The sequence below is a fragment of the Dryobates pubescens genome, chromosome 24 (genome assembly GCF_014839835.1).
Source record: "Dryobates pubescens isolate bDryPub1 chromosome 24, bDryPub1.pri, whole genome shotgun sequence".
Taxonomy (NCBI): Eukaryota; Metazoa; Chordata; class Aves; order Piciformes; family Picidae; genus Dryobates; species Dryobates pubescens.
The window spans coordinates 16,907,553-16,972,586 of record NC_071635.1 but is presented as its reverse complement, the minus strand read 5'-3'; the positions used below and the strand labels follow the sequence as shown (position 1 = coordinate 16,972,586).

At 65.9% G+C, this 65,034-nt stretch overlaps 2 protein-coding genes across 2 annotated transcripts; both read left to right on the top strand.

The window, feature by feature from the left end:
* The first annotated feature begins 9,228 nt into the window (after window positions 1–9,228).
* On the top strand, window positions 9,229–37,310 carry HPSE (heparanase). Its single transcript, XM_054172526.1, has 13 exons — window positions 9,229–9,261; window positions 9,553–9,752; window positions 15,112–15,257; window positions 19,400–19,522; window positions 20,317–20,490; window positions 21,524–21,695; window positions 22,667–22,714; window positions 25,783–25,876; window positions 26,652–26,758; window positions 33,757–33,871; window positions 34,869–34,987; window positions 35,104–35,250; window positions 37,151–37,310. Exons 1-13 carry the CDS (start codon window positions 9,229–9,231, stop codon window positions 37,308–37,310), a joined length of 1,638 nt encoding a protein of 545 aa, XP_054028501.1.
* Window positions 37,311–45,585: 8,275 nt separating this feature from the next.
* On the top strand, window positions 45,586–62,775 carry COQ2 (coenzyme Q2, polyprenyltransferase). The gene is made up of 7 exons (XM_054172676.1): window positions 45,586–45,823; window positions 48,561–48,727; window positions 51,923–52,044; window positions 52,848–52,933; window positions 56,477–56,610; window positions 59,708–59,896; window positions 62,487–62,775. Exons 1-7 carry the CDS (start codon window positions 45,610–45,612, stop codon window positions 62,640–62,642), a joined length of 1,068 nt encoding a protein of 355 aa, XP_054028651.1. The 5' UTR covers window positions 45,586–45,609; the 3' UTR covers window positions 62,643–62,775.
* Window positions 62,776–65,034: the final 2,259 nt, after the last annotated feature.

The following is a 65,034-nucleotide window of genomic DNA, read 5'->3' as shown; positions in this document are numbered from 1 at the left end:
CTGTGCCATGCTGTGCCTCAGCCTCTCTTGGCTGCCAGAGTGCTGGCAGTGCTGGGAGCTGGCACTGCTGGGAGCTGGCACTGCTGGGAGCTGGCAGTGCTGGGGGCTGGCAGTGCTGGGGGCTGGCACTGCTGGGAGCTGGCAGTGCTGGCAGCTGGCAGTGCTGGCAGCTGGCAGTGCTGGGCTCAGGGCACTTTTGCATCCACCCTGTGCTTAGCTTGATGCAGACAGGGGCTGGGAGTGCCAGGCTGAGGAACAATGGCTTGGAGCTGGGAGAGGAGAGACTGAGAGTGGAGAGGAGGAAGAGATCCTTGAGAGTGAGGCTGGGGAGACTCTGGCACAGGCTGCCCAGGGAGGCTGTGGCTGCCTCCTGCCTGGAGGGGCTCAGGGCCAGGCTGGATGAGGCCCTGAGCAGGCTGGGGCTGGGGGGAGGGGTCCCTGCCCATGGCAGGGGGCTTGGAGCTGGCTGATCTTGAAGGTCACTTCCCACCCCAACCCCTCTGGGATCCCTTGAGCCCTTCCTCCCTGCAGCAACCTCTTCAGGTGCTTTGCACAGGAAGCTTTTTCCCTGGGTGGAGGTGGGAGAGAGGACAGGAAGGAAAGAGGCTGCAGGTGGTGCTGGGAGGGTGCTGCTGAGCTGCTTTGGTGCCAGGGGCAGCTCTGTGCTCCCAGGAGGAGGTGTGGGGCTCATGCCTGCTGTGGGCAAGTCTCTGCTGAGGCTGCAGTCAGCACCTGCTGCAGGGCAGAGAGCTCTGAGTGGCTGCAATGAGATCTTCCTCTCCTGCTCTGTGCCCTGTGGGCACCACCTGGAGCCCAGCAGCTCTCACTTCAGGAGGAGAAACTTCTTTGGGGTGAGGCTGCTGGAGCCTGGAGCAGGCTGCCAGAGGGGTTGGGGAGTCTCCTGCTCTGGGGAGCTTCCAACCCTGGCCCCTGGGCAAGCTGCTGTGGGTGCCCTGCTGTGACAGGGGGGTTGCAGTGGCTCCAGAGGGCCCTTCCAACCCTCAGCATGCTGGGGGGTGCTGTGCTAGCTGCAGACCCTTCTCCATGAGCCACAGAGACCTGGGGCAGAGCTGGGGGCTGAGAGGCACAGAGCTGCCAGGCCTGGAAGAGACCCCAAGGCTCAGCCAGCCCCAGCCCCCTGCCCTGGGCAGGGACACCTCACACCACAGCAGGTTGCCCACAGCCTGGGCAGCTCTGCCTGTGCCCTGCCTGGGCAGCTCTGCCTGTGCCCTGCCTTTGAAAGCTTCATTTCACCTCTCTCAGCAGGATGGTGCCAAGGGCCAGGGCTGGGCTGGGCACTAAAGGAGTGCCAGAGGCTCCCCAGGGAGCTCTCTGCTTCCCAGAGGGAAGGGAAAGGGAAGGAGGGAGAGAGGCTGCTGGGCTGGGGAAGAAACTAAAGCAGCTGGGATGGAAAGAGCAAAGCCCTGGGACAGAGGCAGAGACACAAAGCCAGGGGGGAGCCAGCCCCTGAGGGCAAGGAGTCAGCACTGGCACCACTGGTGCTGGGCACAAGTCCAGGCTGGGCTCAGCAGCAGCTGGGAACTGGGCCCAGGAGCTGCATTCTGGAGCTGGGCTCAGGAGCTGCTGGATGGAGATCAGAGGCAGAGGGGACAGAGAGCTCCTGCACAGCAGCCAGGGAGGAAGAGGCCTGGCCCTCAGCTGGCTCCTGAAGATCACAGGATCAGAGTCTCACAGTATTGCCAAGGTTGGAAGAGACCTCGAGGATCATGGAGTCCAACCTGGCACCACAGAGCTCATGGCTACACCATGGCTCCAAGGGCCACATCCAGTCCCCTCCTGAACACCTCCAGGCATGGGGACTCCACCACCTCCCTGGGCAGCACATTCCAATGGCTAACAACTCTCTCTGGGAAGAACTTTCTCCTCCCCTCCAGCCTCAACCTCCCCTGGCACAGCTGCAGACTGTGTCCTCTTGTTCTGGGGCTGAGGGCCTGGCCCAGCTGGCTCCAACCTCCCTGCAGGGAGCTGCAGAGAGCAAGAAGGTCTCCCCTGAGCCTCCTCTTCTGCAGGCTGAGCAACCCCAGCTCCCTCAGCCTCTCCTCACAGGGCTGTGCCCCAGACCCCTCCCCAGCCTTGTGCCCCAGACCCCTCCCCAGCTTTGTTGCCCTTCTCTGGACACCTTCCAGCAGCTCAACCTCTTTCCTACCCTCAGGAGCCCAGAGCTGGACACAGGACTCAAGCTGTGGCCTCAGCAGTGCTGAGCACAGGGCACAAGGACTTCCCTGCTGCTGCTGGCCACACTCTGCCTGACCCAGGCCAGGCTGCCCTTGGCCTTCTTGGCCCCCTGGGCACACTGCTGCCTCCTCTTCAGCTGCTCTCCCCCAGCACCCCCAGCTCCCTCTCTGCCTGCCTGCTCTCAGCCCCTCTGCCCCCAGCCTGTGGCACTGCCTGGGGTTGCTGTGGCCCAAGTGCAGCCCCTGGCACTTGGCTGTGTTCAATCTCCTGCCCTTGGCCTCTGCCCCTCTGCCCAGCCTGGCCAGGTCCCTCTGCAGAGCTCTGCTGCCCTCTCACAGCTCAGCTCCTGCCCCCAGCTTGCTGTCAGCTGCACATTCCCTGCTGATGGACTCCATCCCCTCCTCCAGATCATCAATGAAGATATTGATCAGGCTGGGGCCCAGCACTGCTCCCTGGGGCACACCACTGGTGCCTGGCTGCCAGCTGGCTGTGGCACCATTCACCACCACTCTCTGGGCTCAGCCTCCAGCCAGTTCCTCACCCAGCTCAGAGCTGCTGTCCCAGCCAGGGGCTGGCAGCTTGGCCAGGAGCTTGCTGGGGGGGATGGTGGCAAAGGCCTTGCTGCAGTCCAGGCAGACTCCATCCACAGCCTGCCCCACAGCTACCAGGCAGTCCCCTGGGCATGGAAGGATGCCATCCATGGGCTGCAAGCCCTTGTTTGAGGTCCCCTGAGCTGCCTGCTGCTCCCCACAGGTGCCCCAGGTGGCACCCAAGGTGCAGCAGTGCCCTTGGTCTGCAGCCCAGCCCTGGGCAGGAGCTGTGCCAGCAGGTTCTGAGTGCCAGCAGCAGCCCCTGGCTGTGCCACCCTGCCCTGAGCTGCAGGCAGTGCCCCAGTGAGCAGAGCCCGAGCTGGGCAGTGCCAGAACCAGCCCTGGGGCAGCTCAGGGCAGGACAGAGGGCCCAGCAGGAGCAGGGTGCTGAGGGCCAAGTGGTGGCAGTGCCAAGCTGGGCTCTGGGAGCAGGCAGCCTGGGGGCTCTGCAGGGCTCTGCCAAGCCTGGCTCTGGCAGCAGGCAGCCTGGGAGCTCTGCAGGGCTCTGCCAAGCCTGGCTCTGGCAGCAGGCAGCCTGAGGGCTCTGCCAAGCCTGGCTCTGGGAGCAGGCAGCCTGGGGGCTCTGCAGGGCTCTGCCAAGCCTGGCTCTGGCAGCAGGCAGCCTGGGGGCTCTGCAGGGCTCTGCCAAGCCTGGCTCTGGCAGCAGGCAGCCTGGGGGCTCTGCAGGGCTCTGCCAAGCCTGGCTCTGGCAGCAGGCAGCCTGAGGGCTCTGCCAAGCCTGGCTCTGGCAGCAGGCAGCCTGGGGGCTCTGCAGGGCTCTGCCAAGCCTGGCTCTGGCAGCAGGCAGCCTGGGAGCTCTGCAGGGCTCTGCCAAGCCTGGCTCTGGCAGCAGGCAGCCTGAGGGCTCTGCCAAGCTTGGCTCTGGCAGCAGGCAGCCTGGGAGCTCTGCAGGGCTCTGCCAAGCCTGGCTCTGGGTACAGGCAGCCTGAGGGCTCTGCCAAGCCTGGCTCTGGCAGCAGGCAGCCTGGGGGCTCTGCAGGGCTCTGCCAAGCCTGGCTCTGGCAGCAGGCAGCCTGAGGGCTCTGCCAAGCCTGGCTCTGGCAGCAGGCAGCCTGAGGGTTCTGCCAAGCTTGGCTCTGGCAGCAGGCAGCCTGAGGGCTCTGCCAAGCCTGGCTCTGGCAGCAGGCAGCCTGAGGGCTCTGCCAAGCCTGGCTCTGGCAGCAGGCAGCCTGGGGGCTCTGCAGGGCTCTGCCAAGCCTGGCTCTGGCAGCAGGCAGCCTGAGGGCTCTGCCAAGCCTGGCTCTGGCAGCAGGCAGCCTGAGGGTTCTGCCAAGCTTGGCTCTGGGAGCAGGCAGCCTGAGGGCTCTGCCAAGCTTGGCTCTGGCAGCAGGCAGCCTGAGGTCTCTGTAGGGCTCTGCCAAGCCTGGCTCTGGCAGCAGGCAGCCTGAGGGCTCTGCCAAGCCTGGCTCTGGCAGCAGGCAGCCTGGGGGCTCTGCAGGGCTCTGCCAAGCCTGGCTCTGGCAGCAGGCAGCCTGAGGGCTCTGCAGGGCTCTGCCAAGCCTGGCTCTGGCAGCAGGCAGCCTGGGGGCTCTGCAGGGCTCTGCCAAGCCTGGCTCTGGGAGCAGGCAGCCTGGGGGCTCTGCCAAGCCTGGCTCTGGCAGCAGGCAGCCTGGGGGCTCTGCAGGGCTCTGCTGGGCTCAGCACCTCCTGCAGCACTGCAGTTTGCCAGCTGCAGGCTCAGTGCAAAGGCTTCCAGCAGCAGCTCTGAAGCTGGGGGGCAGCTGAGGGAGGGCTGCTGAAAGCCTGGCCCCAAGGTGTCCTTCCCCAGCAGCTGCTGGGGGAAGCTAAGGCAGAAGCAGTGAGTTCCAGCTGAGGAAGCTGTGTGCAGGCTGCTCCCCCCCAGCAGCTCTGCCTGCAGGAATGGCCTCCAGGGGCTGTGCCAAGCACTGGGCAGCAGCTCAGCTGCCTTCTGAAGGCCTTGGCTCAGCCCTGGGGCTTGTGTGCTGCTCCTGAGAGAGGAATCCTTCCTGCAGCAGTCATCCCACAGCTTCCTCTGGCTGTGGGCACAGACTGGGTTGGGCTGGAAGGGAGCTCAAAGCCAAGGGCAGGGACACCTCCCACCACAGCAGGTTGCTCAGGGCCTTGCCCTGAGTCCCTCCCCAGCCCTCCTGGAGCCCTTCAGGGACTGGGAGGCTGCTCTGAGGTCTGCCTGCAGCCTTCTCCTCTCCAGGCTGAGCAGCCCCAGCTCTCCCAGCCTGGCCCCAGCCCTGTGAGCATCTCTGTGGCCTCCTCTGGAGCCTCCCCAGCAGCTCCAGGTCCTTGTGCTGGGGGCTCCAGAGCTGGAGGCAGTGCTGCAGGTGGGGGCTGAGCAGGGCAGAGGGGCAGGATCTGAACCCAGCACTCAGGGGAGGTTCTGCAGCCTCTGAGCATCTCTGTGGCCTCCTCAGGACCCTCTCCAGCAGCTGTCCCTTCCCACCCAACCCATCCTGTGCCTGTGTCCTAAAGACACAGCAGGGCTTGGGCTGGAAGGGAGCTCAGAGCTCAGCCAGCTCCAAGCCCCTGAGCCCAGCACTGCCAGCTCCCAGCAGTGCCAGCCCCCAGCAGTGCCAGCCCCCAGCACTGCCAGCCCCCAGCACTGCCAGCTCCCAGCAGTGCCAGCCCCCAGCAGTGCCAGCTCCCAGCAGTGCCAGCCCCCAGCAGTGCCAGCCCCCAGCACTGCCAGCCCCCAGCACTGCCAGCTCCCAGCAGTGCCAGCCCCCAGCAGTGCCAGCTCCCAGCACTGCCAGCTCCCAGCACTGCCAGCCCCCAGCACTGCCAGCTCCCAGCAGTGCCAGCCCCCAGCACTGCCAGCTCCCAGCAGTGCCAGCCCCCAGCAGTGCCAGCCCCCAGCACTGCCAGCCCCCAGCACTGCCAGCTCCCAGCAGTGCCAGCCCCCAGCAGTGCCAGCTCCCAGCACTGCCAGCTCCCAGCACTGCCAGCCCCCAGCACTGCCAGCTCCCAGCAGTGCCAGCTCCCAGCACTGCCAGCTCCCAGCACTGCCAGCTCCCAGCAGTGCCAGCTCCCAGCACTGCCAGCCCCCAGCACTGCCAGCTCCCAGCAGTGCCAGCCCCCAGCACTGCCAGCCCCCAGCAGTGCCAGCCCCCAGCAGTGCCAGCTCCCAGCAGTGCCAGCTCCCAGCAGTGCCAGCCCCCAGCACTGCCAGCCCCCAGCAGTGCCAGCTCCCAGCAGTGCCAGCCCCCAGCAGTGCCAGCTCCCAGCAGTGCCAGCCCCCAGCAGTGCCAGCCCCCAGCACTGCCAGCACCCAGCAGTGCCAGCTCCCAGCAGTGCCAGCTCCCAGCAGTGCCAGCCCCCAGCAGTGCCAGCTCCCAGCAGTGCCAGCCCCCAGCAGTGCCAGCCCCCAGCACTGCCAGCTCCCAGCACTGCCAGCTGCCAGCACTGCCAGCCCCCAGCACTGCCAGCTGCCAGCACTGCCAGCTCCCAGCAGTGCCAGCCCCCAGCACTGCCAGCCCCCAGCACTGCCAGCTCCCAGCAGTGCCAGCTCCCAGCAGTGCCAGCCCCCAGCACTGCCAGCTCCCAGCACTGCCAGCCCCCAGCACTGCCAGCTCCCAGCAGTGCCAGCCCCCAGCACTGCCAGCCCCCAGCACTGCCAGCTCCCAGCAGTGCCAGCTCCCAGCACTGCCAGCTCCCAGCACTGCCAGCTCCCAGCAGTGCCAGCCCCCAGCACTGCCAGCTCCCAGCACTGCCAGCTCCCAGCAGTGCCAGCCCCCAGCACTGCCAGCTCCCAGCACTGCCAGCTCCCAGCAGTGCCAGCCCCCAGCACTGCCAGCTCCCAGCACTGCCAGCTCCCAGCACTGCCAGCCCCCAGCACTGCCAGCTCCCAGCACTGCCAGCCCCCAGCAGTGCCAGCTCCCAGCACTGCCAGCCCCCAGCACTGCCAGCCCCCAGCACTGCCAGCTCCCAGCACTGCCAGCCCCCAGCACTGCCAGCTCCCAGCACTGCCAGCTCCCAGCAGTGCCAGCTCCCAGCAGTGCCAGCTGCCAGCACTGCCAGCTCCCAGCACTGCCAGCTCCCAGCACTGCCAGCTCCCAGCAGTGCCAGCCCCCAGCACTGCCAGCTCCCAGCAGTGCCAGCTCCCAGCACTGCCAGCCCCCAGCACTGCCAGCCCCCAGCACTGCCAGCTGCCAGCAGTGCCAGCCCCCAGCACTGCCAGCTCCCAGCAGTGCCAGCTCCCAGCACTGCCAGCCCCCAGCAGTGCCAGCCCCCAGCACTGCCAGCTCCCAGCAGTGCCAGCCCCCAGCACTGCCAGCCCCCAGCAGTGCCAGCCCCCAGCACTGCCAGCCCCCAGCACTGCCAGCCCCCAGCACTGCCAGCCAGAGCCAGCAGTGCCAGCTGCCAGCACTGCCAGCTCCCAGCACTGCCAGCTCCCAGCACTGCCAGCTCCCAGCACTGCCAGCCAGAGCCAGCACTCTGGCAGCCAAGAGAGGCTGAGGCACAGCATGGCACAGACCCCAGCCTCAGCCAAGCAGCTTGGGAGGGGGACAGAAGCTCTGCCTCTGGGGCTTGCAATCCCAGAAGGGGTTGGGTGGGAAGGGAGCTCAGAGCTCAGCCAGCTCCAAGCCCCTGCCATGGGCAGGGACAGCTGCCCCCAGCCCCAGCTTGCTCAGGGCCTCATCCAGCCTGGCCCTGAACACCTCCAGGCAGGAGGCAGCCACAGCCTCCCTGGGCAGCCTGTGCCAGAGTCTCCCCAGCCTCACTCTCAAGGATCTCTTCCTCCTCTCCACTCTCAGTCTCTCCTCTCCCAGCTCCAAGCCATTGTTCCTCAGCCTGGCACTGCCAGCCCTTGCCCAGAGTCCCTCCCCAGCTCTCCTGGAGCCCTTCAGGCACTGGGAGGCTGCTCTGAGGTCTCCCTGCAGCCTTCTCCTCCCCAGGCTGCACAGCCCCAGCTCTCCCAGCCTGGCCCCACAGGTTCTGCAGCCTCTGCTCACCTCTGTGGCCTCCTCTGGAGCCTCTGCAGCAGCTCCAGGCCCTGCTGGCTGCTGTCCCCCCCCCCAACAGGAAGCCTTCCCCTGCCTGAGCTACTGAGCAGTGTTTGTGGTGTTTCCTGTCTGGCAGAGCCCTGGATGTGTTTATCAACAGCAGAGGCATCTGCTCCAGTTCTTCTGGTTCTGGAGGGAGGGGGAATTGCTTCACAGAGCAGAAATGAAGAGCAAGCAGGAAGAGGAAGGGCAGGGGAGGGCTTGAGCCAGGCTGATTCATGCCCCAGCCCTGGCAAGCCTGGGAAGGGCTGCAGCCTCCTGCAGCGAGAGATAAGGGCTGGGCAGCCTGCCCTGGGTCCCAGCTGGCAGCTGCTGGCACAGCAAACTCCCTGCAGGCTGCAGGAGGCTGCAGCAGACAGCAGGAAGCAATTCTCCCCCAGCAGGCTGCTGAGCCACTGCCACAGGTTGCCCCAGAGCAGCAGGGGGGCTCCAGGCCTGGGATCCTTGAAAGCCAACTTGGATGGCTCCAGGCAGGGCTCACAGCAGCCTTCCACATTCTGCCCCTCTGCCCTGCTCTGCTCAGCCCCCACCTGCAGCCCTGCCTCCAGCTCTGGGCCCCCAGCACCAGCAGGAGCTCCTCTGCAGGCTGGGCACCCCCAGGGCTCTCAGCCTCTCTCCACAGAGATGCTCAGGTCCCCAGATCCTCCTCCTGGCTCTGCCTTGGGCTCTCCCCAGCAGGTCTCTGTCTCTCTGCACCTGGGGAGCCCAGAGCTGGGCACAGGCTTGCAGAACCCTTGCAGCCAAGAAGTTTCTTCTCCTCTCCAACCTGAGCCTCCCCTGGGGCAGCCTGAGGCCATTGCCTCTCCTCCTGGCCCTTGTTCCTGGGGAGCAGAGCCCAACCCCCCCTGGCTGCAGCCTCCTCTCAGGGAGCTGCAGAGAGCAAGGAGGTCTCCCTCAGCCTCCTCTGCTCCACACTCCCCACCCCCAGCTCCCTCAGCTGCTCCTCCCCAGCCCTCTTCCCCAGACCCTTCCCCACCTTTCCTGCCCTTCCCTGGCCCTGCTCCAGCTCCTCAAGCTCCTTCTGGCAGCCAGGAGCCCAAAGCTGAGCCCAGCCCTCAAGCTGTGGCCTCCCCAGTGCTGAGCCCAGGGGCACAATCCCTGCCCTGCTCCTGCTGCCCACACCACTGCTGCTCCAGCCCAGGCTGCTGCTGCCCTCCTTGCCCCCCTGCCCACCCCCTGCCTCCTCTCCAGCTGCTGCCACCCAGCACCCCCAGGGCTTGCTCTGCTGCCCACTTTCCAGCCCCTCTGCCCCCAGCCTGCAGCCTTCCTGGGGTGGCTGTGCCCCAGGCTCAGGCCCCAGCCCTTGGCCTTCTTGAGCCTCCTGCAGCTGAGCTCAGCCCTGGCTGCAGCCTGCCCTGGGGCCTCTGCAGAGCCTTCCTGCCCTCCAGCAGCACACAGCCTCCCAGCTTGCTGCCCCCTTCCCCAGGCTGCCTGGCTCCCCCCGCATGGAGACACTGACCAGAGCTGCCCCCAGCCCTGTGCCCTGCTGCCCTCCGTTGCCCTCCACACTGCCACAGAGCTGCCAGGGCCGGAAGGGACCTCAGGGATGCTGCAGTTCCAAGCTGCCCAAGGCAGCTCCCTGCTCAGCCTCCTCCTCTCCCGGGCCGGGTCCCTCCCCGCGGGGGAGGCAGAGGCTGCCCCGGGGCCGCCCTGGGCTGGGAGGTGCCGGCGGCGGCGCCGGGCGCGGAGCGGAGCGCAGGATGCCGCTGAGGCTGCTGCCGCTGCTGCCGCTGCTGCTGCTGCCCCTGCTGCTGCTGCCGGTGCCGCAGGTGCCGGTGGAGCCGGTGGAGCCGGTGGTGCCGGTGGAGCCGGTGGTACCGGAGGCGCCGGAGGTGCCGGGCGGGCAGCGGGCGGCGGAGCTGCGGCTGGGGCTGGGGGGCAGCCCGCTGAGGGAGGTCAGCCCCGCGTTCCTCTCCCTCACCCTGGACGCCAGCCTGGCCAGAGACCCTCGATATGTGGCACTGCTCAGGTGAGCTGCCCCCCGCCGCCCCCCGCCGCCCCCCGCCGCGGCCAACCGCGCCCGGGGAGGGAGGAGACACCGGAGGGGTCCGCACGGAGCAGGGGAGGGGGAGCGGAGGGACCCGGAGGGGGTGGGCAGGGGAAGGGGCTGGGGAGACCCAGGAGACCCCAGCCCTGGAGCAGAGGGGACCCAGGAGACCCCAGCCCTGGAGCAGAGGGGACCCAGGAGACCCCAGCCCTGGAGCAGAGTTACCCAGGAGACCCCAGCCCTGGAGCAGAGGGATCCAGGAGACCCCAGCCCTGGAGCAGAGTTACCCAGGAGACCCCAGCCCTGGAGCAGACTGACCCAGGAGACCCCAGCCCTGGAGCAGAGGGACCCAGGAGACCCCAGCCCTGGAGCAGAGGGGACCCAGGAGACCCCAGCCCTGGAGCAGAGGGACCCAGGAGACCCCAGCCCTGGAGCAGAGGGGACCCAGGAGACCCCAGCCCTGGAGCAGAGTTACCCAGGAGACCCCAGCCCTGGAGCAGAGGGATCCAGGAGACCCCAGCCCTGGAGCAGAGTTACCCAGGAGACCCCAGCCCTGGAGCAGACTGACCCAGGAGACCCCAGCCCTGGAGGAGAGGGGACCCAGGAGACCCCAGCCCTGGAGCAGACTGACCCAGGAGACCCCAGCCCTGGAGGAGAGGGGATCCAGGAGACCCCAGCCCTAGAGCAGAGGGGATCCAGGAGACCCCAGCCCTGGAGGAGAGGGACCCAGGAGACCCCAGCCCTGGAGGAGAGGGGATCCAGGAGACCCCAGCCCTAGAGCAGAGGGGATCCAGGAGACCCCAGCCCTGGAGGAGAGGGACCCAGGAGACCCCAGCCCTGGAGCAGAGGGGACCCAGGAGACCCCAGCCCTGGAGCAGACTGACCCAGGAGACCCCAGCCCTGGAGCAGAGAGGACCCAGGAGACCCCAGCCCTGGAGGAGAGGGACCCAGGAGACCCCAGCCCTGGAGCAGAGGGGACCCAGGAGACCCCAGCCCTGGAGCAGAGGGACCCAGGAGACCCCAGCCCTGGAGCAGAGGGGATCCAGGAGACCCCAGCCCTGGAGCAGAGGGACCCAGGAGACCCCAGCCCTGGAGCAGAGGGGACCCAGGAGACCCCAGCCCTGGAGGAGAGGGGATCCAGGAGACCCCAGCCCTGGAGCAGAGGGACCCAGGAGACCCCAGCCCTGGAGGAGAGGGGATCCAGGAGACCCCAGCCCTGGAGGAGAGGGACCCAGGAGACCCCAGCCCTGGAGCAGAGGGGACCCAGGAGACCCCAGCCCTGGAGCAGAGGGGACCCAGGAGACCCCAGCCCTGGAGGAGAGGGATCCAGGAGACCCCAGCCCTGGAGGATGTGGAACCCAGGGCTGGAGGAGGAAGAGGCCAGGGCTGGAGGAGAGGGATCCCAGGGCTGGAGGAGAGGGATCCCAGGGCTGGAGGAGAGGGAGCCCAGGGCTGGAGGAGAGGGATCCCAGGGCTGGAGGAGAGGGAGCCCAGGGCTGGAGGAGAGGGATCCCAGGGCTGGAGGAGAGGGAGCCCAGGGCTGGAGGAGAGGGATCCCAGGGCTGGAGGAGAGGGAGCCCAGGGCTGGAGGAGAGGGAAGCCAGGGCTGGAGGAGAGGGAAGCCAGGGCTGGAGGAGAGGGAAGCCAGGGCTGGAGGAGAGGGAAGCCAGGGCTGGAGGAGAGGGATCCCAGGGCTGGAGGAGAGGGAGCCCAGGGCTGGAGGAGAGGGAGCCCAGGGCTGGAGGAGAGGGAGCCCAGGGCTGGAGCAGAGGGATCCCAGGGCTGGAGGAGAGGGAAGCCAGGGCTGGAGGAGAGGGAGCCCAGGGCTGGAGGAGAGGGAGCCCAGGGCTGGAGGAGAGGGAGCCCAGGGCTGGAGCAGAGGGATCCCAGGGCTGGAGGAGAGGGAAGCCAGGGCTGGAGGAGAGGGAGCCCAGGGCTGGAGGAGAGGGAGCCCAGGGCTGGAGGAGAGGGATCCCCACCCTGCTGAGGAGGTAACTGAAAGCAGCCCTGGGAGAAGCCTCTCAGTGAGCAGAGCAAGGAAGGGAAGGGCTGGGGGTTGGGGGGCTGGGGGCTGGCAGTGAGGTGACCACCAGAGGGGTGCCCTCAGGGAGCTCTCTCTAATTCTCCCCTCCCCACCTGTCTGAGCCCTGGGTGCAGCCCCGAGGGGCTCCTCCTGCCCTGCCTTCCCCTCCTGCCACCACTTGCAGCTGTTCCTCGCAGCCAGGGTGGGAGGAGAGGCTCAGGAGCTGACCTCAGCAGCTGGGGGTCAGGCTGGGGGCAGCCCCCTCCCCCCTGAGCAGGGGGCAGTGCTTGGTGGCCTCTAACCTGCTGTCTGTGCTCCCCAGCAGGCAGAGCTGGCACACAGCCTGAGTCCTCCCCTGCCTGGGGCAGCCAGGGACACCCTGCACAGGCACTGCAGCACTGCAGCCAGCTCTGGGGTCCCAGCACAGGGACCTGGAGAGGCCACAGAGCAGGCCACAGAGATGCTCAGAGGCTGCAGAGCCTCCCTGTGGGGCCAGGCTGGGAGAGCTGGGGCTGATGGAGACAGAAGAGAAGGCTCCAGGCAGACCTCAGAGCAGCTTCCAGTCCCTGCAGGGCTCCAGGAGGGCTGGGGAGGGACTCTGGCCAAGGCCCTGAGCAGCCTGGGGCTGGGGGGAGCTGTCCCTGCCCCTGGCAGGGGCTTGGAGCTGGCTGAGCTCTGAGCTCCCTTCCCACCCAACCCCTTCTGGGATTGCAAGCCCCAGAGGCAGAGCTTCTGTCCCCCTCCCAAGCTGCTTGGCTGAGGCTGGGGTCTGTGCCATGCTGTGCCTCAGCCTCTCTTGGCTGCCAGAGTGCTGGCACTGCTGGGAGCTGGCAGTGCTGGCAGCTGGCAGTGCTGGCAGCTGGAAGTGCTGGGAGCTGGCAGTGCTGGGAGCTGGCAGTGCTGGCAGCTGGCAGTGCTGGCAGCTGGCACTGCTGGGAGCTGGCACTGCTGGGAGCTGGCAGTGCTGGGAGCTGGCAGTGCTGGGAGCTGGCACTGCTGGGAGCTGGCACTGCTGGGAGCTGGCAGTGCTGGCAGCTGGCAGTGCTGGCAGCTGGCACTGCTGGCAGCTGGCAGTGCTGGCAGCTGGCACTGCTGGGAGCTGGCACTGCTGGGAGCTGGCAGTGCTGGCAGCTGGCAGTGCTGGCAGCTGGCAGTGCTGGGAGCTGGCAGTGCTGGGAGCTGGCAGTGCTGGCAGCTGGCAGTGCTGGGAGCTGGCAGTGCTGGCAGCTGGCAGTGCTGGGAGCTGGCAGTGCTGGGAGCTGGCAGTGCTGGCAGCTGGCACTGCTGGCAGCTGGCACTGCTGGGAGCTGGCAGTGCTGGCAGCTGGCAGTGCTGGCAGCTGGCAGTGCTGGCAGCTGGCACTGCTGGCAGCTGGCAGTGCTGGGAGCTGGCAGTGCTGGGAGCTGGCAGTGCTGGCAGCTGGCACTGCTGGCAGCTGGCAGTGCTGGGAGCTGGCAGTGCTGGCAGCTGGCAGTGCTGGGAGCTGGCAGTGCTGGCAGCTGGCAGTGCTGGCAGCTGGCACTGCTGGCAGCTGGCAGTGCTGGGAGCTGGCAGTGCTGGGAGCTGGCAGTGCTGGGAGCTGGCAGTGCTGGCAGCTGGCAGTGCTGGGAGCTGGCAGTGCTGGGAGCTGGCAGTGCTGGCAGCTGGCACTGCTGGCAGCTGGCAGTGCTGGGAGCTGGCAGTGCTGGGAGCTGGCAGTGCTGGGGGCTGGCACTGCTGGCAGCTGGCAGTGCTGGGAGCTGGCAGTGCTGGGAGCTGGCAGTGCTGGCAGCTGGCAGTGCTGGGAGCTGGCACTGCTGGGAGCTGGCAGTGCTGGGAGCTGGCACTGCTGGGAGCTGGCAGTGCTGGGAGCTGGCACTGCTGGGAGCTGGCACTGCTGGCAGCTGGCACTGCTGGCACCTGGCAGTGCTGGGAGCTGGCACTGCTGGCAGCTGGCAGTGCTGGGCTCAGGGCACTTTTGCATCCACTCTGTGCTTAGCTTGATGCAGGGTAGGGGACAGCACAAAAGGTCCCTGTGTGGGAGCCTTGCCTTGCTTTGTGCCCAGGATGGGACCCCCTGAGCAGGAGCAGCCTCAGAGCCTTGGGCAGGCTGAGAGCTGGGCAGGGAGGAAGCTGCTGAGGCTCAGGCAGCAGCAGAGCAGAGTCCTGCAGCTGCAGCAGCACAGCTTGGGAGGGGATCTGCTGCAGAGCAGCCCCAGGGAGGAGCAGCTGGCAGTGCTGCTGGGCAGCAAGCTCTGCATGGGGCAGCAAGGTGCCCTGGGGGCCAAGGAGGCCAAGGGGGTCCTGGGGGGCATCCAGCAGGGCCAGGGAGGTTCTGCTCCCCCTCTGCTCTGCCCTGCTGAGACCTCCCCTGCAAGATTGCCTCCAGCCCTGGGCTGCCCAGCTCAGGAGGGACAGGGAGCTGCTGCAGAGAGGCCAAGGCAGGCTGCAAGGCTGCTGAAGGGACTGCAGCACTGCCTGGGGAGGAGAGGCTGAGAGCCCTGGGGGTGCTGAGTGTGGAGAGCAGAAGGCTGAGAGGGAGCTGAGCAATGGCTCTCAGGAGCTGAGGGCTGGGGGGCAGGAAGGGAGGCACAGGGACAGCCTCTGCTCACTGTGCCCTGGCACAGGCCAAGGGGCAAGGGATGGAAAGTGCAGCCCAGGAGCTTCCAGCTCAGCATCAGGAGCAACTTCTTGGCTGGGAGGCTGCCAGAGGCCTGGAGCAGGCTGCCCAGAGAGGTTGTGGAGTCTCCTTCTGTGGAGCCTCTGCAGCCCTGGCTGGCTGTGTTCTGTGTGCCCTGGGCTGGATCCTCTGCTCCTGCTCTGCCAGGGGCTGCCACTGGAAGCTCTCCAGGGGTCCCTCCCAGCCCCCAGCACCCTGGGATGAGCTCCTGGGGTTTCCAGCTGCAGTTCAGTGTCTGCAGGGCAGCTGCAGGCAGGCTGGGCAGGGGCTGCTCAGAAGGGGCTGTGGGGACAGGAGGAGCAGCAAGGGGCTGGAGCTGGAGCAGGGCAGAGGTAGGTTGGAGCTGAGGAGGAAGTTCTGCACAGGGAGGCTGGAGAGACTCTGGCACAGGCTGCCCAGGGAGGTGCTGCAGGCTCCAGAGCTCCCTTCCAGCCCCTGGCATCCTGGCAGCTGTGCTCCCTGGGGCACCACCACTCTCACCAAGGCTCTCCTGGCTCCTTCAGCTGGCACAGGCCAGGGGCACAGGGGGGGTCAGGAGTGCCCTGAGCTTAGGGACTGCCCTCAGGTGCCCTGCCCCAGCTCTCCCCCTGCCAGCAGGGGCTGTGGTTTGCCTCTCCTGCAGCCACAGCCCTGCAGGGTCTCTTCTCTGCCTCCCTCAGCTCCCCCAGGCTGCGTGCCCTGGCCAGGGCCCTGGCCCCAGGCTTCCTGAGGTTTGGTGGCACCCAGACAGATTTCCTCATCTTTGACCCCCACAAGGATTCAACTCTGGAAGAAAAAACCCTCTGGGAGCTGCAGGCCCAGCAAGGTAAGGCTGAGCAGCAGCTTGTGGGGCAGCCTGGGGGCAGGGGGTGGCCTGGGTGCCAGCTGTGGGGCCCCAGGAGCAGCTCAGCCCTGCTGGCCTCCATGCAGAGGACATGCAGGCAGCTGCAGCCAGCTCCTGGGGAGGCCTTGGCCAGCTGGGGGGAGGTCAGGAGGGGACAGGGAGCTCCTGGTCAGCCCAGAGGTGGTGGCACTGCCCCCTTTGCCACCCTGTGCCCCCTGCTGCAGCCTGGCAGCTTCCCCTGCTGCCCCCTTGAGAGCTTCTGCTGCCCCCTTGGCAGCTTCCCCTGCTGCCCCCTTGGGAGCTTCCCCTGCTGCCCCCTTGGGAGCTTCTGCTGCCCCCTTGGCAGCTTCCCCTGCTGCCCCCTTGGCAGCTTCTGCTGCCCCTTTGGCAGCTTCCCCTGCTGCCCCCTTGGGAGCTTCCCCTGCTGCCCCCTTGGCAGCTTCCCCTGCTGCCCCCTTGGGAGCTTCTGCTGCCCCCTTGGGAGCTTCTGCTGCCTCCTTGGCAGCTTCCCCTGCTGCCCCCTTGGGAGCTTCTGCTGCCCCCTTGGGAGCTTCTGCTGCCCCCTTGGCAGCTTCCCCTGCTGCCCCCTTGGCAGCTTCCCCTGCTGCCCCCATGGGAGCTTCTGCTGCCCCCTTGGCAGCTTCCCCTGCTGCCCCCTTGAGAGCTTCTGCTGCCCCCTTGAGAGCTTCCCCTGCTGCCCCCTTGGCAGCTTCCCCTGCTGCCTCCTTGGGAGCTTCCCCTGCTGCCCCCTTGGCAGCTTCCCCTGCTGCCTCCTTGGGAGCTTCCCCTGCTGCCTCCTTGGCAGCTTCCCCTGCTGCCCCCTTGGGAGCTTCTGCTGCCCCCTTGGCAGCTTCCCCTTCTGCCCCTTCCCCTGCTGCCCCCTTGGGAGCTTCTGCTGCCCCCTTGGCAGCTTCCCCTGCTGCCCCCTTGGCAGCTTCTGCTGCCCCCTTGGGAGCTTCTCCTGCTGCCCCCTTGGCAGCTTCCCCTGCTGCCCCCTTGGGAGCTTCTGCTGCCCCCTTGGCAGCTTCCCCTGCTGCCCCCTTGGGAGCTTCTGCTGCCCCCATGGGAGCTTCTGCTGCCCCCTTGGGAGCTTCCCCTGCTGCCCCCTTGGCAGCTTCCCCTGCTGCCCCCTTGAAAGCTTCTGCTGCCCCCTTGGCAGCTTCCCCTGCTGCCCCTTCCCCTGCTGCCCCCTTGGCAGCTTCCCCTGCTGCCCCTTCCCCTGCTGCCCCCTTGGGAGCTTCCCCTGCTGCCCCTTCCCCTGCTGCCTGGCACAGCCAAGGACAGCTCCAGGGCTGTGGTTTCTCTGTGCCAGTGCAGTCAGAGGTGGAAGGCAGGAGCTGGGGAGGGCAGAGCCTTAGGGGCCCGTCCTGGGAGGGGGTTGAGCTGGGGAGGTGCCCTCTGCCCTCCCCTCCCTGCACTGCCAGTGGCACTGGGGTGGAAGGCAGGTGGTGCTTTAACCCCTGCACTGCTGTGCTCCTCTCTGGGTGGCTCCAGCTCCTGGCCTCCTCTCCTGCTGGGGCTTGCTCCTGGTTTGCATGCCAAGGAGACACAGCCTTGCATCAGGGTGCCCTGACTCCTGCCAGCCTGGCTGCTGCAGCACTGGCACCATGCCCTGCCCCAGGCAGGGGGGCACAGGAAGGGCTGCTCCCTGGGGTGCTTATCTGCTCCTCAGGCAGCCAGGCCCTGGCAGCTGGCTGGCAGCAGCCTTCCTGCCTGGGGCTGCAGCTGGGAGAGCTCTCTGGGCTGTGTCTGCCCTGCTGGCAGCCTGCAGGAGCTGAGCTCAGCCTGCCCAGCACCTCACACTGCAGCAGCAATGCTGTGGGCAGCAGGAGCAGGGCAGGGGCTGGGCTCAGGGAGCTGCAGCCAGTGGAGAGGAGGAGGCTGAGCAGGGAGCTGCCTTGGGCAGCTTGGAACTGGAGCATCCCTGAGGTCCCTTCCAGCCCTGGCAGCTCTGTGGCAGTGTGGAGGGCAATGGAGGGCAGCAGGGCACAGGGCTGGGGGCAGCTCTGGTCAGTGTCTCCATGCGGGGGGAGCCAGGCAGCCTGGGGAAGGGGGCAGCAAGCTGGGAGGCTGTGTGCTGCTGGAGGGCAGGAAGGCTCTGCAGAGGCCCCAGGGCAGGCTGCAGCCAGGGCTGAGCTCAGCTGCAGGAGGCTCAACAAGGCCAAGGGCTGGGGCCTGAGCCTGGGGCACAGCCACCCCAGGAAGGCTGCAGGCTGGGGGCAGAGGGGCTGGAAAGTGGGCAGCAGAGCAAGCCCTGGGGGTGCTGGGTGGCAGCAGCTGGAGAGGAGGCAGGGGGTGGGCAGGGGGGCAAGGAGGGCAGCAGCAGCCTGGGCTGGAGCAGCAGTGGTGTGGGCAGCAGCAGCAGGGCAGGGATTGTGCCCCTGGGCTCAGCACTGGGGAGGCCACAGCTTGAGGGCTGGGCTCAGCTTTGGGCTCCTGGCTGCAAGGAGGAGGAAAAGCAGCTCCAGCTCACCCAGCAACAGCTGTGGCCAGTATGTGATCCTCTTCATCAGAGGGTAGGTGACCACCAGGCACAAGGAGGCTGCTCCCAGAAGGATGCTGCAGAAAGCACCAAGAGCTTTATTCTCTGCCCCCCTGCAGATCTCAAGAGACAGAGAAGCAGCAGGGAGGTGATGAACAACTCCCCAGGAGCCAGCACTGGGCCCTGGCAGCCCAGAGCCAGCCCTGTGCTGAGCTGCAGCCAGAGCAGGGAGAGAGCAGCACAGGGAGGGGATTCTGCCCCTCTGCTCTGCTCTGCTCAGCCCCCACCTGCAGCACTGCCTCCAGCTCTGGGGCCCCCAGCACAAGGACCTGGAGCTGCTGGAGAGGCTCCAGAGGAGGCCACAGAGATGCTCAGAGGCTGCAGAGCCTCTGCTGTGGGGCCAGGCTGGGAGAGCTGGGGCTGTGCAGCCTGGGGAGGAGAAGCTTTGCAGATGACCTCCAGCCTGAAGGGGGCTTCTCAGGGGGCACAGAGTTATTTCCTCTCTCCCTTTCCAGCCTCCCTTCACTCTGGCACAGGCAGCAACCAATTCTGAGCCCCAGGGTGGGGGGAAAGAAAAGCAAAGCAAACTCCAACAGACAACTCCCAGCTGCTGCAGGAAGCTCCTGCTCCAGCTCACAGCTCCTGCCCCAGCCCACAGCTCCTGCCCCAGCTCAGACCTTCTGTCCCAGCCCAGAGCTCCTGTCCCAGCTCACAGCTCCTGCCCCAGCCCAGAGCTCCTGCCCCAGCTCAGAGCTCCTGCCCCAGCCCAGAGCTCCTGCCCCAGCTCAGAGCTCCTGCCCCAGCCCACAGCTTCTGTCCCAGCCCAGAGCTTCTGTCCCAGCCCAGAGCTCCTGCCCCAGCTCAGAGCTCCTGCCCCAGCCCAGAGCTCCTGCCCCAGCCCAGAGCTTCTGTCCCAGCCCAGAGCTCCTGCCCCAGCCCACAGCTCCTGCCCCAGCTCACAGCTCCTGCCCCAGCTCAGAGCTCCTGCCCCAGCCCAAAGCTCCTGCCCCAGCCCAGAGCTTCTGCCCCAGCCCAGAGCTCCTGCCCCAGCCCAGAGCTCCTGCCCCAGCCCAGAGCTCCTGCCCCAGCTCACAGCTCCTGCCCCAGCCCAGAGCTCCTGTCCCAGCCCAGAGCTCCTGCCCCAGCTCACAGCTTCTGCCCCAGCTCACAGCTTCTGCCCCAGCCCAGAGCTCCTGCCCCAGCCCAGAGCTCCTGCCCCAGCTCACAGCTCCTGCCCCAGCTCAGAGCTCCTGCCCCAGCTCACAGCTTCCCTGTCCCAGCTCACAGCTTCCCTGCCCCAGCTCTGCAGCTCCTGCCCCAGCTCACAGCTTCCCTGTCCCAGCTCACAGCTTCCCTGCCCCAGCTCACAGCTTCCCTGTCCCAGCTCTGCAGCTTCCCTGCCCCAGCTCACAGCTCCTGCCCCAGCTCACAGCTCCTGCCCCAGCTCACAGCTTCTGCCCCAGCTCAGAGCTCCCTCTGCTCCCCCAGCTCAGAGCTCCCTCTGCTGCCCCAGCTCAGAGCTTCTGTCCCTCAGGTGCTGCTGTCCAAGGGTCACAGAAGCAGCTCTGAAGCCATCAGGTGGCAATGCTGGACCAGGAGGACAAAGTCTTCACCCTCTCTCCCTTCTTCTGCCCTGCAGGAGCTTGTGGCCCCAGGCCTGCATTTGCTGCCCTGCAGAGGCTGCTGCTGGCCCAGTGGCCCAGCCAGGAGCAGCTGCTGCTGGCAGAGCACAAGTGGAGGCAGCACAAGAACACCACCATCACAGGTGAGGCTCTGCTGGGGCTGAGAGCCAGGGGGCTGCAGGGAAATCAGCCTGGGGAAGAGGAGGCTGAGGGAGACCTCCTTGCTCTCTGCAGCTCCCTGAGAGGAGGCTGCAGCCAGGGGGGGTTGGGCTCTGCTCCCCAGGAACAAGGGCCAGGAGGAGAGGCAATGGCCTCAGGCTGCCCCAGGGGAGGCTCAGGTTGGAGAGGAGAAGAAACTTTTTCCCTGCAAGGGTTCTGCAAGCCTGGCCCAGGCTGCCCAGGGAGGGGGTTGGATGCTCATCCCTGGAGGGGTTGCAGAGCTGTGGTGCTGAGGCCATGGCTCAGCCCCAGCCTGGGCAGGGGCAGAGGATGGTTGGGGCTGGGTGAGCTCCAAGGGCTTCAGCATCCAAACCCCTTCCATGGTTGCAGATGTGTTGGCAGTCATGCAGTGCCTGCAGCTCTGCTGGGGGTGGGGAGTGTGGAGCAGAGGAGGCTGAGGGAGACCTCCTTGCTCTCTGCAGCTCCCTGAGAGGAGGCTGCAGCCAGGGGGGGTTGGGCTCTGCTCCCTCTGCTCAGGGGCTGGAAGGAGAGGCAGTGGCCTGCAGTGGTGCCAGGGCTGGGATGTTCCTGCCCCCTCAGCCACAGCAGTGCTGTGCTGCAGCAGGCTCCCCACCCCCTGCAGCCTGCTCCAGGCTCAGCTCTGACCTCCTGCTTGCAGCCCCAGGAGGGCTCAGCACAGGCAGCAGAGGCTGTGGCTCGGCCAGGGCTGGAGCAGCAGCAGGCAGGCTCCAGCTCCCCTCTCCCCCCCTGCCTGCAGGGCACACTCTGGACATCCTGCAGGGCTTTGCCAGCTGCTCAGGGCTGCAGCTCATCTTCGGGCTCAACGCTCTGCTGCGCAGGGAGGGCCTGCAGTGGGACAGCTCCAACGCCCAGGCCCTGCTGGGCTACTGCTGCTCCAGGGGCTACAACATCTCCTGGGAGCTGGGCAACGGTAAGTGGGCAGCCTGCTGGGCTAGGGGGTGTGGGGCAGGCTGGGGATGGAGTCTGCCTGGGCTCCAGCAAGGCCTTTGCCACCATCCCCCCCAGCAAGCTCCTGGCCAAGCTGTCAGCCCCTGGCTGGGACAGCAGCTCTGAGCTGGGTGAGGAACTGGCTGGAGGCTGAGCCCAGAGAGTGGTGGTGAATGGTGCCACAGCCAGCTGGCAGCCAGGCACCAGTGCTGTGCCCCAGGGAGCAGGGCTGGGCCCCAGCCTGATCAATATCTTCATTGATGATCTGGAGGAGGGGATGGAGTCCATCAGCAGGGAATGTGCAGCTGGCAGCAAGCTGGGGGCAGGAGCTGAGCTGTGAGAGGGCAGCAGAGCTCTGCAGAGGGACCTGGCCAGGCTGGGCAGAGGGGCAGAGGCCAAGGGCAGGAGATTGAACACAGCCAAGTGCCAGGGGCTGCACTTTGGCCACAGCAACCCCAGGCAGTGCCACAGGCTGGGGGCAGAGGGGCTGAGAGCAGCCAGGCAGAGAGGGACCTGGGGGTGCTGGGGGAGAGCAGCTGAAGAGGAGCCAGCAGTGTGCCCAGGGGGCCAAGAAGGCCAAGGGCAGCCTGGCCTGGGTCAGGCAGAGTGTGGCCAGCAGCAGCAGGGAAGTCCTTGTGCCCTGTGCTCAGCACTGCTGAGGCCACAGCTTGAGTCCTGTGTCCAGCTCTGGGCTCCTGAGGGTAGGAAAGAGGTTGAGCTGCTGGAAGGTGTCCAGAGAAGGGCAACAAAGCTGGGGAGGGGTCTGGGGCACAGGGCTGGGGAGGGGTCTGGGGCACAGCCCTGTGAGGAGAGGCTGAGGGAGCTGGGGTTGCTCAGCCTGCAGAAGAGGAGGCTCAGGGGAGACCTTCTTGCTCTCTGCAGCTCCCTGCAGGGAGGTAGGAGCCAGGGGGGTTGGGCTCTGCTCCCCGGCCCCCAGCCCCAGCACTCTGCAGCCCCCTTGCAGGAGGGGTGCACAGCCCTGCCCCAGGGGTGCTGAGCCCCGGTGTCTCCTGCAGAGCCCAACAGCTTCAGGAAGAAGTCTGGCACCGCCATCGATGGGCAGCAGCTGGGGAAGGACTTCCTGCACCTCCGGCGGCTGCTGGACAGCTCCGGCCGCTACCGGCAGGCAAAGCTCTACGGCCCCGACGTGGGGCAGCCCCACAAGCGCTCCCGGAGCCTGCTGAGGAGGTGAGAGCAGCTCCAGCGCCCCATGGGGCAGCCCCAAAGCGCTCCCGGAGCCTGCTGAGGAGCTGAGAGCAGCTCCAGCGCCCCATGGGGCAGCCCCAAAGCGCTCCCGGAGCCTGCTGAGGAGCTGAGAGCAGCTCCAGGTCCCCCTGGGGCAGCTCCAGGGCCCAATCAAGCAGCTGCAGGTCCCCAATGAGGCAGCTCCAGGCCCCAATGAGGCAGCTCCAGGCCCCAATGAGGCAGCTCCAGGTCCCAATGAGGCAGCTCCAGGTCCCAATGGAGCAGCTCCAGGGCCCAATGAGGCAGCTCCAGGGCCCAATCAAGCAGCTCCAGGTCCCCCTGGGGCAGCTCCAGGTCCCCATGGAGCAGCTCCAGGTCCCAATGGAGCAGCTCCAGGTCCCAATGAGGCAGCTCCAGGTCCCCATGGGGCAGCTCCAAGCCCCAGTTAGGAAGCTTCAGGCCCTAATTAGTTAGCTCCAGGTCCTTATTAAGGAGCTCCAAGCTCCAATTGGGCAGCTCCAGGTCCCAATGAGGCAGCTCCAGGTCCCCATGAGCAAGGTCCCGGTCCCCCTGGGGCAGCTCCAGGTCCCAATGAGGCAGCTCCAGGTCCCAATGGGGCAGCTCCAGGTCCCCCTGAGGCAGCTCCAGGTCCCCCTGGGGCAGCTCCAGGTCCCCCTGGGGCAGCTGCCTGGGGGAGAGGGGCAGGGGGCAGGGCAGCCAGGTGCCTCTGCAGCCAGGGGGAAGGGCTGCAGGAGTGGGGGGGATGCAATGCACTTCCCAGGCCACCCCCTGGGCCCTCTCTGCACCCCCTGGGGGTCTGCAGCTGCTGGCTCTGACAGGCTGCAGAGCAGCCCAGCCTGGGGGGAGAGGGGAGGGCTGTGGGAGGCAGCCTGGGGGGGTGTGGGAGGCTGCAGCTCCCCCCTGGAGCCTGCCCAGCCCCTGCCCTGCCCTGCATCCTCTCTGCTTGCTTGCAGCTTCCTGAAGTCCGGGGGCAAGGCCATCGATGCTGTCACCTGGCACCAGTAAGTGCCACTGGGGGCCCAGCAGCCCCCTGCCCCCTGCCTGCCCCCTGCCTGCTCCCCAGAGAGCCCAGCAGGGAGGAGGGGCTGCAAGAAGCCTTTCAGCCTTGCCTGGGGTGGCTCTGCTCAGAGGAAGAGAGGAGCTCAGCACAGCCTCAGAGGATGCCAGGGGCTGGAAGGGAGCTCTGGAGCCTGCAGCACCTCCCTGGGCAGCCTGTGCCAGAGTCTCTCCAGCCTCCCTGTGCAGAACTTCCTCCTCAGCTCCAACCTACTTCTGCCCTGCTCCAGCTCCAGCCCCTTGCTGCTCCTCCTGTCCCCACAGCCCCTTCTGAGCAGCCCCTGCCCAGCCTGCCTGCAGCTGCCCTGCAGACACTGAACTGCAGCTGGAAGGTCCCAGGAGCTCATCCCAGGGTGCTGGGAGCTGGAAGGGAGCCCTGGAGAGCTTCCAGTGGCAGCCCCTGGCAGAGCAGGAGCAGAGGATCCAGCCCAGGGCACACAGAACACAGCCAGCCAGGGCTGCAGAGGCTCCACAGAAGGAGACTCCACAACCTCTCTGGGCAGCCTGCTCCAGGCCTCTGGCAGCCTCCCAGCCAAGAAGTTGCTCCTGATGCTGAGCTGGAAGCTCCTGGGCTGCACTTTCCATCCCTTGCCCCTTGGCCTGTGCCAGGGCACAGTGAGCAGAGGCTGTCCCTGTGCCTCCCTTCCTGCCCCCCAGCCCTCAGCTCCTGAGAGCCATTGCTCAGCTCCCTCTCAGCCTTCTGCTCTCCACACTCAGCACCCCCAGGGCTCTCAGCCTCTCCTCCCCAGGCAGTGCTGCAGTCCCTTCAGCAGCCTTGCAGCCTGCCTTGGCCTCTCTGCAGCAGCTCCCTGTCCCTCCTGAGCTGGGCAGCCCAGGGCTGGAGGCAATCTTGCAGGGGAGGTCTCAGCAGGGCAGAGCAGAGGGGAGGCTCAGGTTGGAGAGGAGAAGAAACTTCTTCCCTGCAAGGGTTCTGCCAGCCTGGCCCAGGCTGCCCAGGGAGGTGGTGGAGTCTCCATCCCTGGAGGTGCTAGAACCAGAGGCAATGTCCTGAACTTGTGCCAGGGGAGGGTCAGGTTGGAGAGGAGGAAGAATCTCTCTGCTGCCAGAGTGGTCAGGGCCTGGCAGAGGCTGCCCAGGGGGTGGTGGAGTCCTCATGCCTGGAGGGGCTGCAGCAAGCTGTGGCCATGGCACCCGGGGCCAGGGTGGGGGCTGGGCTGGGGGTTGGACTGGGTGAGCTCAGAGAGCTTTGCCACCCCAAGCAAGTGCCTGACTCTCTGCTCCCCCTTGGAGGTGCCAGGGCTGTGGGCACTGGGGGTGCTGTGTGCCGGCCCTGGGGGTGCTGTGTGCCTGCCCTGGGGCTGCTGTGTGCCTGCCCTGGGGCTGCTGCTGTGTGCCTGCCCTGGGGCTGCTGCTGTGTGCCTGCCCTGGGGGTGCTGTGTGCCTGCCCTGGGGGTGCTGTGTGCCTGCCCTGGGGCTGCTGTGTGCCTGCCCTGGGGCTGGTGCTGTGTGCCTGCCCTGGGGGTGCTGCTGTGTGCCGGCCCTGGGGGTGCTGTGTGCCTGCCCTGGGGGTGCTGTGTGCCTGCCCTGGGGGTGCTGTGTGCCTGCCCTGGGGCTGCTGTGTGCCTGCCCTGGGGGTGCTGTGTGCCTGCCCTGGGGCTGCTGTGTGCCTGCCCTGGGGCTGCTGTGTGCCTGCCCTGGGGGTGCTGTGTGCCGGCCCTGGGGGTGCTGCTGTGTGCCTGCCCTGGGGCTGCTGTGTGCCTGCCCTGGGGGTGCTGTGTGCCAGCCCTGGGGGTGCTGTGTGCCGGCCCTGGGGGTGCTGCTGTGTGCCTGCCCTGGGGCTGCTGTGTGCCTGCCCTGGGGGTGCTGTGTGCCTGCCCTGGGGGTGCTGTGTGCCTGCCCTGGGGGTGCTGCTGTGTGCCTGCCCTGGGGCTGCTGTGTGCCTGCCCTGGGGGTGCTGTGTGCCTGCCCTGGGGCTGCTGTGTGCCTGCCCTGGGGGTGCTGTGTGCCGGCCCTGGGGGTGCTGCTGTGTGCCTGCCCTGGGGGTGCTGTGTGCCTGCCCTGGGGGTGCTGCTGTGTGCCTGCCCTGGGGGTGCTGTGTGCCTGCCCTGGGGCTGCTGTGTGCCTGCCCTGGGGGTGCTGTGTGCCGGCCCTGGGGGTGCTGCTGTGTGCCTGCCCTGGGGGTGCTGTGTGCCTGCCCTGGGGGGTGCTGCTGTGTGCCTGCCCTGGGGGTGCTGTGTGCCTGCCCTGGGGCTGCTGTGTGCCTGCCCTGGGGCTGCTGTGTGCCTGCCCTGGGGGTGCTGTGTGCCTGCCCTGGGGGTGCTGTGTGCCTGCCCTGGGGCTGCTGCTGTGTGCCTGCCCTGGGGGTGCTGTGTGCCTGCCCTGGGGGTGCTGTGTGCCTGCCCTGGGGCTGCTGCTGTGTGCCTGCCCTGGGGCTGCTGCTGTGTGCCGGCCCTGGGGGTGCTGTGTGCCGGCCCTGGGGGTGCTGTGTGCCTGCCCTGGGGCTGCTGTGTGCCTGCCCTGGGGGTGCTGTGTGCCTGCCCTGGGGGTGCTGTGTGCCTGCCCTGGGGCTGCTGCTGTGTGCCTGCCCTGGGGGTGCTGTGTGCCTGCCCTGGGGGTGCTGTGTGCCTGCCCTGGGGCTGCTGTGTGCCTGCCCTGGGGCTGCTGTGTGCCGGCCCTGGGGGTGCTGCTGTGTGCCTGCCCTGGGGGTGCTGTGTGCCTGCCCTGGGGGTGCTGTGTGCCTGCCCTGGGGGTGCTGTGTGCCTGCCCTGGGGGTGCTGTGTGCCTGCCCTGGGGCTGCTGCTGTGTGCCTGCCCTGGGGGTGCTGCTGTGTGCCTGCCCTGGGGGTGCTGCTGTGTGCCTGCCCTGGGGGTGCTGTGTGCCTGCCCTGGGGGTGCTGTGTGCCTGCCCTGGGGCTGCTGTGTGCCTGCCCTGGGGCTGCTGCTGTGTGCCGGCCCTGGGGGTGCTGTGTGCCTGCCCTGGGGGTGCTGTGTGCCTGCCCTGGGGGTGCTGTGTGCCTGCCCTGGGGCTGCTGCTGTGCTTTCCCCCCCTGCAGTTACTACGTGGACGGACGAAGCGCCACCAGGGAGGACTTCCTCAGCCCCAGGGTGCTGGACACCTTTGCCACAGCTCTGCAACAAGTCCTGGAGGTGACATCTGCCCTCCCCTCCTCCCCCCCTGCAGGCCCCCAGGGGCTCAGCAGGGAATCCAGACTGAGCAATGAGCAGGGACCCTCCAGGCTGGGCTGCTGCTCTCCCCCTGAGTTAAACCCAGCCCTGCCAGCAGGGAAGGAGCTCCACAGGCTGCCCCCACAGCCAGCATGGTGCCACACAGAGCTGTGCCCAGCTGGGCAAGGAGGGCAGCAGCAGCCTGGGCTGGAGCAGCAGTGGTGTGGGCAGCAGGAGCAGGGCAGGGATTGTGCCCCTGGGCTCAGCACTGGGGAGGCCACAGCTTGAGGGCTGGGCTCAGCTTTGGGCTCCTGGCTGCCAGAAGGAGCTTGAGGAGCTGGAGCAGGGCCAGGGAAGGGCAGGAAAGGTGGGGAAGGGTCTGGGGAAGAGGGCTGGGGAGGAGCAGCTGAGGGAGCTGGGGGTGGGGAGTGTGGAGCAGAGGAGGCTGAGGGAGACCTCCTTGCTCTCTGCAGCTCCCTGAGAGGAGGCTGCAGCCAGGAGGAGAGGCAATGGCCTCAGGCTGCCCCAGGGGAGGCTCAGGTTGGAGAGGAGAAGAAACTTCTTCCCTGCAAGGGTTCTGCAAGCCTGGCCCAGGCTGCCCAGGGAGGGGGTTGGATGCTCATCCCTGGAGGGGTTGCAGAGCTGTGGTGCTGAGGCCATGGCTCAGCCCCAGCCTGGGCAGGGGCAGAGGATGGTTGGGGCTGGGGGAGCTTAGAGACCTTGCCCAACTCTTGCCTCTTCTTCCCTGCCTGTGCAGATCGTTGCTGGGACTGTGCCTGGCAAGAAGGTGTGGCTGGGAGAGACGAGCTCTGCCTACGGGGGGGGAGCCCCCAGCCTGTCCAACGCTTACATTGCAGGCTTCATGTGAGTGCCACGGCCCTGCCCTGGCTTCTGCCACCCCCTGGAGGCATGGTGGCCGTGCCCAGGGGGAGCAATGTCTCCCTGCAGGCTGCCTGAGCAGTGCCAGCAGCAGGGGAGGGGGGGGGGTGAGTGTCACAGCCCTGCCACCCCTTCAGGTGTGCTTCCCCCTGCCTGAGCTTTGGGGTGAGCCCCAGGGGAGAGCAGATTGTGGGGGAGAAAAACATTCACAGAATGGTTTGGCTTGGAAGGGACCTTAAAAGTCATCATAGCAGAGCCAGCAGGGCCAGGGAGGGGATTCTGCCCCTCTGCTCCACTCTGCTGAGCCCACAGCTGCAGCTCTGGGGCCAGCTCTGCAGCCTCTGTGCCAGGAAGGCTCTGGAGGGGCTGGAAGGTGTCCAGAGCAGGGCCAGGAGGGGGAGCAGAGGGCTGGAGCTGCTCTGAGCACAGCCTGAGAGAGTTGGGGTTGTGCAGGCTGCAGAGGAGAAGGCTCCCAGGAGACCTTCTGGTGGCCTCCCAGGAGCTGCAGGGGGCTGCAAGAGAGCTGGGGAGGGACTTTGGAGGGGGTGAGGGAGGGCTAGGAGTGGGGGGGCTGGAGCAGAAGTAGAAGTGGGGAGCTGGAGATTGGCTGTGAGGAAGAAGTTGTTGGCCAGGAGGGTGGTGAGACCCTGGCACAGGCTGCCCAGGGAGGTGGTGCAGTCCTCATGCCTGGGGGTGTTGCAGCAAGCTGTAGCCATGGCACCTGGGGCCATGGTGGGGTTGGGTTGAGGGTTGGGCTGGATGCTCTCAGAGAGCTTCTCCAGCCTGAATCATGCTGTGATTCCTCTCAGCCTGCAGCCCTTGGCCAGCCCAGGGGCATCCAATGCTACTCCTGATTCCCAGCCCCTGCAATGAGGGCAGGGCAGCAACTGCTCCCAGCTCAGCCCTGCAGAGGTGGCCTGAAGGCCCTGGAACAGACTCACAGCATGCTGGGCTTGGGTGGCTGCTCTGGAGAGCCTTTCCTCCAACCTCCCTGCTCCAGCAGGTTCCCTGAGATCAGCTTCCCAGGCCCTCAGTGCCCAGGGGGGTTGGAAGCTCCCCAGAGCAGGAGACTCCACAACCTCTCTGGCAGCCTGCTCCTGGGCTTCCCTTTTGGTTTCTAGGTAATCACCACAAGAGTTCAAGTGCAAAGTGGCTCTGCCTGAGCTGGCTGCAGGCAGCAGGGCAGCAAAGCTTCTGCTCCTTGTGTGCTGCTGTCCCCCAGCTGGCTGCAGGCAGCAGGGCAGCAAAGCTTCTGCTCCTTGTGTGCTGCTGTCCCTCAGCTGGCTGCAGGCAGCAGGGCAGCAAAACTTCTGCTCCTTGTGTGCTGCTGTCCCTCAGCTGGCTGCAGGCAGCAGGGCAGCAAAGCTTCTGCTCCTTGTGTGCTGCTGTCCCTCAGCTGGCTGCAGGCAGCAGGGCAGCAAAGCTTCTGCTCCTTGTGTGCTGCTCTGCCTGAGCTGGCTGCAGGCAGCAGGGCAGCAAAGCTTCTGCTCCTTGTGTGCTGCTGTCCCTCAGCTGGCTGCAGGCAGCAGGGCAGCAAAGCTTCTGCTCCTTGTGTGCTGCTGTCCCTCAGCTGGCTGCAGGCAGCAGGGCAGCAAAGCTTCTGCTCCTTGTGTGCTGCTGTGCCTCAGCTGGCTGCAGGCAGCAGGGCAGCAAAGCTTCTGCTCCTTGTGTGCTGCTGTCCCTCAGCTGGCTGCAGGCAGCAGGGCAGCAAAGCTTCTGCTCCTTGTGTGCTGCTGCCCTCAGCTGGCTGCAGGCAGCAGGGCAGCAAAGCTTCTGCTCCTTGTGTGCTGCTGTCCCTCAGCTGGCTGCAGGCAGCAGGGCAGCAAAGCTTCTGCTCCTTGTGTGCTGCTGTCCCTCAGCTGGCTGCAGGCAGCAGGGCAGCAAAGCTTCTGCTCCTTGTGTGCTGCTGTCCCTCAGCTGGCTGCAGGCAGCAGGGCAGCAAAGCTTCTGCTCCTTGTGTGCTGCTCTGCCTCAGCTGGCTGCAGGCAGCAGGGCAGCAAAGCTTTCTGCTCCTTGTGTGCTGCTCTGCCTCAGCTGGCTGCAGGCAGCAGGGCAGCAAAGCTTCTGCTCCTTGTGTGCTGCTGTCCCTCAGCTGGCTGCAGGCAGCAGGGCAGCAAAGCTTCTGCTCCTTGTGTGCTGCTGTCCCTCAGCTTGGCTGCAGGCAGCAGGGCAGCAAAGCTTCTTGCTCCTTGTGTGCTGCTGTGCCTCAGCTGGCTGCAGGCAGCAGGGCAGCAAAGCTTCTGCTCCTTGTGTGCTGCTCTGCCTGAGCTGGCTGCAGGCAGCAGGGCAGCAAAGCTTCTGCTCCTTGTGTGCTGCTTGTCCCCTCAGCTGGCTGCAGGGCAGCAGGGCAGCAAAGCTTCCTGCTCCTTGTGTGCTGCTGTCCCTCAGCTGCTGCAGGCAGCAGGGCAGCAAAGCTTCTGCTCCTTGTGTGCTGCTGTCCCTCAGCTGCTGCAGGCAGCATGGGCAGCAAAGCTTCTGCTCCTTGTGTGCTGCTGTCCCTCAGCTGCTGCAGGCAGCAGGGCAGCAAAGCTTCTGCTCCTTGTGTGCTGCTGTCCTCAGCTGGCTGCAGGCAGCAAGGGCAGCAAAGCTTCTGCTCCTTGTGTGCTGCTCTGCCCTCAGCTGGCTGCAGGCAGCAGGGCAGCAAAGCTTCTGCTCCTTGTGTGCTGCTGTCCCTCAGCTGGCTGCAGGCAGCAGGGCAGCAAAGCTTCTGCTCCTTGTGTGCTGCTGTCCCTCAGCTTGGCTGCAGGCAGCAGGGCAGCAAAGCTTCTGCTCCTTGTGTGCTGCTGTCCCTCTAGCTGGCTGCAGGCAGCAGGGCAGCAAAGCTTCTGCTCCTGTGTGTGCTGCTCTGCCTCAGCTGGCTGCAGGCAGCAGGGCAGCAAAGCTTCTGCTCATTGTGTGCTGCTTGCCTGAGCTGGCTGCGGCAGCAGGGCAGCAAAGCTTCTGCTCCTTGTGTGCTGCTGTCCATCAGCTGGCTGCAGGCAGCAGGGCAGCAAAGCTTCTGCTCCTTGTGTGCTGCTGTCCCTCAGCTGGCTGCAGGCAGCAGGGCAGCAAAGCTTCTGCTCCTTGTGTGCTGGCTCTGCCTGAGCTGGCTGCAGGCAGCAGGGCAGCAAAGCTTCTGCTCCTTGTGTGCTGCTGTCCCTCAGCTGGCTGCAGGCAGCAGGGCAGCAAAGCTTCTGCTCCTTGTGTGCTGCTGTCCCTCAGCTGGCTGCAGGCAGCTGGGCAGCAAAGCTTCTGCTCCTTGTGTGCTGCTGTCCCTCAGCTGGCTGCAGGCAGCAGGGCAGCAAAGCTTCTGCTCCTTGTGTGCTGCTCTGCCTGAGCTGGCTGCAGGCAGCAGGGCAGCAAAGCTTCTGCTCCTTGTGTGCTGCTTGTCCCTCAGCTGCTGCAGGCAGCTGGGCAGCAAAGCTTCTGCTCCTTGTGTGCTGCTGTCCCTCAGCTGGCTGCAGGCAGCAGGGCAGCAAAGCTTCTGCTCCTTGTGTGCTGCTCTGCCTGAGCTGGCTGCAGGCAGCAGGGCAGCAAAGCTTCTGCTCCTTGTGTGCTGCTGTCCCTCAGCTGGCTGCAGGCAGCAGGGCAGCAAAGCTTCTGCTCCTTGTGTGCTGCTGTCCCTCAGCTGGCTGCAGGCAGCAGGGCAGCAAAGCTTCTGCTCCTTGTGTGCTGCTGTCCCTCAGCTGGCTGCAGGCAGCTGGGCAGCAAAGCTTCTGCTCCTTGTGTGCTGCTCTGCCTGAGCTGGCTGCAGGCAGCAGGGCAGCAAAGCTTCTGCTCCTTGTGTGCTGCTGTCCCCCAGCTGGCTGCAGGCAGCAGGGCAGCAAAGCTTCTGCTCCTTGTGTGCTGCTCTGCCTGAGCTGGCTGCAGGCAGCAGGGCAGCAAAGCTTCTGCTCCTTGTGTGCTGCTCTGCTGAGCTGGCTGCAGGCAGCTGGGCAGCAAAGCTTCTGCTCCTTGTGTGCTGCTCTGCTGAGCTGGCTGCAGGCAGCAGGGCAGCAAAGCTTCTGCTCCTTGTGTGCTGCTCTGCCTCAGCTGGCTGCAGGCAGCAGGGCAGCAAAGCTTCTGCTCCTTGTGTGCTGCTGTGCCTCAGCTGGCTGCAGGCAGCTGGGCAGCAAAGCTTCTGCTCCTTGTGTGCTGCTGTCCCCCAGCTGGCTGCAGGCAGCAGGGCAGCAAAGGTTCTGCTCCTTGTGTGCTGCTGTCCCCCAGCTGGCTGCAGGCAGCAGGGCAGCAAAGCTTCTGCTCCTTGTGTGCTGCTGTCCCCCAGCTGGCTGCAGGCAGCAGGGCAGCAAAGCTTCTGCTCCTTGTGTGCTGCTGTCCCTCAGCTGGCTGCAGGCAGCAGGGCAGCAAAGCTTCTGCTCCTTGTGTGCTGCTCTGCCTGAGCTGGCTGCAGGCAGCAGGGCAGCAAAGCTTCTGCTCCTTGTGTGCTGCTGTCCCTCAGCTGGCTGCAGGCAGCAGGGCAGCAAAGCTTCTGCTCCTTGTGTGCTGCTGTCCCTCAGCTGGGCTGCAGGCAGCTGGGCAGCAAAGCTTCTGCTCCTTGTGTGCTGCTGTCCCCTCAGCTGGCTGCAGGCAGCAGGGCAGCAAAGCTTCTGCTCCTTGTGTGCTGCTCTGCCTGAGCTGGCTGCAGGCAGCAGGGCAGCAAAGCTTCTGCTCCTTGTGTGCTGCTCTGCCTCAGCTGGCTGCAGGCAGCAGGGCAGCAAAGCTTCTGCTCCTTGTGTGCTGCTGTCCCTCAGCTGGCTGCAGGCAGCAGGGCAGCAAAGCTTCTGCTCCTTGTGTGCTGCTGTCCCTCAGCTGGCTGCAGGCAGCAGGGCAGCAAAGCTTCTGCTCCTTGTGTGCTGCTGTCCCTCAGCTGGCTGGCAGGCAGCTGGGCAGCAAAGCTTCTGCTCCTTGTGTGCTGCTGTCCCTCAGCTGGCTGCAGGCAGCAGGGCAGCAAAGCTTCTGCTCCTTGTGTGCTGCTGTCCCTCAGCTGGCTGCAGGCAGCAGGGCAGCAAAGCTTTCTGCTCCTTGTGTGCTGCTCTGCCTGAGCTGGCTGCAGGCAGCAGGGCAGCAAAGCTTCTGCTCCTTGTGTGCTGCTGTCCCTCAGCTGGCTGCAAGGCAGCAGGGCAGCAAAGCTTCTGCTCCTTATGTGCTGCTGTCCCTCAGCTGGCTGCAGGCAGCAGGGCAGCAAAAGCTTCTGCTCCTTGTGTGCTGCTCTGCCTGAGCTGGCTGCAGGCAGCAGGGCAGCAAAGCTTCTGCTCCTTGTTGCTGCTGTCCCTCAGCTGGCTGCAGGCAGCTGGGCAGCAAAGCTTCTGCTCCTTGTGTGCTGCTCTGCCTGAGCTGGCTGCAGGCAGCAGGGCAGCAAAGCTTCTGCTCCTTGTGTGCTGCTGTCCCTCAGCTGGCTGCAGGCAGCTGGGCAGCAAAGCTTCTGCTCCTTGTGTGCTGCTCTCCCCTCAGCTTGGCTGCAGGCAGCAGGGCAGCAAAGCTTCTGCTCCTGTGTGCTGCTGTCCCTCAGCTGGCTGCAGGCAGCAGGGCAGCAAAGCTTCCTGCTCCTTGTGTGCTGCTCTGCCTGAGCTGGCTGCAGGCAGCAGGGCAGCAAAGCTTCTGCTCCTTGTGTGCTGCTGTCCCCCAGCTGGCTGCAGGCAGCAGGGCAGCAAAGCTTCTGCTCCTTGTGTGCTGCGGTCCCTCAGCTGGCTGCAGGCAGCAGGGCAGCAAAGCTTCTGCTCCTTGTGTGCTGCTGTCCCTCAGCTGGCTGCAGGCAGCAGGGCAGCAAAGCTTCTGCTCCTTGTGTGCTGCTGTCCCTCAGCTGGCTGCAGGCAGCTGGGCAGCAAAGCTTCTGCTCCTTGTGTGCTGCTGTCCCTCAGCTGGCTGCAGGCAGCAGGGCAGCAAAGCTTCTGCTCCTTGTGTGCTGCTCTGCCTGAGCTGGCTGCAGGCAGCAGGGCAGCAAAGCTTCTGCTCCTTGTGTGCTGCTGTCCCTCAGCTGGGTGCAGGCAGCAGGGCAGCAAAGCTTCTGCTCCTTGTGTGCTGCTCTGCCTCAGCTGGCTGCAGTCAGCAGGGCAGCAAAGCTTCTGCTCCTTGTGTGCTGCTGTCCCTCAGCTGGCTGCAGGCAGCAGGGCAGCAAAGCTTCTGCTCCTTGTGTGCTGCTGTCCCCCAGCTGGCTGCAGGCAGCAGGGCAGCAAGCTTCTGCTCCTTTGTGTGCTGCTCTGCCGGAGCTGGCTGCAGGCAGCAGGGCAGCAAAGCTTCTGCCTCCTTGTGTGCTGCTGTCCCCCAGCTGGCTGCAGGCAGCAGGGCAGCAAAGCTTCTGCTCCTTGTGTGCTGCTCTGCCTGAGCTGGCTGCAGGCAGCAGGGCAGCAAAGCTTCTGCTCCTTGTGTGCTGCTGTCCCTCAGCTGGCTGCAGGTAGCAGGGCAGCAAAGCTTCTGCTCCTTGTGTGCTGCTGTCCCCCAGCTGGCTGCAGGCAGCAGGGCAGCAAAGCTTCTGCTCCTTGTGTGCTGCTCTGCCTGAGCTGGCTGCAGGCAGCAGGGCAGCAAAGCTTCTGCTCCTTGTGTGCTGCTGTCCCTCAGCTGGCTGCAGGCAGCTGGGCAGCAAAGCTTCTGCTCCTTGTGTGCTGCTGTCCCTCAGCTGGCTGCAGGCAGCAGGGCAGCAAAGCTTCTGCTCCTTGTGTGCTGCTGTCCCTCAGCTGGCTGCAGGTAGCAGGGCAGCAAAGCTTCTGCTCCTTGTGTGCTGCTGTCCCTCAGCTGGCTGCAGGCAGCAGGGCAGCAAAGGTTCTGCTCCTTGTGTGCTGCTGTCCCCCAGCTGGCTGCAGGCAGCTGGGCAGCAAAGCTTCTGCTCCTTGTGTGCTGCTGTCCCTCAGCTGGCTGCAGGCAGCAGGGCAGCAAAGCTTCTGCTCCTTGTGTGCTGCTCTGCCTCAGCTGGCTGCAGGCAGCAGGGCAGCAAAGCTTCTGCTCCTTGTGTGCTGCTCTGCCTCAGCTGGCTGCAGAGGGCCAGTGAGGTGCAGCTGAGCTCAGCCTCATCCCCTCCTTTGCTCTGGCAGGTGGCTGGACAAGCTGGGGCTGGCAGCCAGGCAGGGCATCGACGTGGTGCTCAGGCAGGTGTTCTTCGGAGCAGGCTCCTACCACCTGGTGGATGCCAACCTCCAGCCCCTGCCGGTAGGTATCAGATCCCCTGAGGCAGCTCTGGGCAGGGGGCAGGGGCAGGGGAGGGAGAGACTGCAGGGAGAGGGCCCAAGCCTGCAGGAAACTCTCAGCTGTCCTGGCAGCCACAGCTGGGAGAGGGGAGATTGGGACTGGAGGGGAGGGAGGAATTGATGAGGGTGAGGCTGGGGAGCCGCTGGCACAGGCTGCCCAGGGAGGCTGTGGCTGCCTCCTGCCTGGAGGGGTTCCCCAGGTGCAGAGAGACAGAGACCTGCTGGGGAGAGCCCAAGGGAGAGCCAGGAGGAGGAGTCGGGGACCTGAGCATCTCCCCTGTGCAGAGAGGCTGAGAGCCCTGGGGGTGCCCAGCCTGAGAGGGATCTGATCAATGCCTCTCAAGAGCTGAGGGCTGGGGGGCAAGGGGAGGAGGCCAAGCTCTGTTGGGTGGTGCTCAGGAGTCACCCAAGGAGCAATGGACACAGAGTGGAGCAGAGAAGGTTTCAGCTGAGCAGGAGGAGAAACTTCTTTGCTGTGAGGCTGCTGGAGCCTGGAGCAGGCTGCCCAGAGAGGGCTGCTCCTGCTCTGGAGCCTTTCCAGCCCCACCTGGATGGATTTTCCCACCCCCAGGACCTAAAGGGCTCCAGGAGAGCTGGGGAGGAGCTTTGCACAAGGGCTGGGAGTGCCAGGATCAGGCTCTCTGCTCTGCCCTGCTCAGCCCCCACCTGCAGCATTGCCTCCAGCTCTGGGGCCCCCAGCACAGGAAGGACCTGGAGCTGCTGGAGAGGCTCCAGAGGAGGCCACAGAGGGCTGCAGAACCTCCCCTGTGGGGCCAGGCTCTCCAGAGAGACCTTAGAGCAGCCTTGTGGAGTCTCCTGCTCTGGAGAGCTTCCAATCCCCCCTGGATGTGTTCTGGGTGCCCTGCCCTGGCAGGGGGCTTGGGCTGGAGGATCTCCAGGGGTCCCTTCCAGCCTCTGCTGCTCTGTGATGCTGTGAGCTGTGCTCTTGTGCCCCCCAGGACTATTGGCTCTCCCTGCTCTACAAGAAGCTGGTGGGCACCAAGGTGCTGAAGGTCAGCCTGGCAGGAGCTGATGAGAGGAAGCTTCGAGTCTACCTCCACTGCACCAACAGCCTGCAGTAAGCCTCCAGCCAGGAACTGAGCCCCTTGGCCACCCCCAGGCCAAGCAAAGCAGAGGGAGGACTCTGCAAGCACTCTCTGTGCACCCCCAGCAGCACCTTCCCTTGCCTTGCAGCCCCAGGTACAGAGAGGGGGATGTGACCCTGTTTGCCTTGAACCTCTACAACACCACCCAGCAGCTGCAGCTGCCACAGCACCTCCTGAGCAAGCAGCTGGACCAGTACCTCCTGCTGCCCCATGGCAGAGAGAACCTCCTGTCCAGGTGAGCAGCAGCTCCTCCTGGCCCCTTAGGGAGGACATGGAGGTGGCCTCTAAACCCTCCCCTTGGTCAGTGTTAAAAGCCAGGGGGGAAAGAGGTCTTCAGGCTTCTGGAGGCTTCTAAGTCTAAGACCTGTTCAGTCAGGGTCCTGAGGAGGCCCCAGGGATGAGCAGAGGATGGAGAACCTCCCCTGTGGGGCCAGGCTGAGGGAGCTGGGGCTGTGCAGCCTGGAGAGGAGAAGGCTGCAGGGAGAGCTCAGAGCAGCTCCCAGGCCCTGCAGGGGCTGCAAGCAGGCTGCAGAGGATGTCACTGCCTGCAGGCACTGCTCTTAGTTGCTGTGCTTTGGTCCTGATCAGTTTACCTCTGGAGGTCATCCTCTGCCTTGGTGGCCTGCAGCTGCTGCTGGATCCTTCATGGGCAGCTGGGCAGCAGCCAGCACTGGGCACTGGCAGCACAGGAGGCCAAGGGCAGCCTGGGCTGCACCCAAAGCAGGGTGGCCAGAGCTGGAGAGAGGGATCCTGCCCCTCTGCTCTGCCCTGGGGAGACCTCACCTGCAGGGCTGGGGCCAGAGCTGGAGAGAGGGATCCTGCCCCTCTGCTCTGCCCTGGGGAGACCTCACCTGCAGGGCTGGGGCCAGCTCTGGAGCCTTCAGCACAGGAGGGAGCTGGAGCTGAGGGAGAGGCTCCAGAGGAGGCCAGCAAGATGCTGAGGGGCTTGGAGCAGCTCTGCCCTGGGGCCAGGCTGAGGGAGCTGGGGGTGTTGAGCCTGCAGAAGAGAAGGCTGCAGGCAGAGCCCAGAGCAGCTGCCAGTCCCTGCAGGGGCTGCAAGCAGGCTGCAGAGGGACTGCTGCCAAAGGGCTGCAGGGACAGCCCCAGGGGCAATGGGTTGAGATGAGAGCAGAGCAGCTGGAGCTTGGATGTGAGGAACAAGTTGTGCCCCAGGAGGCTGCTGGAAGCCTGCAAGAGGTTGCCCAGGGAGGTGGTTGTGGCCCCATGGCTGGAGAGCTTGCAGGGGAGGCTGGAGAGGGCTCTGGGCAAGCTGCTGCAGGGGAGGATGTCCCTGCTGAGGGCAGGGGCTTGGCCTGCAGGGGCTCTGCAGCTCCCTTCCAGCACAGAGCTCTCTGTGGCTCTGTGATGCTATGAAGGTTGGAGATCACCCAGCCCAGCCCCCTGCCAGAGCAGGGCACCCAGGGCAGGGCACCCAGGGCAGGGCACCCAGAGCACACCCAGGGGGGTTGGAAGCTCTCCAGAGCAGGAGGCTCCACAGCCTCTCTGGCAGCCTGCTCCAGGCTCCAGCAGCCTCACCCCAAAGCAGTTTCTCCTCCTGCTGAGGTGGAACCTCCTGGCTCCCAGTCTGTGCCCACTGCCCCTTGGCCTGTCCCAGGGCACCACTGAGCAGAGCCTGGCCCCTGCTGCTTGCCCCCCAGCCCTCAGCTCTTGAGAGGCATTGCTCAGCTCCCTCTCAGCCTTCTCCTCTCCAGGCTAACCACCCCCAGGGCTCTCAGCCCTTCCTCTCCAGACATCTTCCAGGCCCTTCAGCATCCTCACAGCCTCCCTCCAGCAGCTCCCTGTCCCTCCTGGAGTGGGGAGCCTGGCGCTGGCCCCAGTGCTGGAGCTGTGGTCTCAGCAGGGCAGGGCAGAGGGCCCTGGCTACATCCAGTCCCTCTGAGGGCTGTTTTCCTGCCTCTCCCCTCCCAGGCTTGGATGTGCCTTGCCCTGGGGGTGGCTGATCTCTCCCCTGCCTTCCAGCTGCTCTTTGCTGCCCCTCGGCTCTGTCCCAGGGCAATGAGCCTGGCCCCTTCTTCTTGCCCCCCCTCAGCCTTAAGCCCTGAGCAGATGCCCTGAGGGGGCTGCAAGCAGGAGCCCAGCTGCCTGCCTCAGCTCCCCCCTGTCCCCCTGCCCAGGTCCGTGGAGCTGAACGGCCGCCTGCTGCGGATGCCGGAGGAGCAAACCCTGCCCGAGCTGCCCGGCCGCCCCCTGGGGGCTGGCAGCCTGCTGCCCCTCCCTGCCTTCTCCTATGGCTTCTATGTCATCAGGAATGCCAAGGCCCTGGCCTGCATCTGAGCTGCTCCTGCCCGGGGGGAGGCTCTGCCCCCTGGGGGCTTCCCGCGCGGTGCCAGCAGGCTGCAGCCTGGCCAGGGAGGGCAGAGGGGCAGCAGAGGGGGGAGCTGGGGGCTGGGGGGGCTGCAGCAGCACAGAGCCAGGACCTGAATGGGGCTTGGAAGGGACCTTGAGCAACAGGCAGTGCCCAACCCCCCTTGGGCTTTACCTGCAGCAAAGTGCTTACCCTGCCCCCCACCCCAGGCAGGATCCCCTCAGCCCCCCCAGGCGGGGCTCCCCTCAGCCCCCCCTGGAAGGGTTCCCCTCAGCCCCCCCAGGGGGGATCTCCTCAGCCCCCCCAGGCAGGGTCTCCTCAGCCCCCCCCGGAAGGGTTCCCCTCAGCCCCCCCAGGCAGGATCTCCTCAGCCCCCCAGGAGGGGCTCCCCTCAGCCCCCCAGGCAGGATCCCCTCAGCCTCCCCAGGAGGTTATCCCCTCAGCCCCCCCAGGCAGGATCCCCTCAGCCCCCCCTGGAAGGGTTCCCCTCAGCCCCCCAGGAGGGGCTCCCCTCAGCCCCCCAGGCAGGATCTCCTCAGCCCCCCAGGAGGGGCTCCCCTCAGCCCCCCAGGCAGGATCCCCTCAGCCTCCCCAGGAGGTTATCCCCTCAGCCCCCCCAGGCAGGATCCCTTCAGCCCCCCCAGGCAGGATCCCCTCAGCCCCCCCTGGAAGGGTTCCCCTCAGCCCCCCCAGGCAGGATCCCCTCTGCCCCCCGGGAAGGCCTCCCCTCAGCCCCCCAGGAGGGTCTCCCCTCTGCAGCCCCCACTCCACTGCGCTCCCTGCAGCCCCCAGCTGCTGTGTGAGCTCCCCTGGCTCGCTGCACTCCAGCACAGAGCCCTTGAGCCACAGCACACAGAGAGCTGCAGCAGCTTCCCAGCCTGTGCCAGGGGCTGTGCCAGCAGCGAGGCCCTGGGGCTCTGCGGGCACGGCCCTGCCCGCAGCGCCCCCTGCAGCCGGCCGGCAGCGCCCCCTGCAGCCGGCCGGCAGCGCCCCCTGCAGCCGGCCGGCAGCGCCCCCTGCAGCCGGTCCGCAGCGCCCCCTGCAGCCGGCCCGCAGCGCCCCCTGCAGCCGGCCCGCAGGAGCATGAGCGGCAGGGATGGGATAGATGAGCAGCTGGCCTGGGGGTGCTGAGCAGCAGGGATGGGGGTGCTGAGCAGCAGGGATGGGGGTGCTGAGCAGCAGGGATGGGATGCTGAGCAGCAGGGGTGGGGTGCTGAGCAGCAGGGATGGGGTGCTGAGCAGCAGGGGTGGGGGTGCTGAGCAGCAGGGATGGGATAGATGAGCAGCAGGGATGGGGTGCTGAGCAGCAGGGGTGGGGGTGCTGAGCAGCAGGGGTGGGGGTGCTGAGCAGCAGGGGTGGGGGTGCTGAGCAGCAGGGATGGGATAGATGAGCAGCAGGGGTGGGGTGCTGAGCAGCAGGGATGGGGGTGCTGAGCAGCAGGGATGGGGTGCTGAGCAGCAGGGATGGGGGTGCTGAGCAGCAGGGGTGGGATAGATGAGCAGCAGGGGTGGGGGTGCTGAGCAGCAGGGGTGGGGTGCTGAGCAGCAGGGGTGGGGGTGCTGAGCAGCAGGGATGGGGTGCTGAGCAGCAGGGATGGGGGTGCTGAGCAGCAGGGATGGGGGTGCTGAGCAGCAGGGATGGGATAGATGAGCAGCAGGGGTGGGGGTGCTGAGCAGCAGGGGTGGGGGTGCTGAGCAGCAGGGGTGGGGTGCTGAGCAGCAGGGATGAGGGTGCTGAGCAGCAGGGGTGGGGTGCTGAGCAGCAGGGGTGGGGGTGCTGAGCAGCAGGGGTGGGGTGCTGAGCAGCAGGGGGGGGGTGCTGAGCGGCAGGGGTGGGGGTGCTGAGCGGCAGGGATGGGGGTGCTGAGCAGCAGGGATGAGGGTGCTGAGCAGCAGGGGTGGGGTGCTGAGCAGCAGGGGTGGGGGTGCTGAGCAGCAGGGGTGGGGGTGCTGAGCAGCAGGGGTGGGGTGCTGAGCAGCAGGGATGAGGGTGCTGAGCAGCAGGGGTGGGGTGCTGAGCAGCAGGGGTGGGGTGCTGAGCAGCAGGGGTGGGGGTGCTGAGCGGCAGGGATGGGGGTGCTGAGCAGCAGGGATGGGGGTACTGAGCAGCAGGGATGGGGTGCTGAGCAGCAGGGATGAGGGTGCTGAGCAGCAGGGATGGGGGTGCTGAGCAGCAGGGATGGGGTGCTGAGCAGCAGGGATGAGGGTGCTGAGCAGCAGGGATGGGGTGCTGAGCAGCAGGGGTGGGGGTGCTGAGCAGCAGGGATGAGGGTGCTGAGCAGCAGGGATGGGGTGCTGAGCAGCAGGGGTGGGGGTGCTGAGCAGCAGGGATGGGGGTGCTGAGCAGCAGGGGTGGGGTGCTGAGCCGCTGCCATGCCCAGCCTGCGCCTCTGCCATGCCCAGCCTGCGCCCCTGCCGTGCCCAGCCTGCGCCGCTGCCGTGCCCAGCCTGAGCCTCTGCCGTGCCCAGCCTGAGCCTCTGCCGTGCCCAGCCTGCGCCCCTGCCGTGCCCAGCCTGCGCCCCTGCCGTGCCCAGCCTGCGCCGCTGCCCTGCCCAGCCTGAGTCTCTGCCGTGCCCAGCCTGAGCCCCTGCCGTGCCCAGCCTGAGTCTCTGCCGTGCCCAGCCTGCGCCTCTGCCGTGCCCAGCCTGCGCCCCTGCCGTGCCCAGCCTGCGCCGCTGCCGTGCCCAGCCTGAGCCTCTGCCGTGCCCAGCCTGAGCCTCTGCCGTGCCCAGCCTGCGCCCCTGCCGTGCCCAGCCTGCGCCCCTGCCGTGCCCAGCCTGCGCCGCTGCCCTGCCCAGCCTGAGTCTCTGCCGTGCCCAGCCTGAGCCCCTGCCGTGCCCAGCCTGAGACTCTGCCGTGCCCAGCCTGCGCCTCTGCCGTGCCCAGCCTGCGCCCCTGCCGTGCCCAGCCTGCGCCGCTGCCGTGCCCAGCCTGAGCCGCTGCCGTGCCCAGCCTGCGCCGCTGCCGTGCCCAGCCTGAGCCGCTGCCGTGCCCAGCCTGAGCCCCTGCCGTGCCCAGCCTGAGCCGCTGCCGTGCCCAGCCTGCGCCTCTGCCGTGCCCAGCCTGAGCCGCTGCCGTGCCCAGCCTGCGCCGCTGCCGTGCCCAGCCTGAGCCGCTGCCGTGCCCAGCCTGAGCCCCTGCCGTGCCCAGCCTGCGCCGCTGCCGTGCCCAGCCTGCGCCCCTGCCGTGCCCAGCCTGAGCCCCTGCCGTGCCCAGCCTGCGCCCCTGCCGTGCCCAGCCTGCGCCGCTGCCGTGCCCAGCCTGCGCCCCTGCCGTGCCCAGCCTGCGCCGCTGCCGTGCCCAGCCTGAGCCTCTGCCGTGCCCAGCCTGAGGCTCTGCCGTGCCCAGCCTGCGCCGCTGCCGTGCCCAGCCTGAGCCGCTGCCGTGCCCAGCCTGCGCCTCTGCCGTGCCCAGTCTGAGCCTCTGCCGTGCCCAGCCTGCGCCTCTGCCGTGCCCAGCCTGAGCCGCTGCCGTGCCCAGCCTGCGCCGCTGCCGTGCCCAGCCTGAGCCGCTGCCGTGCCCAGCCTGCGCCCCTGCCGTGCCCAGCCTGCGCCGCTGCCGTGCCCAGCCTGAGTCGCTGCCGTGCCCAGCCTGCGCCCCTGCCGTGCCCAGCCTGCGCCGCTGCCGTGCCCAGCCTGCACCCCTGCCGTGCCCAGCCTGCGCCGCTGCCGTGCCCAGCCTGAGCCTCTGCCGTGCCCAGCCTGAGCCTCTGCCGTGCCCAGCCTGCGCCGCTGCCGTGCCCAGCCTGAGCCTCTGCCGTGCCCAGCCTGCGCCTCTGCCGTGCCCAGCCTGCGCCGCTGCCGTGCCCAGCCTGAGCCGCTGCCGTGCCCAGCCTGCGCCGCTGCCGTGCCCAGCCTGAGCCGCTGCCGGGCCCCGCCTGCGCCGCTGCCGTGCCCAGCCTGAGCCGCTGCCGTGCCCAGCCTGAGCCCCTGCCGTGCCCAGCCTGAGCCGCTGCCGTGCCCAGCCTGCGCCTCTGCCGTGCCCAGCCTGCGCCTCTGCCGTGCCCAGCCTGAGCCGCTGCCGTGCCCAGCCTGAGCCTCTGCCGTGCCCAGCCTGCGCCCCTGCCGTGCCCAGCCTGCGCCCCTGCCGTGCCCAGCCTGCGCCCCTGCCGTGCCCAGCCTGAGTCGCTGCCGTGCCCAGCCTGCGCCGCTGCCGTGCCCAGCCTGAGCCTCTGCCGTGCCCAGCCTGCGCCCCTGCCGTGCCCAGCCTGCGCCGCTGCCGTGCCCAGCCTGCGCCCCTGCCGTGCCCAGCCTGCGCCCCTGCCGTGCCCAGCCTGAGCCGCTGCCGTGCCCAGCCTGAGCCGCTGCCGTGCCCAGCCTGCGCCCCTGCCGTGCCCAGCCTGCGCCCCTGCCGTGCCCAGCCTGAGCCGCTGCCGTGCCCAGCCTGAGCCGCTGCCAGGGCGAGAACACCTCAGAGAGCCTCTGGGGGCTGCTGCAGCCCTTTCTTTGCAACCCTTTTCCCCCCAGGCCTCCCTCCCCTCTCCCCCCAGGCCTCCCTCCATCCTCTCTCCCCAGGCCTCCATTCCCTCTCCCCCCAGCTCTCCCTCCATCCTCTCCCCCCAGGCCTCCCTCCCCTCTCCCCCCAGGCCTCCCTCCCCTCTCCCCCCAGCTCTCCCTCCCCTCTCCCCCCAGCTCTCCCTCCATCCTCTCCCCCCAGGCCTCCCTCCCCTCTCCCCCAGCTCTCCCTCCCCTCTCCCCCCAGCTCTCCCTCCCCTCTCCCCCCAGGCCTCCCTCCCCTCTCCCCCCAGGCCTCCCTCCCCTCTCCCCCCAGGCCTCCCTCCCCTCTCCCCCCAGCTCTCCCTCCCCTCTCCCCCCAGCTCTCCCTCCATCCTCTCCCCCCAGGCCTCCCTCCCCTCTCCCCCAGCTCTCCCTCCCCTCTCCCCCCAGCTCTCCATCCCCTCTCCCCCCAGCTCTCCCTCCCCTCTCCCCCCAGGCCTCCCTCCCCTCTCCCCCAGCTCTCCCTCCCCTCTCCCCCCAGGCCTCCCTCCCCTCTCCCCCAGCTCTCCCTCCCCTCTCCCCCAGCTCTCCCTCCCCTCTCCCCCCAGGCCTCCCTCCCCTCTCCCCCCAGGCCTCCCTCCCCTCTCCCCCCAGCTCTCCCTCCCCTCTCCCCCCCAGCTCTCCATTCCCTCTCCCCCCAGCTCTCCATTCCCTCTCCCCCAGCTCTCCCTCCCCTCTCCCCCCAGCTCTCCCTCCCCCCTCCCCCCAGCTCTCCCTCCCCCCTCCCCCCAGCTCTCCCTCCCCTCTCCCCCCAGCTCTCCCTCCCCTCTCCCCCCAGGCCTCCCTCCCCTCTCCCCCAGCTCTCCCTCCCCTCTCCCCCCAGCTCTCCCTCCCCCCTCCCCCCAGCTCTCCCTCCCCCCTCCCCCCAGCTCTCCCTCCCCTCTCCCCCCAGCTCTCCCTCCCCTCTCCCCCCAGGCCTCCCTCCCCTCTCCCCCCAGCTCTCCCTCCCCCCTCCCCCCAGCTCTCCCTCCCCTCTCCCCCCAGCTCTCCCTCCCCCCTCCCCCCAGCTCTCCCTCCCCCCTCCCCCCAGCTCTCCCTCCCCTCTCCCCCCAGCTCTCCCTCCCCTCTCCCCCCAGCTCTCCCTCCCCTCTCCCCCCAGCTCTCCAGCCCTGCCCACAGCTGCAGAGCTTCTGGGCACAGCAGGAAGCCAACCCCAACCTCTGCCCCCCTGCTGCCTCCTGTCTGGAGCTGTGGGAGGCTGCTGCCAGCTGCCTGGGCTCTGAGTGCAGGGCCAGGGGCACCCTTTGGAGATGTGTTTGGGAGCTGGGAGGGGGGGAAGCTGCCCAATAAAAAGGTTGTGCTGCAGCTCAGGCTGGCAGGGAGTGCCTGCAGCCCCCCTGCAGCTCTGCTCTGTGCAGGCAGCACCAGCAAGGAGCTGAGGAGAAGGGAGGCAGAGGCCCAGGCAAGAGCAGCTGCTGGCATCTGCCCAGGCTGGTGCCCAGGGTTTGCCACTGCCCCCCAGGGCATCCTGGCCACCCAAGAGGGAAGCCAGGAGCTGAGGGGTGGCCACTGCTGGGGCAGGGCTTGGCTGGGGCCCTGCACTCAGCTGGGGGCGAGAGCCCAGTGCCCAAACGCAGAGCAGGGACCAGTGGTGGCCTTGGGCTGGCTCCTGGGAGCAGTGCTGGCTGCCAGCTCTGCCAGTGAGAGGGGCAGTGGCACTGAGGCTCCACTGCAAGGCTGAGATGAGAGCAAGCTGGGTGCTGACACTCTGGAGGGAAGGATCCAGCCAGGGGGCCCTGGGCAGGCTGCAGAGCTGGCCCCAAGGCAACCTCCTGAAGCTCAAGCAGGCCAAGGGCAAGGTCCTGCAGCTGGCTGAGGGCAGTGCCAAGCACAGAGCCAGGCTGGGGGAGGAGTAGCTCAGGAGCAGCCTGGGGGAGAAGGCCTTGGGGGGGTCAGGTGGTGCCAAAGTGCCCAGGAGCCAGCACTGGGCCCTGGCAGCCCAGAGCCAGCCCTGTGCTGAGCTGCAGCCAGAGCAGGGAGAGAGCAGCACAGGGAGGGGATTCTGCCCCTCTGCTCTGCTCTGCTCAGCCCCCACCTGCAGCACTGCCTCCAGCTCTGGGGCCCCCAGCACAAGGACCTGGAGCTGCTGGAGAGGCTCCAGAGGAGGCCACAGAGATGAGCAGAGGCTGCAGAGCCTCCCCTGTGGAGCCAGGCTGGGAGAGCTGGGACTGAGCAGCCTGGGGAGGAGAAGGCTGCAGGCAGACCTCAGAGCAGCCTCCCAGTGCCTGAAGAGGTACAGGGAGGGGATTCTGCCCTCCTGCTCTGCTCAGACCTCACCTGCAGCACTGCCTCCTCAGACGTCACCAGGAAGGCATCCAGGGCTTATCTGGGGGCAAGGGCAGTTGGCTCTGGCACAAATTCCACCTCTGAAGGTTTCCATCCCAGAGCTTGGGTTGCTCACCTTGGACTCACTGTTCCTGGAAGGCAGCACCTGAGGCGCCAGGAGACCTTGGCCTGGGGCAGCGCTGGATGGAAGGGGAGATAAGGAAACATCATTCCCACCACACCAGGAGCAGTGTCAGCAGCAGCTGAGCCAGTGGGGCACAAAGAGCTGCTGCTGCTTGCCCAAAGGCTGAGCTGTGCCAGTCCCTGGAGGGGTTTGTGGCAGCCAGCAGCCAGGGCCCCTTCCAGGGGCTGCAAATCAGCTGGCAGCAAGGTCGCTCCTCAGCTTCAGCTCAGCTCCCTGCAGAGTGCCTGCAGGCAGGGCAGGGTTTGCTCCCCAGGGCACACAGGCACAGCATCAGAGCCACAGAGAGGTGCTGCAAAGCTGCTGAGGGCACTGCAGCAGCTCTGGGGAGGAGAGGCTGAGAGCCCTGGGGCTGTTCAGCCTGGAGCAGAGCAGCCTGGGGGGGGGGATCTGATCAATGCTGATCAATACCTCAAGGGTGGGGGTCAGGAGGATGGGGCCAGGCTCTGCTCAGTGGTGCCCAGGGACAGCACAAGGGGGAAGGGCACAAAGTGGAACAGCAGAAGCTGATCTGAGCATGAGGAGGAACTTCTGTGCTGTAAGGGGGAGGGAGGCCTGGGGCAGGCTGCTCCCGGGGGTGGTGGAGTCTCCATCTCTGGGCACATTCAGAACCCTCCTGGCTGTGTTCCTGTGTCACCTCCTCCAGCTGCCCCTGCCTTGGAAAGGAAGGGTTGGACTGGATGACCTCCAGAGCTCCCTCCCAAGCCCTTCCATGCTGTGATTCCATGCAGGGGTTGTGCTCAATGACCTCCAGAGCTCCCTCCCAAGCCCTTCCATGCTGTGATTCCATGCAGGGGTTGTGCTCAGTGACCTCCAGAGCTCCCTCCCAAGCCCTTCCATGCTCAGGCTCCCCGGGACCCGGACGGGGGCTCAGCCTCCAAGACCCGGGTGGGAGCTAAGGCTCCCGGCGCCGGGCGAGGGCTGAGGCTCCCCGGGACCTGGACGGGAGCTCAGGCTCCGGGCGCCGCACGGGGGCGCAGTCTACGGGGCCTGGGTGGGGACTGAAGCTCCGGGACCCGGACGGGAGCTGAGGCTGCCGGGGTCCCATCCGGGGGCTGAGGCTGCCGGGGACCCATCCGGGGGCTCAGGCTCCGGGACCCGGACGGGGGCTGAGGCTGCCGGGGACCCATCCCGGGGCTCAGGCTCCGGGACCCGGACGGGGGCGCAGTCGGGAGGCTCCGAGAACCAGACGGGGCTGAAGCTCCGGGACCCGGGCGGGCGCCAGCCCCGCTCCCCGTGCGCGCTCCCCGTGCGCGCCCCCCGCGCATGCGCGTCGCCGGTGCCGCGCGGGGGGCGGCGGGAAGATGGCAGCGCTGCTGGCGCGGCTCTGCCGGGGCCGTCCCGGCCTGCGCGCCCCCCGCCTGCCCCTGGCCGCGGCCCCGCCGCTCAGCCGCCCCCCGGCGCCTCGCCCCCCGCCGCCGCCGCGGCCGCTCAGCTTCTCGGCAGCCGAGCTGGTGCGCGCCGCACCGGGCCCGCTGCAGCCCTACCTGCGCCTGATGCGGCTGCACCAGCCCGCCGGTGAGCGGGGCCGGCACGGAGCGGGGGGAGCCCTGCAGCGGGGCCGGCACGGAGCGGGGGGAGCCCTGCAGCGGGGCCGGCGCGGAGCGGGGGGAGCCCTGCAGCGGGGCCGGCGCGGAGCGGGGGGAGCCCTGCAGCGGGGCCGGCGCGGAGCGGGGGGAGCCCTGCAGCGGGGCCGGCGCGGAGCGGGGGGAGCCCTGCAGCGGGGCCGGCGCGGAGCGGGGGGAGCCCTGCAGCGGGGCCGGCGCGGAGCGGGGGGAGCCCTGCAGCGGGGCCGGCGCGGAGCGGGGGGAGCCCTGCAGCGGGGCCGGCACGGAGCGGGGGGAGCCCTGCAGCGGGGCCGGCGCGGAGCGGGGGGAGCCCTGCAGCGGGGCCGGCGCGGAGCGGGGGGAGCCCTGCAGCGGGGCCGGCGCGGAGCGGGGTCGGCGGGAGCGGGGTCGGCGGGAGCGGGGTCAGTGCTGAACGGGGTCAGTACTGAACAGGGTCGGTAGGGAGCGGGATTAGCATGGAGCGGGGTCAGTAGGGAGCGGGGTCAGCAGGGAGTGGGGTCAGTAGGGAGCGGGGTCAGTACTGAACAGGGTCGGTAGGGAGCAGGATTAGCATGGAACGGGGTCAGCATGGAGCGGGGTCAGCATGGAGCGGGGTCGGCAGGGAGCGGGGTCGGCAGGGAGCGGGGTCAGTACTGAACAGGATCGGTAGGGAGCGGGGTCAGCATCAAACGGGGTCAGGATGGAGCGGGGTCGGCAGGCAGCGGGGTCGGCAGGGAGAGGGATCAGCGTTGAACCGGGGTCAGGATGGAGCGGGGTCGGCGCTGAACGGGGACAGTACTGAACAGGGTCGGTAGGGAGCGGGGTCAGAACGGAGCGGGATTAGCATGGAGCGGGGTCAGCATCGAACGGGGTCAGGATGGAGCGGGGTCGGCGCTGAACGGGGACAGTACTGAACAGGGTCGGTAGGGAGTGGGGTCAGAACGGAGCGGGATTAGCATGCAGCGGGGTCAGCATCGAACGGGGTCAGGATGGAGCGGGGTCGGCAGGGAGCGGGGTCAGCATGGAGTGGGGTCGGCAGGGAGCGGGGTCAGCACTGGGCGGGGTCGGGATGGAGCGGGGTCGGTAGGGAGCGGGGTCAGCGCTGAACAGGATCGGTAGGGAGCGGGATTAGCATGGAGCGGGGTCAGCATCGAACGGGGTCAGGATGGAGCGGGGTCATCATGGAGCGGGGTCGGCAGGGAGCGGGATCAGCATCGAATCGGTGTCAGGATGGAGCGGGGTCGGCAGGGAGCGGGGTCGGCATCGAACGGGGTCAGGATGGAGCGGGGTCATCATGGAGTGGGGTCGGCAGGGAGCGGGGTCAGCACTGGACGGGGTCGGGATGGAGCGGGGTCGGCAGGGAGCAGGGTCAGCGCTGAACGGGGTCAGTACTGAACAGGATCGGTAGGGAGCGGGGTCAGCGTCAAACGGGGTCAGGATGGAGCGGGGTCGGCAGGGAGCGGGGTCAGCATCGAACGGGGTCAGGATGGAGCGGGGTCGGCAGGGAGCGGGGTCAGCATCGAACGGGGTCAGGATGGAGCGGGGTCGGCAGGGAGCGGGGTCAGCGCTGAACGGGGTCAGTACTGAACAGGGTCGGTAGGGAGCGGGGTCAGAACGGAGCGGGATTAGCATGCAGCGGGGTCAGCATCGAACGGGGTCAGGATGGAGCGGGGTCGGCAGGGAGCGGGGTCAGCACTGGACGGGGTCAGTACTGAACAGGGTCGGCAGGGAGCGGGATCAGCATCGAACCGGGGTCAGGATGGAGCGGGGTCGGCAGGGAGCGGGGTCGGCAGGAGCGGGGTCGGCAGGAGCGGGGTCGGCAGGGAGCGGGGTCATCATGGAGCGGGGTCATCATGGAGCGGGGTCGGCAGGAGCGGGGTCGGCAGGGAGCGGGGTCGGCAGGGAGCGGGGTCGGCAGGAGCGGGGTCGGCAGGAGCGGGGTCATCATGGAGCGGGGTCATCATGGAGCGGGGTCATCATGGAGCGGGGTCGGCAGGAGCGGGGTCGGCAGGGAGCGGGGTCGGCAGGGAGCGGGGTCGGCAGGAGCGGGGTCATCATGGAGCGGGGTCATCATGGAGCGGGGTCGGCAGGAGCGGGGTCGGCAGGGAGCGGGGTCGGCAGGGAGCGGGGTCAGCGCTGAACAGGGTCGGTAGGGAGCGGGGTCAGAACGGAGCGGGGTCAGGATGGAGCGGGGTCGGCAGGGAGCGGGGTCAGCGCTGAACAGGGTCGGTAGGGAGCGGGATCGGCAGGAGCGGGGTCGGCAGGGAGCGGGGTCAGCGCTGAACAGGGTCGGTAGGGAGCGGGGTCAGCGCTGAACAGGGTCGGTAGGGAGCGGGGTCAGAACGGAGCGGGGTCAGGATGGAGCGGGGTCGGCAGGGAGCGGGGGCAGCACTGAATAGGGTCGGCTGCCAGCGGGGTCGGCACGGCGAGGCAGCAGCCCCCGCAGCGCTCATCCCCAGCCGCACTGGGGGCTGCGGCGGGTCGGGAGGTGCTCGGCGGTGTGGCTCTGGGGTCCTGTCCCGCTGCTCTTCGCCGCGGCCGCACGCACCCTGCCTTCGTGCTCAGGGTTTTGCCCGAGCCGGCTCCGTGATGCCGCTGCGGGGCGGCCGCGCCGTGCCGTGCCGCGCCGTGCCGCGCCGTGCCGCGCCGTGCCGCCCCGCTGGCCCCGGCCCGGCTGACGGCGGGGCTCGGGGGCTGTGTCTCGGCAGGGACGTGGCTGCTGTACCTGCCCTGCAGCTGGAGCATCGCGCTGGCGGCCGCGCCGGGCTGCCTGCCCGACGGGCGGATGCTGGCCCTGTTCGGCGTCGGGGCGGTGCTGATGCGCGGCGCCGGCTGCACCATCAACGACATGTGGGACCGGGACTACGACCGGAAGGTCAGAGGCACCCCGCGGGCTGCGGACCGACCCCCGCCCAAGTGAATCCTTCAGCGCTTTGGCTTGGGAGGGACCAAGGCTGAAACTCGACCCCTTCCCCCCCTACACAGCTGTGCTCCAGGCCCCATCCAGCCTGGCCCTGAACACTTCCAGGCTTGGAGCCTCCACAGCCTCTCAGGGCAGCCTGTGCCAGTGCCTCACCACCCTCCTGGGCAGGAGTTGCTGCCTCAGGTCATAGAATCATAGAATCAGTGAGGCTCAGCAAGTCCAACCTGGGACCCAATCCCCAACCCCTCCTGACAGCTAAACCCTGGCTCCAAGTGCCACATCCAAGCCCCTCTGGAACACCTCCAGGGCTGGGGACTCCACCACCTCCCTGGGCAGCTCATCCCAGAGGCCAATTCCTCTTGCTGGGAAGAACTTTCTCCTCCCCTCCAGCCTCAACCTCCCCTGGCACAGCTACAGACTGTGTCCTCTTGTTCTGCTGCTGGGGGCCTGGCAGAAGAGACCAACCCCCAGCTGGCTCCAACCTCCCTGCAGGTTGTGGAGGTCTCATCTCATCTGCCCATCTTTGGCAGGGTGTAGGACTGGATGATCTCTTGAGGTCCCTTCCAACCTCTCATGTGCTGTGACACTGTGATCTCAATCCAGCTGCTCCCAACTTGAAGCCATTGTCCCTGCTCCTGGCACTCCCAGCCCTTGGCCAGAGTCCCTCCCCAGCCCTCCTGGAGTCCTCCAGGTACTGGGAGGCTGCTCTGAGGTCTCTCTGCAGCCTTCTCCTCTCCAGCAGCCCCAGCTCTCCCAGCCTGGTCCCACAGGGGAGGCTCTGCAGCCTCTGAGCATCTCTGTGGCCTCCTCTGGAGCCTCTCCAGCAGCTCCAGGTCCTTGTGCTGGGGGCCCCAGAGCTGCCCCAGCCCTGCAGGGGAGGGCTGAGCAGAGCAGAGGGCAGAATCCCCTCCCTGCCCCTGCTGCCCACACTGCTGGGGCTCAGCCCAGCACAGCCTTGGCTTCTGGGCTGCCAGCTCCCCTTGCTGCCTGCTGGGGAGCTGCTCCTCCCCCAGCACCCCCAGGGCCTTCTCCTCAGCACTGCTCTCTGCCCCTTCCCCACCCAGCCTGGCTCTGTGCTTGGCACTGCCCTCAGCCAGCTGCAGGACCTTGCCCTTGGCCTGCTTGAGCTTCAGGAGGTTGCCTTGGGGCCAGCTCTGCAGCCTGCCCAGGGCCCTCTGGATGGATCCTTCCCTCCAGCCTGGTGTCCCTGGCAGGCTGCTGAGGCTGCCTTGCTCCAGCTGCTTGCTGAGCCCAGCTCAGGTCCCCTCAGCTGCCCCAGCAGCAGGGAGCCTCTGGCAGGGCAGGGCCCCAGCTGCAGCACTCTGAGTTGCTGCCTGGGCCCTGGCTGTGTCTCCTCCTGGGCCAGCAGAGCTCTTGCCAGGAGCAGTGCTTCCTGGAGTGCTGTGAACTGCCTCTTGGCAAGGGCTGTTGAGAGCTCTGTGCCCAGCCCTCAGCTAACCTCCTGTTGCCTTGGGTTTGTCATCTCCCTGGTGGCTCAGAAGGGGAAGGAGGCACAGGGCAGGGCCTGGGGTGGGGTAGGAGGAGTGGCTGGGAAGCTGCCCCAGCAGAGAAGGGCCTAGGGGTGCTGGTGGCCCTGGATGGACATGAGCCAGGCTGTGCCCAGCTGGCCAAGGTGGCCACCAGCAGCCTGGCCTGGATCAGCAGGAGCAGCTTGGAGCCTCCCAGAGCTTCTCTGGGCAAAGCTGTGCCAGTGCCTCACCACCCTCATGGGCAACTCTTGCTTCCTCAGGGCCCATCAACAGGGCTGGGGAGGGGGCTGGGGCACAGGGCTGGGGAGGGGGCTGGGGCACAGCCCTGTGAGGAGAGGCTGAGGGAGCTGGGGTTGCTTAGCCTGCAGAAGAGGAGGCTCAGGGGAGACCTTCTTGCTCTCTCCAGCTCCCTGCAGGGAGGTTGGAGCCAGCTGGGGGTTGGTCTCTTCTCCCAGGCCCCCAGCAGCAGAACAAGAGGACACAGTCTGCAGCTGTGCCAGGGGAGGTTGAGGCTGGAGGGGAGGAGAAAGTTCTTCCCAGCAAGAGGAATTGGCCACTGGGATGAGCTGCCCAGGGTGGTGGTGGAGTCCCCAGCCCTGGAGGGGTTCAGGAAGAGCCTGGATGAGGCCCTTGGTGCCATGGCTGAGTTGCTCAGATGGTGCTGGGGGGGAGGTTGGACTGGATGAGCTCTGAGGCCTTTTCTAACCTGGTTAATTCCTTCTCTGAACCTCTCTGAACCCCTTCCCTTCCCAAACCTTCCCTTCCCAAACCTTCCCTTCCCTTCCCAAACCTTCCCTTCCCTTCCTATCCCATCCAGCTTCTTCCAGTGTGAACTCCTTGCCCCTTGTGCTGTGCCTCCCTGCCTTGGCAGTGTCTTTTCCAAGCCCCTGGGGGCACAGTGTGGCTCTGGCACAGGTTGCCTGGAGGAGCTCTGGAGGTTCCAAGCCTGGAGGTGTTCAAGGCCAGGCTGGATGAGGCCTTGAGCAAAGCTGGGGAGCAGCAGGAGAGCTGGGGAGGGACTCTGGGCAAGGGCTGGCAGTGCCAGGCTGAGGAACAATGGCTTGGAGCTGGGAGAGGAGAGACTGAGAGTGGAGAGGAGGAAGAGATCCTTGAGAGTGAGGCTGGGGAGACTCTGGCACAGGCTGCCCAGGGAGGCTGTGGCTGCCTCCTGCCTGGAGGGGCTCAGGGCCAGGCTGGATGAGGCCCTGAGCAGGCTGGGGCTGGGGGGAGCTGTCCCTGCCCCTGGCAGGGGGCTGGGGCTGGCTGAGCTTTGGGGTCCTCAGCACTGTCTCCTCCTCTCACTGCCTTGATGCCTGCCCCAGCCTGCAGTGCTGCTGCCCCTGCAGTGCAGGCTGAGCCCATGGGGATGGCTTCCTGTCGTGAGGGAGCCTCAGTTCCTGCTTTCTCTGCCCCCCTGCCTGCCTCTCCCTGGCTGCTCCTGTGCCAGGGGTGTGACTCTCAGCTCCCTCTGTGAGGGCACTGGGTGAGGCCCTGGCACAGGGAGTGCCCAGCCCTGGAGGTGTGCCAGAGCCCTGTGGCCACGGTGGGGTTGGGCTGGGGGCTGGGCTGCCTGATCCTGGAGGCCTTCTCCAAGCTCAGTGGCTGTAGGGCTTGGTTGTGTGGGGCTTGACATTGGCATTGCTCTTCCCCTCCTCAGGTGGCAAGGACAGCAAGCAGGCCCCTGGCAGCTGGAGACATCTCCATCTTCCAGTCCTTTGTCTTCCTTGGAGGGCAGCTCAGCTTGGCTCTCTGTGTCCTCCTCTGCCTCAACAACTACAGGTGAGGGAGGGAGGCTTCCTTGGGCTGCACCATTTGATTCCAGGGGGAGAGCTGAGCACAGAGAAGCTGCTGGAAAGGTGCTGAAGTCAGAGAGACACAGAAGAGCTTGGAAAGGACCTCAGAGGTCCTCCAGCTCCAAGCCCCTGCCATGGGCAGGGACAGCTTCCCCCAGCCCCAGCTTGCTCAGGGCCTCATCCAGCCTGGCCCTGAACCCCTCCAGGCAGGAGGCAGCCACAGCCTCCCTGGGCAGCCTGTGCCAGAGTCTCCCCAGCCTCACTCTCAACAGTTTCTTCCTCCTCTCCACTCTCAGTCTCTCCTCTCCCAGCTCCAAGCCATTGTTCCTCAGCCTGGCACTCCCAGCCCTTGCCCAGAGTCCCTCCCCAGCTCTCCTGGAGCCCTTCAGGTACTGGGAAGCTGCTCTGAGGTCTCCCTGCAGCCTTCTCCTCCCCAGGCTGCTCAGCTCCAGCTCTCCCAGCCTGGCCCCACAGGGGAGGCTCTGCAGCCTCTGAGCATCTCTGTGGCCTCCTCTGGAGCCTCTCCAGCAGCTCCAGGTCCTTGTGCTGGGGGCCCCAGAGCTGGAGGCAGTGCTGCAGGTGGGGGCTGAGCAGAGCAGAGCAGAGGGGCAGAATCCCCTCCCTGTGCTGCTCTCTCCCTGCTCTGGCTGCAGCTCAGCACAGGGCTGGCTCTGGGCTGCCAGGGCCCAGTGCTGGCTCCTGGGGAGTTGTTCATCACCTCCCTGCTGCTTCTCTGTCTCTTGAGATCTGGAGGGGGACAGAGAATAAAGCTCTTGGTGCTTTCTGCAGCATCCTTCTGGGAGCAGCCTCCTTGTCCCTGGTGGTCACCTACCCTCTGATGAAGAGGATCACATACTGGCCACAGCTGTTCCTGGGTGAGCTGGAGCTGCTTTTCCTCCTCCTTTTCCCCCTTCAGCTGTAGCTTTGGGGGTGCTTTACAAATCAGGAGCTGAGCTCAGCCACCTGATGGCTTCAGAGCTGCTTCTGTGCCCCTTTGACAGCAGCACCTGAGGGACAGCAGCTCTGGGCTGGGGCAGAAGCTCTGGGCTGGGGCAGGAGCTCTGTGCTGGGGCAGGAGCTCTGTGCTGGGGCAGGAGCTCTGGGCTGGGGCAGGAGCTCTGGGCTGGGGCAGGAGCTCTGGGCTGGGGCAGCAGCTCTGGGCTGGGGCAGGAGCTGTGAGCTGGGGCAGGAGCTGTGGGCTGGGGCAGGAGCTCTGGGCTGGGGCAGGAGCTGTGAGCTGGGGCAGAAGCTCTGAGCTGGGGCAGAAGCTCTGAGCTGGGACAGAAGCTGTGAGCTGGGACAGGAGGTCTGGGCTGGGGCAGGAGCTGTGAGCTGGGACAGGAGCTGTGAGCTGGGACAGGAGCTGTGAGCTGGGACAGAAGGTCTGGGCTGGGGCAGGAGCTGTGAGCTGGGACAGAAGGTCTGGGCTGGGGCAGGAGCTGTGAGCTGGGACAGAAGCTGTGAGCTGGGACAGGAGGTCTGGGCTGGGGCAGGAGCTGTGAGCTGGGACAGAAGGTCTGGGCTGGGGCAGGAGCTCTGGGCTGGGGCAGGAGCTCTGGGCTGGGGCAGGAGCTGTGAGCTGGGACAGGAGCTCTGGGCTGGGGCAGGAGCTCTGAGCTGGGGCAGGAGCTCTGGGCTGGGGCAGAAGCTCTGGGCTGGGACAGAAGCTCTGGGCTGGGGCAGACGCTCTGGGCTGGGGCAGGAGCTCTGGGCTGGGGCAGGAGCTCTGGGCTGGGGCAGAAGCTCTGGGCTGGGGCAGGAGCTCTGGGCTGGGGCAGAAACTCTGAGCTGGGGCAGGAGCTCTGGGCTGGGGCCAGAGCTCTGGGCTGGGGCAGAAGCTCTGGGCTGGGGCAGGAGCTGTGAGCTGGGACAGAAGCTCTGGGCTGGGGCAGGAGCTCTGGGCTGGGACAGGAGCTCTGGGCTGGGGCAGGAGCTGTGAGCTGGGGCAGGAGCTCTGGGCTGGGGCAGGAGCTCTGGGCTGGGGCAGGAGCTGTGAGCTGGGGCAGGAGCTCTGGGCTGGGGCAGGAGCTCTGGGCTGGGGCAGAAGCTCTGAGCTGGGGCAGAAGCTTCCTGCAGCAGCTGGGAGTTGTCTGTTGCAGTTTGCTTTGCTTTTCTTTCCCCCCCACCCTGGGGCTCAGAATTGGTTGCTGCCTGTGCCAGAGTGAAGGGAGGCTGGAAAGGGAGAGAGGAAATAACTCTGTGCCCCCTGAGAAGCCCCTTCAGGCTGGAGGTCATCTGCAAAGCTTCTCCTCCCCAGGCTGCACAGCCCCAGCTCTCCCAGCCTGGCCCCACAGGGGAGGCTCTGCAGCCTCTGAGCATCTCTGTGGCCTCCTCTGGAGCCTCTCCAGCAGCTCCAGGTCCTTGTGCTGGGGACCCCAGAGCTGGAGGCAGTGCTGCAGGTGGGGGCTGAGCAGAGCAGAGCAGAGGGGCAGAATCCCCTCCCTGTGCTGCTCTCTCCCTGCTCTGGCTGCAGCTCAGCACAGGGCTGGCTCTGGGCTGCCAGGGCCCAGTGCTGGCTCCTGGGGAGTTGTTCATCACCTCCCTGCTGCTTCTCTGTCTCTTGAGATCTGCAGGGGGGCAGAGAACAAACCTCTCCAAACCTTTCTTTCCCCCCCATGGATTTGTCCTGCCTTGAGCTCTTCAGCCTCTCAGCCACCTTCCTGTGCAGGCCCTGGGGGTGCCTGGACTGCAGGTTGAGCTCCTAGAGCACTTCTTGGCCTTCCCCTCCCAGCTGCCTGCAGCTTCTTGGTGCTGCTCAGCCTGGAGGGGCCCCAGCTGGCTGCTGTGAGCTCCTCTGCAGCCCTGCTCTTGTGTTCCACTGCCTGCTGTGCTCTCCTGGCCTGCAGCTGGAGGGGGCTGGGGCTGCTGCCCTGGTGGCCTCAGGTGGTGGCTGGGCAGGGCAGTGTGTGGCAGTGCCAACTGCCCTGTGTCCAGCAGCTGTGTGGAGAGGAGCAGGGGAAGCAGAGGTGCCAGCAGTGCACAGCAAGCTGCTGCTGGCAGCCAGGCTCAGCCAGGCCACAGAGGTGCTTCAGCTGGAGGAGGCTCCCAGGGGCTGCAGCTGGGATTCCCCTGCCAGCACCCTGCTGGCTGCATCCCTCAGGGGCAAGGGCAGTGGCCTGGGGCCTGCCTGAGGTGGGCACTGCTGGGGAGCAGCCCCTGGCTGGGCTGGCAGCTGGCCCTGAGCCCCAGGGAGCACAGGAGCAGGGAAGCCTCTGGCTTGGAGCACACTCCCAAGCTGGCAGCTGCTCAGGGCTGCTGGAGAGGCACCAGAGGGAGACCTGCCCAGGGAGCAGGCCAGGGAAGTGTCCTCTGCAGGAGCTGGGGGGCTACCAGCCCTGCCCCCACCCCTCTGCAGTGGCTCAGGGGGAGCTGCTGGAGCCTGTGGGCAGAGGCTGCTGTGCTGGGAGCCCTGGCAGGAGCACACAGCTCTGCTGTGCTGCTGGAGCTCCCAGGGGCTGCAGCTGGGATTCCCCTCCCAGCACCTCCTGCTGCAGGGCCAAGGCACAGCACAGAGACCCAGAGCAAGCTCTGGGCTGGAAGGGGCCTTAGGGAGCACAGACTCAGAGAATTGCTTCACTTGGAAAGGACCTCCAAGGCCATCAGCTCCAACTCCAACCCAGCCCCCCCATGGCCACCAGACCCTGGCCTCAGGTGCCATGGGCACAGCTTGCTGCAGCAGCTCCAGGCATGGGGACTGCACCACCCCCCTGGGCAGCCTCTGCCAGGCCCTGACCACTCTGGCAGCAGAGAGATTGTTCCTCATTCCAACCTCAGCCTCCCATGGCACAATTCCAGGACACTTCCTCTCCTCCTATCACCCCCAGGGATGAGCATCCAACCCCCTCCCTGGGCAGCCTGGGCCAGGCTTGCAGAACCCTTGCAGGGAAGAAGTTTCTTCTCCTCTCCAACCTAAGCCTCCCCTGGGGCAGCCTGAGGCCATTGCCTCTCCTCCTGGCCCTTGTTCCTGGGGAGCAGAGCCCAACCCCCCCTGGCTGCAGCCTCCTCTCAGGGAGCTGCAGAGAGCAAGGAGGTCTCCCTCAGCCTCCTCTGCTCCACACTCCCCACCCCCAGCTCCCTCAGCTGCTCCTCCCCAGCCCTCTTCCCCAGACCCTTCCCCACCTTTCCTGCCCTTCCCTGGCCCTGCTCCAGCTCCTCAAGCTCCTGCTGGCAGCCAGGAGCCCAAAGCTGAGCCCAGCCCTCAAGCTGTGGCCTCCCCAGAGCCCAGAGGGCTGGGAACCAGCTGGGAAAGCTGAGGAAATTCTGTCCCTAGAGGAAGGAAGGGAAAAGGAATCCTAGGGGAGGGGAAGTCTGCTTTCAGCCAGAAGGCTTAGGCCTGTTCCCTACCTGCCCTTTGGAGTGCTCCTGGCCCTCTGGCATCCCCTTGTTTCTGACTTCTCTTTCCCCCTCTGTGTTTCCAGGCCTCACATTCAACTGGGGAGCCCTGCTGGGCTGGGCTGCCATCAGGGGCTCCTGTGAGTGGGCTGTGTGCCTGCCCCTCTACCTGGCTGGGGTGATGTGGACCCTGGTGTACGACACCATCTACGCCCATCAGGTAGGGCCAGGGTCTTGCTCAGGGCTGAGCAGAGCTATCAGAGCTGATCAGGGCTGAGCAGAGCTATCAGAGCTGATCAGAGCTGATCAGAGCTGATTAGAGCTGATCAGAGCTGACCAGAGCTGACCAGAACTGATTATAGCTGATCAGAGCTGATCAGAGCTGATTATAGCTGATCAGAGCTGATTATAGCTGATCAGAGCTGACCAGAGCTGATTATATCTGATCAGAGCTGATTATAGCTGATCAGAGCTGATTATAGCTGATCAGAGCTGATTATAGCTGATCAGAGCTGACCAGAGCTGATTATATCTGATCAGAGCTGATTATAGCTGATCAGAGCTGATTATAGCTGATCAGAGCTGATTATAGCTGATCAGAGCTGACAAGAGCTGATCAGAGCTGATCAGAGCTGATTATAGCTGATCAGAGCTGACAATAGCTGATTATAGCTGATCAGAGCTGATTATAGCTGATCAGAGCTGACAATAGCTGATTATAGCTGATCAGAGCTGATTATAGCTGATCAGAGCTGACAATAGCTGATTATAGCTGATCAGAGCTGATTATAGCTGATCAGAGCTGATTATAGCTGATCAGAGCTGACAATAGCTGATCAGAGCTGATTATAGCTGATCAGAGCTGATAATAGCTGACAATAGCTGATCAGAGCTGATTATAGCTGAACAGAGCTGATTATAGCTGATCAGAGCTGATCAGAGCTGATCAAAGCTGATCAGAGCTGATTATAGCTGATTATAGCTGACCAGAGCTGACCAAAACTGATTATAGCTGATCAGAGCTGACAATAGCTGATCAGATCTGATTATAGCTGATCAGAGCTGATCAGAGCTGATTATAGCTGACTATAGCTGATCAGAGCTGACCATAGCTGATCAGAGCTGACCATAGCTGATCAGAGCTGATCAGAGCTGATTATAGCTGATCAGAGCTGATTATAGCTGATTAGAGCTGATTATAGCTGATCAGAGCTGATTATAGCTGATCAGAGCTGATTATAGCTGAACAGAGCTGATTATAGCTGATTATAGCTGACCAGAGCTGACCAAAACTGATTATAGCTGATCAGAGCTGACAATAGCTGATCAGAGCTGATCATAGCTGATTATAGCTGATCAGCTGATTATAGCTGATTATAGCTGATCAGAGCTGATTATAGCTGATCAGAGCTGACCAGAACTGATTATAGCTGACCAGAACTGATTATAGCTGATCAGAGCTGATTATAGCTGAACAGAGCTGATCAGAGCTGATCAGAGCTGATTATAGCTGACCAGAGCTGACCAAAACTGATTATAGCTGATCAGAGCTGACAATAGCTGATCAGAGCTGATCAGAGCTGATTATAGCTGATCAGAGCTGACAATAGCTGATCAGAGCTGACAATAGCTGATCAGAGCTGATTATAGCTGATCAGCTGATTATAGCTGATCAGAGCTGACAATAGCTGATCAGAGCTGATCATAGCTGATCAGAGCTGATTATAGCTGAACAGAGCTGATTAGAGCTGAACAGAGCTGATTAGAGCTGATCATAGCTGATTATAGCTGATCATAGCTGATTATAGCTGACCAGAGCTGACCAGAACTGATTATAGCTGATCAGAGCTGACAATAGCTGATCAGAGCTGATCAGAGCTGATTATAGTGATCAGCTGATTATAGCTGATTATAGCTGATCAGAGCTGACAATAGCTGATCAGAGCTGATCATAGCTGATCAGAGCTGATCATAGCTGATCAGAGCTGATTATAGCTGATCAGAGCTGATTATAGCTGATCAGAGCTGATTATAGCTGATTAGAGCTGATCAGAGCTGATTATAGCTGATTATAGCTGACCAGAGCTGATCAGAGCTGACAATAGCTGATCAGAGCTGACAATAGCTGATCAGAGCTGATTAGAGCTGAACAGAGCTGATTATAGCTGATCAGAGCTGATCAGAGCTGATTATAGCTGATTATAGCTGACCAGAGCTGACCAAAACTGATTATAGCTGATCAGAGCTGACAATAGCTGATCAGAGCTGATCATAGCTGATTATAGCTGATCAGCTGATTATAGCTGATCAGAGCTGACCAGAACTGACCAGAACTGATTATAGCTGACCAGAACTGATTATAGCTGACCAGAACTGATTATAGCTGATCAGAGCTGATTATAGCTGAACAGAGCTGATTATAGCTGATCAGAGCTGATCAGAGCTGATTATAGCTGATTATAGCTGACCAGAGCTGACCAAAACTGATTATAGCTGATCAGAGCTGACAATAGCTGATCAGAGCTGATCAGAGCTGATTATAGCTGATCAGCTGATTATAGCTGATCAGAGCTGACAATAGCTGATCAGAGCTGACAATAGCTGATTATAGCTGATCAGCTGATCAGAGCTGATTATAGCTGATCAGAGCTGATTATAGCTGATCAGAGCTGACAATAGCTGATCAGAGCTGATCAGAGCTGACAAGAGCTGATCACAGCTGATCATAGCTGATCAGAGCTGATTATAGCTGATCAGCTGATCAAAGCTGACAAGAGCTGATCAGAGCTGACAATAGCTGATCAGAGCTGACCAGAACTGATTATAGCTGATTGTAACTGGTCAGAGCTGATCATAGTTGATCAGAGCTATGAGCACCCCAGCACCCCAAGGCCTTTCCTCCAGGGCTGCTCTGCAGCCAGTCCCTGCCCAGCCTGGCTCAGGGCCTGGGATTGCCCTGCCCCAGCTGCAGGACCTTGCCCTTGCTCTGGTTGCACCTGAGGGTGTCCTGGGCCCAGCTCTGCAGCCTGTGCAGCTCCCTGTGGAGGGAGAGGGAAGCCCTGTGGAGGAGGGGAGCCTGGCCCAGGGCCATGCAACCTCTGCTCTTGCCCTGTGTGGCTGCAGGTCCCCAGCCTGGCTGCTGGCCTCCTGGGGCAGAGCTGCTGCCTCCTGGGCGCTGCCGGCAGGCAGGGAGCACTTCAGGCCGAGCTGGCTGAGCTGAGCCCCTGGTGGGGGCTGGGCAGTGGAGCAGGGCTGCTGGTGCTCCCTGCTGCTGGGGCAGGTGCTGGCTGTGCTGCTGAGCTCTGCTTTGCCCCCAGGACAAGAGGGACGACGCTGCCATCGGGGTGAAGTCCACGGCGCTGCGCTTCCAGGGCCGGACCAAGCGCTGGCTCAGCGCCTTCAGCCTCACCATGCTCCTCAGCCTCTGCCTGGCAGGGCTCAATGCCAGCCAGACCTTCCCCTACTACTCAGCTGTGGCTGCTGCAGGCCTCCACCTCGCCCACCAGGTCTGATCCCTGCCCTGATGCCTTCCCCACCTTGGCAGCTGGGGGAGGAGGAAGCGGAGAGCTGTGCCCAGCCTCAGCAGCAGGGCAGCTCAGGGCCTGGGAGGAGAGCTGGGGCAGGCTGGCAGTGTCCTGCCTCTGGTGGCCAGCTCTGGAGCCTCTGTGCCAGGAAGGCTCTGGAGGGGCTGGAAGGTGTCCAGAGCAGGGCCAGGAGGAGGAGCAGAGGGCTGGAGCTGCTCTGAGCACAGCCTGAGAGAGTTGGGGTTGTGCAGGCTGCAGAGGAGAAGGCTCCCAGGAGACCTTCTGGTGGCCTCCCAGGAGCTGCAGGGGGCTGCAAGAGAGCTGGGGAGGGACTTTGGAGGGGGTGAGGGAGGGCTAGGAGTGGGGGGGCTGGAGCAGAAGTAGAAGTGGGGAGCTGGAGATTGGCTGTGAGGAAGAAGTTGTTGGCCAGGAGGGTGGTGAGAGCCTGGCCCAGGCTGCCCAGGGAGGTGGTGGAAGCCTCCTGGCTGGAGGTGTTTGCAGCCAGGCTGGAGGTGGCTGTGAGCAACCTGCTGTGGTGTGAGGTGTCCCTGCCCAGGGCAGGGGGCTGGGGCTGGCTGAGCCTTGGGGTCCCTTCCAGCCCTGCCAGCTCTGTGCCTCTAGGATTCTCTTAACTGCTTTCTGCAGACCTCCCCTGGACCTGATTGGAGTCAGAGAATCCTTTTGCTTGGAGAAGCTCTTCAAGCTCACCCAGCCCAACCATCCTCCAGCTCTGCCCAGGCTGGGGCTGAGCCATGGCCTCAACACCACAGCTCTGCAACCCCTCCAGGGATGGGCATCCAACCCCCTCCCTGGGCAGCCTGGGCCAGGCTGGCAGAACCCTTGCAGGGAGGAAGTTTCTCCTCTCCAACCTGAGCCTCCCCTGGGGCAGCCTGAGGCCATTGCCTCGTTCCTGAGGTCATGCCAGGGGAGGGTGAGGTTGGAATGAGGAACAATTTCTGTGCTGTTAGAAAGGTGAGGGCCTGGCAGAGGCTGCCCAGGGGGGTGGTGCAGTCCTCATGCCTGGGGGTGTTGCAGCAAGCTGTAGCCATGGCACCTGGGGCCATGGTGGGGTTGGGTTGAGGGTTGGGCTGGATGCTCTCAGAGAGCTTCTCCAGCCTGAATCATGCTGTGATTCCTCTCAGCCTGCAGCCCTTGGCCAGCCCAGGGGCATCCAATGCTGCTCCTGATTCCCAGCCCCTGCAATGAGGGCAGGGCAGCAACTGCTCCCAGCTCAGCCCTGCAGAGGTGGCCTGAAGGCCCTGGCACAGACTCACAGCCTGCTGGGCTTGGGTGGCTGCTCTGGAGAGCCTTTCCTCCAACCTCCCTGCTCCAGCAGGTTCCCTGAGATCAGCTTCCCAGGCCCTCAGTGCCCAGGGGGGGTTGGAAGCTCCCCAGAGCAGGAGACTCCACAACCTCTCTGGCAGCCTGCTCCAGGCTCCAGCAGCCTCACCCCAAAGCAGTTTCTCCTCCTGCTGAGGTGGAACCTCCTGGCTCCCAGTCTGTGCCCACTGCCCCTTGGCCTGTCCCAGGGCACCACTGAGCAGAGCCTGGCCCCTGCTGCTTGCCCCCCAGCCCTCAGCTCTTGAGAGGCATTGCTCAGCTCCCTCTCAGCCTTCTCCTCTCCATGCTGAGCACCCCCAGGGCTCTCAGCCTCTCTTTGTAAGAGAGAACTCTCAGGCCCCTGGGCATCCCTGGCCCTTCCTTGCCCTCTCACCAGCAGTTCCCTGTCCCTCTTGAACTGGGGAGCCCAGACCTGGTCACAACACTCTTGGTGTGGTCTGACCAGGGCAGAGCAGAGGGGGAGGAGAACCTCCCTTGCCCTGCTGCCCACACTCTGCTTCATGCCCTCCAGCACACCCTTGGCCTTCCTGGCCATGAGGGAACCTTGCTGGCTCCTGGGGAACCTGCTGCCCCCCAGCACCCCCAGGTCCCACTCCATGGAGCTGCTGCAAGCACAGCCCTGTGAGGAGAGGCTGAGGGAGCTGGGGTTGCTTAGCCTGCAGAAGAGGAGGCTCAGGGGAGACCTTCTTGCTCTCTGCAACTCCCTGCAGGGAGGTTGGAGCCAGCTGGGGGTTGGTCTCTTCTGCCAGGCCCCCAGCAGCAGAACAAGAGGACACAGTCTGCAGCTGTGCCAGGGGAGGTTGAGGCTGGAGGGGAGGAGAAAGTTCTTCCCAGCAAGAGGAATTGGCCACTGGGATGAGCTGCCCAGGGAGGTGGTGGAGTCCCCAGCCCTGGAGGGGTTCAGGGAAGGCTTGGATGTGGCACTTGGAGCCATGGTCTGGCTGTCAGGAGGGGTTGGGGATTGGGTCCCAGGTTGGCCTGGATGAGCTCTGAGGTCTTTGCCAGCCTGGCTGATCCTGTGGCTCCCAGCAGCTTCCCCCTGCCCTGTCCTGCTGCAGGAGGCTGTTCCTCCCCAGGGGCAGGACCCTACCCTTGCCCTGCTTCGCCTTCCTGAGGCTGCTCAGCTTCCCAGCCTGTCCAGGGGTGGCTGGCCAGCAGCATGGGCTGCTGGGCTCTCAGCCAGCTGGCTCTGAGCAGGGAGCTGGGTGCTGAGCCTGCTGTGCCCTTGCAGATCTACAGCCTGGACCCGGAGAGGCCTGAGGACTGCTGGCAGAAGTTCGCCTCCAACCGCACCGTGGGGGTCCTGCTCTTCACTGGCATCCTGCTGGGCAACCTCTGCAAGCAGCAGGGCTCCAGCCATGGAGAGGAGCCCTCAGAGGACAGGTAGCTGCTCCAGGCACTGCTGGCTGCAGAGGGAACCCCCAGCTGCCAGCACTGGGGCTGCTGCTTCCTGCCACGACCTCCCTGCAGAGGAGGAGGCTGTCCCCCGGGGGCGCTGGGAATCAGCCTTCAGTGGCTCCAGCCTCACGCAGGAGCTGCTCTGCTTGCTCCTGCAGAGTGCAAGCAACCCTCAGCTGGCAAGGCTGGCAGCCCAGCCCCTCACCAGAAGGAGTGACAGCAGCTGGAGAAGCCAGAGGGGCTCCAAGGTGGAAATAAACTCTCCCTGTCCGTGTGGGGTGGTTCTGAGTTGTGAGCTGAATGCTTCCCCCTGTGGCTCTCAGCTGGGAGCTGAATGCTTCCCCCTCTGGCTCTGAGGAGCTGGGAGCTGAATGCTTCCCCCTCTGGCTCTGAGGAGCTGGGAGCTGAATGCTTCCCCCTCTGGCTCTGAGGAGCTGGGAACTGAATGCTTCCCCCTCTGGCTCTGAGGAGCTGGGAGCTGAATGCTTCACCCTCTGGCTCTGAGGAGCTGGGAGCTGAATGCTTCCCCCTCTGGCTCTGAGCTGGGAGCTGAATGCTTCCCCCTCTGGCTCTGAGCTGGGAGCTGAATGCTTCCCCCTCTGGCTCTCAGCTGGGAGCTGAATGCTTCCCCCTCTGGCTCTGAGGAGCTGGGAGCTGAATGCTTCCCCCTCTGGCTCTCAGCTGGGAGCTGAATGCTTCCCCCTCTGGCTCTGAGCTGGGAGCTGAATGCTTCCCCCTCTGGCTCTCAGCTGGGAGCTGAATGCTTCCCCCTCTGGCTCTGAGGAGCTGGGAGCTGAATGCTTCCCCCTCTGGTTCTGAGCTGGGAGCTGAATGCTTCCCCCTCTGGCTCTCAGCTGGGAGCTGAATGCTTCCCCCTCTGGTTCTCAGCTGGGAGCTGAATGCTTCTGGCTCTGAGCTGGGAGCTGAATGCTTCCCCCTCTGGCTCTCAGCTGGGAGCTGAATGCTTCTGGCTCTGAGCTGGGAGCTGAATGCTTCCCCCTCTGGCTCTGAGCTGGGAGCTGAATGCTTCCCCCTCTGGCTCTCAGCTGGGAGCTGAATGCTTCCCCCTCTGGCTCTCAGCTGGGAGCTGAATGCTTCCCCCTCTGGCTCTCAGCTGGGAGCTGAATGCTTCCCCCTCTGGCTCTGAGGAGCTGGGAGCTGAATGCTTCCCCCTCTGGCTCTCAGCTGGGAGCTGAATGCTTCCCCCTCTGGTTCTCAGCTGGGAGCTGAATGCTTCCCCCTCTGGCTCTGAGCTGGGAGCTGAATGCTTCCCCCTCCACCTCCAGGGGTGGCCTCCCCAGAGCTGAGCCCCAGGGCACAGTCCCCTCCCTGCTGCTGCTGGACACAGCATTGCTGAGCCCAGCCAGGAGGCCTTTGGCTGCCTTGGCCCCCTGGGCACTGCTGGCTCCTCTGGAGCCTCTCCCTCAGCTCCAGGTTCCTCCTGTGCTGAGGGCTCCAGAGCTGGCCCCAGCCCTGCAGGTGAGGTCTCCCCAGGGCAGAGCAGAGGGGCAGGATCCCTCTCTCCAGCTCTGGCCACCCTGCTTTGGGTGCAGCCCAGGCTGCCCTTGGCCTCCTGTGCTGCCAGTGCCCAGTGCTGGCTGCTGCCCAGCTGCCCATGCAGGACCCAGCAGCAGCTGGAGGCCACCATGGCCTTGCTGCAGCCCTGGCAGAGCTTAGAGACCTTTATGCTCCAGTTCAGCCACAAGTGTGTCCCTCAGCACCACAGCTCTGCCTCTTCCCCTGTGCCAGTCTGGGCTGTCAGCTGCCCAGGCAGCCCTGCCCAGGGCTTCCTGTGCCTGGAGGGCAGCTCTGTGCCCTGGCAGTGAGACAGCATCCAGGCTCTGCAGGGCTCTCCCCACTGGAACAGACCTGGAGCAACCAAGTCCCATGGAGAGGAGTCCCTGCCCATGGCAGGGGGCTGGAGCAGATGAGCCCTGAGCTCCCTGCCAGCCTGAGCCCTGCTGGGGTGCCAGGGATTTGCCTTTCCCTTAGCAGGATGCTGCCAGCTGCCTGTGCAGTGTCCTGGCAGGAGCACAGCTCTGGGCTGCTGCTCTTGGCTTGAAGCAAGAACAGAATCAGTTTGCTTGGGGAAGGCCTTGAAGGTCCTGGAGTCCAACCAGGCTCTGGCTCTGCCCAGGCTCTGCAACCCCTCCAGGGATGGGCATCCAACCCCCTCCCTGGGCAGCCTGGGCCAGGCTGGCAGAACCCTTGCAGCCAAGAAGTTTCTTCTCCTCTCCAACCTAAGCCTCCCCTGGGGCAGCCTGAGGCCATTGCCTCTCCTCCTGGCCCTTGTTCCTGGGGAGCAGAGCCCAACCCCCCCTGGCTGCAGCCTCCTCTCAGGGAGCTGCAGAGAGCAAGGAGGTCTCCCTCAGCCTCCTCTC

Bases quoted from the DNA above. Each gene is read 5' to 3' on its own strand.
- HPSE (XM_054172526.1), top strand. From the start codon at position 9,229: ATGGAGACACTGACCAGAGCTGCCCCCAGCCCT. The intron at 19,523-20,316 runs GTGAGGCTCTGC...CCCTGCCTGCAG, and splicing joins CAAGAACACCACCATCACAG to GGCACACTCTGGACATCCTG. The intron at 20,491-21,523 runs GTAAGTGGGCAG...TGTCTCCTGCAG, and splicing joins CTCCTGGGAGCTGGGCAACG to AGCCCAACAGCTTCAGGAAG.
- COQ2 (XM_054172676.1), top strand. From the start codon at position 45,610: ATGGCAGCGCTGCTGGCGCGGCTCTGCCGGGGCCGTCCCGGCCTGCGC. The intron at 48,728-51,922 runs GTCAGAGGCACC...TCCCCTCCTCAG, and splicing joins ACCGGGACTACGACCGGAAG to GTGGCAAGGACAGCAAGCAG. The intron at 59,897-62,486 runs GTCTGATCCCTG...GTGCCCTTGCAG, and splicing joins GCCTCCACCTCGCCCACCAG to ATCTACAGCCTGGACCCGGA.